This window comes from Sceloporus occidentalis, unplaced genomic scaffold (genome assembly GCF_023333645.1).
Source record: "Sceloporus occidentalis isolate IW3139 unplaced genomic scaffold, rSceOcc1.0.p SCAF_54, whole genome shotgun sequence".
In the NCBI taxonomy this organism is placed as follows: domain Eukaryota; kingdom Metazoa; phylum Chordata; class Lepidosauria; order Squamata; family Phrynosomatidae; genus Sceloporus; species Sceloporus occidentalis.
The window spans coordinates 77961-150049 of NW_028317034.1; the positions used below are offsets into that span (position 1 = coordinate 77961).

The window sequence follows — 72089 nt, forward strand, 5'->3', positions numbered from 1 at the left end:
CAGTATGCCCAATAAAGCCATATATTTTTGAAAACTAGACACCCCAGGGTATTTCAAATGCTAGTATTTTAACTCTTTCCATGCACCATATCTACCACCAGTCTTTGTCAAACTTTGTGGTAGTCATTTTTTTGCATTTGTTTTGTCACACACATTTTACTTCAGGTATGAATTAAAAGGTTCTCGTATATGTCACTATCACAAAACACCCCAATATGTGTTCGGCAACATCTCCTGAGTACAGCGATACCTCACATGAATGATTTTGCCTTGCTGTTTGGGGGCAAAAGGGCCACATTTGGGACATGCGCATTTTTCAATGTTGAACTTTGGCATATGGGGATCCACTGCCCATGCCCTATTTGGTACACCTTTGAGCCGGGCCATTTCAGTGTGCCCAACAAAACCATATATTTTTGAAAACTAGACACCCCAGGGTATTTTAAATGCTGGTATTTTAACTCTTTGCATGCACACATTTTACCACCAGAATTTTTTCAAAGTTTGCAGTAGTATTCTTTTGTGTGTATTTTTCCCCCACACACCTATGTAATGTATGAATTTACAGCTCCTGGTATATGCCACTGTCACACGACACCCCAATATGTGTTCAGCAACATCTCCTGAGTACAGTGATACCCCACATGCATGGGTTTGTCATTTTTTGGGGGAACTAAAAGGCCACACTTGGTATGTGTGCATTTTTCTAATTGGAAATTAGATGTGTGGCCATCCTTCCCCCTGTGTTAATTGGGACATTAAAAGTAGACACCCCATGGGCATTTAATATTTTAACTCTTTCCATGCGAGAATTGTTTTCAGCTAATGTGCTAATTTTAGGACTTGCTCACAAAAATATATTTTTTATATATATATTTCATTTTTTTGCCTTTTTTTAAAAAATTTTTTTTTTAAATGTTCAACTTGAAGGTTCCCCTGATAGTGACATCAGTGGGAAATAATTTTTACATTTTACTGGTTTTTTTACTATTTTTTTCTAATTATTATTAATTTTATTTTTACTAATCACACTGTGATTAGAAAGCTGGGCTCCATTGACTTGCATGGTTGAATGCAGTACCTGTATTCAACCTGCAAGTGGAGCCAGAGTTCTCTAGAGGGTCTGGAGACCGTCTAGCGAACTCTTTTATCTTTATTTATTTTTTTTCGGGCCGCCGCCATCTTGCTGATGGCGAAGATCACCGGCAGCTGCGGCTGTGACCGCTCTCCAGAGCGGTCACAGCCCATCCAGAGGTAAGTGTTTGGTGTCGCTGGATGCCTCCTGATCGAGGCATTCCAGCGACACCATTTAAGTTTAGTTTAAACGCTTTTAAAACGGGCGTCCGCCGCCATACAATGTATGGCGGTTGTTGACGCCCCGGGGAGGGGCCAGAGATGGCCCCTGGTGCCGATCGTGGCGTTGCTGAATGCCTCGAGGTCGAGGCATTACAGCAACGCCGTTTGGGTGCAGAAAGCGAACGTCATTTGTCGTAAACGACTTGTTTTTCCGTGTCGTGCCAGAACCGGCAATTGTCATTAAGGGGTTAAGGCAGTCCTCAATGCACACCAATGGTCCATGTGTTTTAAAACTCCCTATTAGAATAGAATGTTGTAATTATTAAATCCTCCCCATCAGTGTGCCTTGGGGACTGGGTTGGGAACCATTGGCTTCCCAATGGTGTAGCTGATTACAGAATATATAAAATAATATGTAGGACTTTTTATTCCAAGGTATTCTAAACAATCCCCCACCCCGCATATTCTATATTTATGGTTTGAAAAAAAACAAATTTAAGAATACATGTTTTATTTATAATAATACAAATTCTTGTTCTTCTATTATTTGCTGAATCTTTTTTAAATTGCCGGTCAGTGTAAAGGACTAGAATCTCAGTTCTTTCTCCTTATACCAGTTTGGCAGTTTAATTTTTTTTAAGTCATATTTTATTCCAAGAGCCCCAGAGGGATTTTTCCTTCATATGAATGGCTTTTTAAGATTGTTTCCAAAAAAACAATATGTGATTCAATATCTTGGAATTTGTTAATTTCAATAGGTTATATTCGTCATGTTCTTTGGATATTGGTAATTGAAGTATGTCCATGAAATATAAAACTTGCTTTTTAGTATCTATTCAGATCAGGAAGCCCAATTCCTCCCCTACACAAATAGATTTATTTATAAAATCCAGATATGCCTTATTCCTCTCTATATGCCCCCCCTAGACTCGTGCTCCAGAGTCCTTGATGTCAAGTAGGGGCAGCCAGGGGACATCTGCGCGATGCGCACAGACAGCCTCCGCTGCTACCCGGGACTTATTCATACGGCCCATCCATGAAACAAATTGTTTTTTAAATTCCTGCATAAGATTGTTATTATGTCCTGATGTGTAAAGCCATAGAATTTAAAGAGGGTGTAATTTCTTTTTCACATAACTGTGTGTATGTATAGATATACCGTATTTGCTCCATTATAAGACAAAGCAAATGCTCTGAAAAATACCCCTCTTCTTATATGCGAGGTCGTCTTATAATCAGACCTCAGATAGAGGTCTGTCTATAAGACTAAAATCTAGATCCCCCGCAGCGCTGCAGGAGACCTGGATCCTCCTCTCTGGATGCGCACAGCCTCCACTGTTACCTCCATGACCTTCCGGTGCTCACTCATAGAAGCCCCGGCGGAAGTCCCGGGTAGCAGCGGAGGCTGTCTGTGCGCATCGCGCAGATGTCCCCTGGCTGCCCCTACTTGACATCAAGGACTCTGGAGCACGAGTCTAGGTGCGGCATATAGAGAGGAATAAGGCATATCTGGGGCAGAGTGGTAAATAGGGGGCAAAGTGGCATATCAGGAAAGCAGAGTGGCATATAGGGGGGGTATAAGGCATATCTGGGGGACAGAGTAGCATTTAGGGGGTATAAGGAATATCGGGGGCAGAGAGGCATATCAAGGAGTCAGAGTGGCATATAGGGGGTATAAGGCATATCTGGGGCAGAGTAGTATGCCCTGGGGAAGATGTGCATAACTGGGGGGCAGGTTGGCAAATAAAAAGAAATAAAAATAGAAAATGCATTTTTCGCTAATAGTTTTTATTAAATATAAAAAAAATAGTTTACATGTGATTTAATATTTACTAATAAAACTTTTTCCCTCTAAGGTAGTCTTATATTCAGGCTTTTTCTTTTTTTTTAAATTAATATAAAAAATTTAGGGGGTCGTCTTATAATCAGGGTCCTCTTATAATTGCAATAATTGCAATCAGCACTTATTAATACAAGATAATTCCCAGGTGCTGTTCAGCCAATATACAAAAGTTTAAGAAATGAAATGCACTTACGGGACTTATAGTAGACTTATACAAATGGACCAAGGACAAATCAGACAAATTATTTGTTTCGTTTTTGGTCCATTTTTCTGAGAATGAATTTCATTTCCAGCCCTCCTGGTTGGGACAAAATTCATAAACAAAATTTGTTGTCATATACTCTTAGTCTTTGTCTGCCTACTTTCTACGCCGATCGCTTCCATGCCCCTGTCTCCTTTTCTCCAGCTCCGCTTCTTCTCTTGCCTCTTGTTCTTTTGTCTGCTTTATTTTTACCAATTCTCTCCAATATCAACTCCTTTAACCAGGATTTAAGGCGCCCTTTCACAAAAGGAGCCTCTGTGGACACCCCTTCCCCCAGATTGGAAGAATGGGAGAGAATACTGTCCCTGTGGTGTGCACCACTCTTTTGCGTAAGTACTCTAAGAGGCCAGAATAATGCAGATGAATCCACAGAGAAAGAGAAGCATTTCCGCATCTCTCTTTTTTTATTCTGGCCTCTCTGGGTACTTCTGCAAAAAAGGTGAAGCCACTGGGACAGCAGGTAAGAGAGGTAAGGGGGTGCAGGCATTTTGTATGTATAAGTGTATGTGAGCATGGATGTCTTATGTATAAGTGTAGGTGAGCAAGGATGTCTATGTATTCGTGGAACATGGAAGAGCTTGGCGAATAAAGGGAGACATTGAGAGAGTGAAAGGGAGCATGGGAGAACATAAGAAAATCTGAGAGAGTGCGTAAAAAAGCAGCAACAAATGCAAACGTTTTTGGACATTTGTACAAATTAATGAAATTTGATGATTCAAATTTGCAATTTTTACAAATCCAAATGCACAATTTAAATATATTATATATATATATATATATATAAGGCTACATACACACGCATTGTTCAGTAAAAACACCTGAAATATTCATGCAGCAATATTCTGTCAAGGTTCATTTGTGCTGTAGACTGTCGTTGTTAGACTGTCATTGTTAATGCTTCATTGATGTGGCATATTCTTGAGCACAAAGAACCAACTAAATCTAAGAAGTTCGGTATGCTGTATTTTAACAATGAGTGGCAGTGACTTTTTTTAAAGAATCCTTTTGGGCTACAGAAACTTTATGGATAGGTTATCATTACGTGAATGTCTCTTTGCATTCCACTGAGATTATTTGTATTAAATTACATTGGTTATAGGATGATAAAATGGGATAATGCTAAACTAATATGGAGAAAAGCTTGTATAGGTATACACCGATCAGCAATAACATTAAAATCACTGACAGGTGAAATGAATAACACTGATAATCTTGTTATCGTGGCACCTGTCAGTGGGTGGGATATATTAGGCAGCAAGTGATCATTTTGTCCTCAAACTTGATGTGTTAGAAGCAGGAAAAATGGGACAATGCAAGGATCTGGGGGACTTTGACAAAAGCCAAATCATCTCCAAAACTGCAGCTCTTATGGGGTGTAACCGGTCTGCAGTAGTCAGCACCTATAAAAAGTAGTCCAAGGAAGAAAAAGCAAGGCTTATTGATGCACGTGGGTGGAAAAGGCTCGCCCGTGTGGTCAAATCCAACAGATGAGCTACTTTAGCTAAAATTGCTGAAAAGGTTGCTGGTTCCGATAGGTGTCAGAAAACACAGTGCGTCCCTGTTTGTTGCGAATGCAGACAAGTCAGGGTGCCCATGTTGACAACTGTCCACTTCTGAAAGCACCTACAAGGGCCATTTGACCATGAGAACTGGACAACAGACCAATGGACGAAGGTAGCCTGGTCTGATGAATCACGTTTTCTCTTACATCATGTGGATGTCCGGATACTTGTGCATCGCTTACCTGGAGAACACAATGCTCCACGATGCATCCATGGCGGCCACATCTCACAAATTACGGGACTTAAAGGATCTACTGCTATCGTCTTGGTGTCAGATACCACAGCATACCTTCAGAGGTCTTGTGGAGTCCATGCCTGGATGGATCAGAGCTGTGTTCATAATGTTATAGCCGATCTGTGAATGAAAAACAAACCAAAACATTTTAATAGAAAATCAACAAAGTGAGAATATAAAATAACACAGGGATATTTAACAATAATATATATAAGCGTATGCACCTTCGTAAAAGGCAGAAAAACATGATATTCATATAATATTTCTTGTAATCAGTTTTGCTTTTAGTATAACTAAATGCTGCATTTTAGACACAATCCTTGGCACTGTTTAGTGCCCAAACTCTTCCCACATATCATTCTTCTATAATGTCCGATTTTATCTCATTATTTTTTTACGGCAATTCTTTGGTTGTTGCAAAGAAACTTTGACAGTTTCCTTAAAAGCATCTGCGTTTTTTTATGTCACTAAAACAATGAAAGAACCGATACGCTTTATTTGTTACACATACTAGAGCATTCAATTACTCTTTTGTATAAATGGGAGAGCACCTTTACAAAAATGGTGAGAAACAATGTTGAATGTTCTTGTAAATTTAGAAGCCTATTTACATGTCACACAGTACAGATCTTGTCACTCAATTTTCTGTATTCATGCCAATTTACAACCCAGACTGTTTCCATGGTTACCAAGAATTAGGTATGGTTAACATGTTTTTAAACAGGTTTTATGCCATCAAGAAGCCAGTCACCCTTAAGGATTTGGGGGAGGGGAGCAATTGAGGGTGTAGCACACTGCAAATCAAAGTGCTTCTTCTTCCAAAGGCAAGACTTCAGCCTGCTCTTAGCATGAACTGAGAATAGGAAAAGCATCCAGGCAAATATTTCATTGAGAGGTTGTAGTGCCACACAGTGTTACTTCCAGCTGCATCCATCAGGTAAAACAGTACTTCCTTTATATATATATATATATATATATATATATATATATATATATATAGGTAGATGGATGGATACATACATATGGATATATATATATATACATATACCGGGGAGAGGCTCTTTTGCGGAGGTACCCTAAGAAGCCCGAATATTGAAGACAAATTTGCAGAGAAAGACAGGTGTAGAAACGTGGGTGTGTCCGGAAGGGCACAGGGAGTCGTGATTGGACACACGTGACATGGGCATGGCCGATCATCAATCACCCAATAAAGACAAGGAGACTGGCTGGATTTTAAAACGGTCACAGATTTTATTAAAACACCTGCGAGATTCATAAACATAAACTTCAGACATGTAAACATATTAATATCCCGCAGTTAGCCCCAGTTAATAACATCATAATAAAGTGCAAAAACCAATGAACGTCCTAGCTTACTAGGGAATGCTGGCGCAGGCGTAAATTATGTTAAGAGCACTTACCGACATCCTCCCTGCAGGTTAGCGAAACCGATATGAACTCCCCAGGGCCATCCCTTGGGGAGTCGTGGATGTAGCCGTCCGGCTAATGCCACCCAAGTTGCCATACCTCAGACGGCCAACTCCCGCACTGATGCCATACCCAGAACACAATGAAACATAGGAGGGTGGGCGGTAACTTCACTCTGTATGACTTTTTCTAAAACTTAAGGGAAATCCCTCCTGTGAAGAAATAAATACCCCTTGGGAGGGGTAACAGATAACATTAACATAATCCCCTAACAGGGGGTCCCTATTGGGCTACCACCTAAAAAGATAAATTGGGAAATTTACGGCCAGCCCAGTCATGCTGGCTCTGCGTGTATGTCCCCTTCAGGCCAATACTGGAGAAGCAGAAGAGTGTGAGAGTGTGAGAGTGTGAGAGAGCATGAATGAGAAAATACTGTTTTAGCTTTCTAGTAATGTTTTTTTTTTATTACATTTTCTTTAAATTAACATCCAACTTTAGGGGTGGGGCCTATAATCAGACACACACACACTATATATATATATACAGTTCTGTGAAATATTTTTTGGAAGGTGTGAAATAATGCTGTTAGTGAGTTTGGCGGTTCATCACCAGTTTTATTCCTCCTACGCAGCTGTTTCTGCTTCAGTTAATGCTTGTGTTTCAAACTACATATTAAATTGATGATAGTACTAGTTTAGTATAATTGTTTAATTATACACTTATCTACATGCCTACAAAATCCCTAACTTTGTGCAAGTGTACCTAGAAGAACTGCGGGCCCCCAGCCCCCTATAAAAAAAACATAAGTGCATGTACACTGCCCTTACACATGCCTGCCTATAGACACACATATACACACATTTACACATACACTGCCTTTACACACACACATATACACATACACTGCAGAATACCAGAGTATTGCAGTATGCAATGATACCTTTTATTGGACAAAATACAAGCATTCAAAAGTTTTCCTCAGGTATTGCTCCAGGTCGTTTTCAGACCTGGTCTGCCTCAGTCTGTTTTAGTGCACCCTAATCACTTTGCGCCAACTATTGATGCAGAGCGCCGGGATAAGACGTCATATCCCGGCACATAGTGATTAGGGAGCACAAAAGCCGAGGTCTGAAGCGACAGACCTTGCGCTCCCTAATGTTTGGGCCTGTTAGAGGGAGATTAAGACCTCCCCAACCCGCCTTGCTCATCGGACCCCTAATACCCAGACCAGCACTCATGGTGCCTGGGTGAGCACTGCCTATGTTGCTCCGATGAGCAGGGCTGGTTGGGGAGATCACAATAGTGCACCTACCTCAGCTCTGCCCAGGGGAGGCGGCCTCACCGTTCACCATCTCTCCCTATAGATACACTACTGTTTTAGGGGCTCCTGGGAAGTTTCCCAGTGTGCCTGTGACAGGACCCCCTGTACCCCGACTGGGTACACCCACCAAACGTTTCTTCATTCTGCACATAGCCACCAGGAATATAGACCTTAAATCAGGTGGAAATAGCGGCGTCAATCCAGGGTCCGAGGATGTTATGTTCCAAAAAGTGACTTGATCTCAGAACCCTGAGGGGCAGCGTCGGAAACATCCCTGGGAATACTCCGCGCGGTAGCTGGGTCAGAGTTCCATAGCCGCGGCTGGGTAATTTAACCAGGGTTGCCAAATGTGCTCCCTCTCAGTAACCACCACCAATAGTTGCCTAGTTGCATAGTGTAACCATCAAAGGAGCGCGCATCTCTGCGATTCCTACCCACGGCACAGTTCCATGGATTTGTGGCTAGGTCCTGGTAAGGCATATGGAGCATTTCTGGCCATGTAGAGCCCCCATAGCCAGCTAGTTCATAGGAGTCTGGTTAGGGCAGGGTTTTCCAGCCACCCTGTTTCCTCAGTGAGCACAGTGTGACTTAGACATAAGAGGGGACTGGGCAGGCAGGCAAGAAGTCTCCCCCAGAAATGTATCAGTGCCCCCTCCCAAACTCAAATCTACCCTCATGTATCCTCAGCTTCAGGGGCATGGGCGTAGGAACCGGGGGGACAGATCCCCCCCAGTAACTCATGCGGGGGGGACTGATAATTAAGAAATCCCCCCCAGGGCCGTAGGAACCCCCCCAATAGAAACGCCGCAAATGCGGCCCGCGAGACCTCGAGGTGCGGCCCGTGTAAGATCGGCAGCCAGGGCAACCCATCTTACGCGGTCCGCACCTCGAGCCCTGCTACTTACCTGTGGGAGGGTCTTCTGTACTGCACAGAGGAACCGGAACCCAGCAGAGTTCACGTGACATTACATCACATCCTGCTTCCTCTGTGCAGTACCAGAGAACGCAGAGGGAGGCCGCGCCCTCTGCTGAAGCCTGTGAGCGGCATCAAGGAGCTGCAGTGCAGGTAAGGGGGTGGGGAGGATGTTTGAATGAGTATGCGTGATTGAGGGAATGAATCTGTGAATGAATGAGTATATGAATAAATGAGTGTGTGTGTGATAGCATGGATGTGTAAGTGCTGGAACCTAGGCATGATGGGACTGTGATTGATGTTAGCAATCACACTCCTATCATGCCAAGTCAGCCAGTACATGCTGAAACCTAGCTATCTGCCCCCCTTGTGTATTGATGCTGCCAGCAGTATGGGGTTCTGCACATCACTTACAGCCACCCTGTACCAGCATGTACTGGCTGACTTGGCATGATAGGAGTGTGATTGCTAACAGCAATCACAGCAAGCACAGTCCCATCATGCCAAGGTACCAGCATTTACTGGTTGCCTGGGTATGAAAGGGGTGTGATTGCTGTGTGGGCAGTGTGGATGCCAGGGCTGGCTTTGAGGTGTGCAACCTGTGATCTATGCCTGTAATTTAGGGGGTTTTAAATATACCTTTTAATGATGTGTTTTTATGTGAATTCCAATTGATCTATACCTGCAAAGCTGGGTTTTTGCGTTATTCTGTAGATCCATATCTATATATTTCCATACATTATTTATGTATACCTGCAAATACAGTGTTTGTATGTCTTATTCAGTTGATTAATACCTGCAATGCTGTTTCCATGTATTTATTTGATCTATACCTGCAATGCTACGTTTCATATACTATTGTATACCTGCAAATATAGGATTTGTATGTCTGATTCTGTTTATTTGATATATACCTTCAGTGATGAGATCACAAGTGAATTTCAGTTGATCTATACATGCAAAGCTTGGTTTGTGTGTTAATGTGTTGATCTATACCTGCTATCGGCAATTAATATTAATATATATGGGCAGCAGGGGCATCAATACACAAGGGGCAAAAACACTAAGGGGGGTATAAACAACAATGCAGTGTGAAAAATCCTTCCTGATGTAGACGTCTGTGACATAGATTGTGTCCTGCTGTTTGTGTGTTTTTGGTTATCAGTGTAGCAGAGCCTGTCCTCGGGTGTGTGTATAGGTGTTGGTGTGGCAGAGCCTGTTCTGGTGTGTATTTGGGTGTTGGTGTGGCAGAGCCTGTCCTGGTGTGTGTGTTCAGTTTTCAGTGTGGCAGAGCCTGTCCTAGGGTGTGTGTTTGGGTGTCAGTGTGTCAGAGCCTGTCCTGGTGTGTGTGTGTTTGGATGTGGGTGTGGCAGAGCCTGTCCTGATGTTTGTGGGTGTCTGTGTGGCAGAGCCTGTCCTGGTGTGTGTGTGTGTTTGGTTGTCGGTGTGGCAGAGCCTGTCCTGGTGTGTGTGTCCGGGTGTCGGTGTGGCAGAGCCTGTGTTGGTGTGTGTGTTTGGTCATCTGTTTCCTGGCACTTAACTTACAGTAGGAATTATTTAATTTATATTTATCCAGAGATAAAATGCCCTCCTGAAGTTGTAGTGACTTCAGGGGACAAAACATTCAAGGCCCTGAAATAATTTAGTGGAAAAGTTATTTGTCGTGTTATAATATTTATTTCAAGGATTAGTCGCACTCGATTGTGGCTTCAGGCTTCCCATGTTGAATGATCAAGTATTATTTTAGCCCAATAACAAAAGTATAATTCCATAGCACATTACTTTTGGAAATTATTAATGCCCCCCAGTTTGACTGTGGTATCTTGTGTGCCCCCCCTGTATATTGTTTCTAGAGTCGCCACTGCATGCATATGTGTATGAGCATGCGTGTGTACTTGTGTCTGAGCACGCATGTGTACTTGTGTGTGTGTGTCAGCATGCATGTGTACTTGTGTGTGAGCCTGCATATGTACTTGTGTGTGTGTGAGCATGCATGTGTACTTCTGTGTGTGTGAGAGAGCATGTGTGTGCGTGAAGCAGCATGTGTGTGTGTGTGAGATTATGCGTGGAAGTGAGCATGCATGTGTACTTATGTGTGTGTATGTGAGCATGCATATGTACTTGTGTGTGTATGTGGGAGAGCATACATGTGTACTTGTTTGTGTGAGAGAACATGCATACATTTGTGTGTGTCAGCATGCATGTGTACTTGTGTGTGTCAGCATGCATGTGTACTTGTGTGTATGTGTGAGCATGCATGTGTACTTGGGTGTGTGTGTGTGTGTGTGTGTGAGCATGCATGTGTACTTGTGTATGTGTGAGAGCATGCATGTAGGCTGCAACTAACGATTATTTTCATAATTGATTAGTTGGTCGATTATCCTCCGGCTTCCAGAGAGAAGGATCCAAGTCTCCTCCAGCGCTGACCTCCATTTGAGGTCGGATTATACCACGAGGGGTAGGAAAAAACCCTCATCTTATATTCGATAAAATCGATTCAACTATGAATTAGTTGTTGCAGCCCTACATGCATGTGTGTGTGTGAGTATGCATATGTACTTGTGTACACCATGTATAGCGTGGGTGTGTAATTGGGGTGAGATGGGGTGTGTGTTAGAGAGTATGAGTAAGTGTGTGTAATTTGTTTAAGTGTGTTTAAATATGTTGTATGTGGGAAGGAGGGTCAAAGAACGCACAAACCAGTTAGTTGGGAGCAATGATGGCACAGACTAACTGTTGAAGTTGGGGGGCCCTTGAGAATTTTTCGCACCAGGACCCGGTGGTCTCTAGTTACGCTCCTGCATGGGTTATTTAGATAAATATGGTTTCAAAAAACAATTTATAATTTGTTGGAACACTAATTTAGAAAGAAGGAAAGAATAGTTGAAGAAGGATGAATAAATCAACTGTTATTAGTGTAACAGGTTCACCAAGAGAGCTGTAGTAACTCCCACAGATCACCCACATGTATCCTCCTGTTGTCCCCGGAATCACTTCCAGCACCAGCCAGCATGCGCACCTTGGAACCCTGCTATGTGTACCCAATAAATTGACACACAACTACCTTGAACTGAGTACAGCAGGAATGAACAGTTTATTGTTGTAAAACATAGACTGATATAGCCACAGAACTTCATTAACATAAATCAACATTGATAAACAGGTACATGTAGACAACCCAACCTTTAATCCCCTTTAGCTACTGAATATCCCCCTGGTAGCTATCCTGTTAATGGGATTAGTTTAAAAATGGAGTTCCTGCCTGTTTGGCAGCCAGACTGGAGCCATCTCTGAGTACCTTGGGTTGCTGTATGACAGGTCATTCTGTCACATATCTCCCCTTTTAAAAAGAAGACTGAACTGGGGCCAGACCCCAACCGGGTCTGCATCCAGTTCAGTCGGGGAGCACAGCTCTGTCGCTCCTAGAGTTGTGGATGCAGGGGGCTGGCAAAGGGTACCTTTCCCACTAACCAGTCCTGGGGTGCACTAAGAGACTGGGGAGTTCGGGTCTCAGTCCCACTCGCCAGAGCAGGGAGACAGGGTCCATAATCTGTGGGTAGCAGACTTGTTTTCAGTCCTCTCCAGGGCCCCCAGTGATGGACAGTTCCGTCACACACTCCATCACAATTAGTATTGTTGCTTCATTCCACCATATACGAAATATTTGTTCTTTAGAGACGCTATTATTATTCATGGTGGGTGCAGTAAGAGTATATGGCCACCAGGTGACAGCAAAGACTTAAGAAACACCAGTAGGCTAATTCCCTAAACCTGGGCAGTTTAGAAGCCGCAGCCATGCACTTTTTTTTTTCAGGGATCCATGAAGCATGCAATGCTTGCACCACCTTTCCCTTTTCCTTCATGTCTACCTGTAATTTATTAACAAATATAATTGTCTATCATTAAATGTGTTAATTAGCATATTTTGCATACACCCAAAGTGGTGGGTGTAGAGTACATATGTATAAGGATATACAGTATCGTCTAATGTAAAAACAAAGGCTTTGTATTTTTACTTTAAATGGAAGGTGGTTGCAAGAAGGTTTATGGAGAAAACTCGGTGAGTGCTTATGAAGAGGTTTCAATTCACGTACCTCCTATTTAGGGATCCAAGTGGCACTAGAAACTCATAATGTTTAGGTCTTGGTATGAGTGTATCTCAATATACCGTATTTGCTCGATTATAAGACGACCCTGATTATAAGACGACCCCCCAAATCTGAATATTAATTTAGGAAAAAAAGAAAAAGCCTGAATATAAGACGACCCTATAGGAAAAACGTTTTACCAGTAAATGTTAATTCATGTAAACTATTTTTTTAATAAAAGCTATGATTGAAAAAAATATTTTGGTTTTAATTCCTTCTATTTTCCAACCTGCCCCCCCCCCCGTTATGCACATCTGCCCCAGAAATGCCTTATACCCCCTATATGCCACTGTGCCCCATGATATGCCTTTTAACCCTCTAAATGCCACTGTGCCCCATGATATGCCTTTTAACCCTCTAAATGCCAATGTGCCCCATGATATGCCTTTTAACCCTATATGCAACTGTGCCCCATGATATGCCTTTTGACCCCCTATGTGCCTCTCTGCCTCCAGAAAGGCCTTATACCCCTATATGCCACTCTGGCATTAAGGGGGTTAAAAGGCATATTATGGGGCAGAGTGGCATATAGGGAGGTTTAAGGCATTTCAGGAAGCAGAGTGGCATTAAAGGGGTTAAAAGGCATTTCACAGAGCACTCTGCCTCCAGAAATGCCTTACACCCCCCATTTAACACTCCCCCTCCCTCCTCCAAACTTACCGGTGCTTCTGAGTTGGGGGGCGCATAACACAGGAGGATCCAGGTCCCCTGCATCCTCCTGTGTTATGCCCCCCCCCTCCAATTTACCGGTGCTTCTGAGTCCCCAGTGCTTAGTCCGAGCAGCGTGTAGAGCTCTACGCGATTGTATCGTGTAGAGCTCTACGCGATTATATCGCGTAGAGCTCTACACGCAGCCCGGACTAAGCACCGGGGACTCAGAAGCACCGGTAAGTTGGGGGGGGCATAACACAGGAGGATCCAGGTCCCCTGCATCTGGGTCCCCAGTGCTTAGTCCGGGAAGCGTGTAGAGCTCTACGCGATTGAATCGCGTAGAGCTCTACACGCAGCCCGGACTAAGCACCGGGGACTCAGAACCACCGGTAAGTTGGGGGGGGGGGGGTTAACACAGGAGGATCCAGGTCCCCTGCATCGCTGCGGGGGATCTGGATCTTAGTCTCATAATCAGACCTATTTGAGGTCTGAGTATAAGACGACCTTGATTATAAGACGAGGGGTATTTTTCAGAGCATTTGCTCTGGAAAAAACCTCGCCTTATAATCGAGCAAATACAGTATCTGTATCTTCCCTGTATCTACAGCGCTGTATCTTCCCAAAAATCCTGACATGGAAGAATTTAAGAATTTAAATAAAAGCATTTCAAATACCCAAGGGGTGTCTAATTTAAAAAAGTAATGGTTTGATGGGGTAAATTGGAGTGGCTGGGCTCAAAGATAGGGCATAGGCACAGACTGACCGAAATGGGGGGAAAAAAAGCGCACTTCCAAAATGTGGCATTTTAACCCCAAACACCAGACAAACCCATACATGTGGGGTATGACTGCACTCGGGAGATGTTCCTGAACACATATTAGGGTGTTGTTTGATAGTGACGTATACCTGGAACTATAAATTTATACCTAAAGTACAATTTGTGTGAAAAAAATACCAAAAAAAATACTACCACAAAGTGTGGCAAAGGCTGGTGGTAGAATCTGATGCATGGAAAGGGTTGAATACTACCATTTTAAGTGCCTTGGGGTGTCTAGTTTTCAAAAATATATGGCTTGATGGGGTAAATTGTAGTGGCCGGGCTCAAAGATAGGGCATAGCCACAGACTGACCAAAATAGGGGGGAAAAAGCGCACTTCCCAAATGTGGCCTTTTAACCCCAAACAGCAGTCAAACCCATGCATTGGTGGTATCACTGTACTCTAGAGATGTTGTTGAGCACATATTAGGGTGTTGTTTGATAGTGACGTATACCTGGAGCTATAAATTTATACCCAAAGTACAACTTGTGTAAAAAAAAATACCAAAAAAATACTACCCCAAAGTGTGGCAAAGGCTGGTGGTAGAATTTCATGCATGGAAAGGGTTAAAATACTAGCATTTGAAATACCTTGGGGTGTCTAGTTTTCAAAAATATATGGTATGATGGGGTAAATTGAATTAGCCGGCTTCAAAGATGGTCCTATTAGGACATGGGGGCAGAATGACCACATGTAAAAGTTCCAAGATAAAAAATGTGCACTTCCTAAATGTGGCGTTTTACCTCCCAAACAACCCGACAAACCCATGCATGCGGGATATGACTGTACTGGGGAGATGTTGCTGAACACATATTGGGGTGTTGTTTGAAAGTGTTGTATACCAGGAGCTGTAAATCCACACCTGAACAGCAATTTTAGCGATAAAAAACACAAAATAAATCACTACCACAAAGTTTATCAAAGACTGGTGGTAGAATTAGTGCATGGAAAGAGTTAAAATTCTAGCATTTGAAATACCTTGGGGTGTCTAGTTTTCAAAAATATATGATTTGATGGGGTAAATTGCGTTGGCCGGCTTCAACAATACCCGAAATGGCACATGGGGGGAAGAATTACCAGATTTGGAAAAAATGGTTTTGAAATAGCAAAACGCTACTTGTACTTAATGCTCCATAACGTGCAGAAAAAAGCAAAAAAACATAAAAACATTGGGTATTTCTAAACTCAGGACAAATAGTAGAATATATTTAGTTACGTTTTTTCATTAGCTTTTTTGGATGAGTAAAAGATTTTTGGGGTAAAAGTCAGAAAATGTGGGGTTTTTTAAAATTTTTCATCATATTTTATTATTTTTTATGGGAAATTAGATAATATGATCAAAACAATGGTATCCGAAGAAAGTCCTTCTTGTCCTGAAAAAAACAACATATAATTTGTGTGGGTTCACTAGATGAGTGAGGAGAAAATTACATCTAAACACGAACACCGCAAAAGTGTTGAAACAGCCTCGCTCCCAATGGTACAAAAGGTAAAACACAGCCTGGTCCTTAAGGGGTTTAATGCTTTCATCGGTTACTTAAAAATCCTTTCTCTATCTTTTGCCTAAGATTAAATGAGCACCTGTCAGAGAAGGAAAGGTTGGTCCTCTGGCCTTAAGGCCTAGTCGGTTCTGAAGCCCGACGTATTTACATAGACCCCTTGTTTGGTCCGCCAGGGCGCTAAGCGTGTTAATGTACTGCGTGAGGGCGTTTTTCTTCACTACACATGCTTGGCCAGTAAAAGCATGAAGATACACTTTGTACTCCCAGTGGGTTTTCTCTTAGGCGTGAAGATCTGCCCATCCCTTGGATAAAATAAATAATGGAAACATACAGTCGTGTGAAAAAAGGTATGCCCTCTTTGAATGCTATGGTTTTACTTCAGGGTATTATAACAATCATCTGTTCCTTAGCAGATCTAATAATGGCATGACACTGTGTCATGATTTGTTTAACAAAAATGTGTCAAAAACTACTTCCATGCGAATTAAAATTCCTGCTCATCAAATGCCCTTGATTAATTGAGCACCAGCACATGTCACCACCTATAAAAAAGCCAAAGTTTTATCAGTTTGCTGGTCTTGAGTATTCAGGTGTGTGTTTAAGACATCAGCAGGACCTAAAATTCCATTTTTAATTGTTACTGTTTTTGTGACATATTCATAATAAATGATTGATAATACATGAAAATTAGTTTAAAGGGAAAGCCCTAGCTGTGCTTAGAAGCCAATATATAATGTGTGTGGGTACACTAAACATGGAAAATGGGAATCATCATTGGGGTATACCGCCATAGTGGGATATCCACAATAGACAAGTAGTAGAAGTATTATTAAACACTCATCTACAGACACCAGACAAGCCAGAAGGCTTGCTTTTCCCTCAGAAATCTCTTGGTGCTTTCACAACCACAAGGGATTCTGGGTAGGCACATGCAAATAAGGTTAACAATTATGAGTGGTGATCTGGCTATTGTACCTCTTCCTGAGTTTTGTCTAAAGGCTGTCTTGTACAGCGGGCAATTACTTTCAAGGAATCCATGTATAAAGTGGATATAGAGGCAAAGGTGATAATTGTTAACCTTATTTGCCTTCTGGCTTGTCTGGTGTCTGTAGATGAGTGTTTAATAATACTTCTACTACCCCTTAAATTTTAGTGGAAGGGTTTCCATCACCTTTTACCCACCATAACTTATGTAATGATATTTCTTAGCTACCCCAAGCCTCAACTTTTAAGCCAGTATCACAACCTCATGCTGACGAGTCCCATGTAGGACAAAACAGCTGTCCATGAGTGGTGATCTGGCTATTGTACCTCTTCCTGAGTTTTGTCTAAAGGCTGTCTTGTACAGCGGGCAATTACTTTCAAGGAATCCATGTATAAAGTGGATATAGAGGCAAAGGTGATAATTGTTAACCTTATTTGCATGTGCCTACCCAGAATCCCTTGTGGTTGTGAAAGCACCATGAGATTTCTGAGGGAAAAGCAAGCCTTCTGGCTTGTCTGGTATCTGTAGATGAGTGTTTAATAATACTTCTACTACCCCTTAAATTTTAGTGGAAGGGTTTCCATCACCATAACTTATGCCACAATAGACAAAAAATCTTGATTGCAGGCTAATGATTCATATAAAAACTTAATAGCCTTAATACATACTTCTGTAATGAACATGTCGGAACATAAACACAACAATTAATGTATACATTTTGTGTAAATCATTTTAATTTTTACATTTTTTAAATTTTAATAACATACCTAAAACTTGAAATGTCAGGTTTTAAACAAAAGGCAGTTCTGGTAAATTTAAACAGTCCTGGAATATTAGCATTTAAACAATATTACAAGTTTGTTTTTTGTTTTTTAATCAAATACACAAAATAACCTTAGGATGAATAAAAAAAACTTAAAAAAAAAACCCCACAAACATTCTCAAACATACTTATAGAATAAAAAAAAACAGAAATTGCAGTCAACCAATTCTGCGTAAAAATAACATGGTATGACCTTTTTCGGGATGTATGTTATTTTAAGCTACGCAGGCAAGTTTTGTTGTACTCACATTTCAAATTGGTTACCCCAACCCCTTCTGATAGGGGTTAGGTGAGCAACCGTTGCAATTTCACCGCAACAGAATATATTTCCACTCCAAAAAGTATAATTTGATCTTTGATGTTTTATCCAAATGTATTATTGATGTATGCAAGATGACAGATAATCAGCTTTGAATCATATGTCAAATTAAAACTCTTCCATCATCTACAGGGCGCTACGAGTGTTTTAAAACTGTCACAAATATCCATGAAAGAGTCCTAGCCTATGCGATCAACAAAGATGCCTGTGTAGGTTGGGCCAAATAGACCTTAGGCATTACCTACAACATTTCTATTGCAATTATGTCCTAAACCTCCCAATACAGTTTGCAATGCTGGTTTACATTCATACATTTCTTTATATTTAGAAGCGCAGACCATAGCTCAAACATTGAGTTTTCTTTAATTACTAGTCATCACTGCAATAGAACTGATTAATAAAATAAACATCTGTATTCAAATATGTTTGTAAACTGTAAAAATAGAAGATATATATATAATTCCCCTTGAATGCATGCTCTGCTCAGCTAGACAGCTTTCGCCTCCTTTAAATATGGATTATGGTCGTGAAACTGGTATCGTTCCAGCTAACATTGTCCTACCATATTTGTTTCCCTAAAAGTCTCTGTTTGTGTATATTGTGTATACGCACTGTGCTAGAGCCAAGAACACATTTTTAAATGATAACTGCAGTAGTCCTGCCACTGACGTGACCTATAGTACATTAGCCTCTTTTTAGGTCTCAAAGCATTTACATGTCAGGACAGGTTTTTTGATCTTCCAATCTATCTACTTATCAACAACTCTGCTTTCAAAACTTTCAAGATTGTCTTGAATATTGCCATAGGGCTCCCTGAGATCCTTTCTTTAGTAGCCTGGATTTATCTTTTCAGAAATGTCAAACAGAATATGTTCAATGCCTTGGCCGAATTGGTCCTCATACTCAAACTTTCAGTCTTTAAACAAAAGAAACGTGTGTATATATATATATATATATATATATATATATATATATATATATATATATATATACATATATAACTGTATGATCATGTCATGTTTTGTGTATGGAATACATTTTGTGTTTGCTTAGGCTGCTTAAGGTTTATCGGAAGCCTAAGGAAATCGGGTAAATATGAAAATACATTATGCACTTTAGAGGTCATGCTTATAGGTTCTCTACAGTTGACATTTATGGTACATGATGGTCTATTGTGTTTGTATGGCGTGTAGAGCTGTAACTTGCTGTGTGATGAACCCTTGCAACTTCAAAGAATAAGTTATCAAACTACAACAATTCTAGATATGTATTATCAATAATACATACACTGGAATCTTTAACTAGCTTAATCATCATTACACATATTGCAGAATATTGTAAATGTCTGGCATGTCAAATTAGGAAGAAACACAATTGGCACATTTACCTTACTGCTAAGATAAATCAATGGAAATGTGTTTAAACTTGTACAAGTGCCAGGATACAATGTCATATTCCAGTACTCTGCCTCTTAAGGAAGCACGGTGCTAGGTAGAGTGATATGGAGGTTGTGTTGGTTCAGCAGTCTGCCATAGTGTAAATGGGTTGGTAGGGGAGATCAGATATCTCACTTGCAGCCAGCCTACTGAGCTCTGGTAGCCCCCTGGACCTAGACCCTAGGCCAGAATACAGTTAACCTGGAACTCACCATGACCACTCCTGCCCTCACAGCTCACTGTGCCAACTGCTTTAAGGCCAAGGTCAACAGGTTCAAGTTATTTCCTTATAGTCAAAAAAACCATCATAGATTATGTAAAGAATAACCTAACAACATGCTTGGATTCAGCACTATACCATGAATATTTTACGGCATAAACCATAATAAAACCATAGAGGATAGTTCCCCTTTTATGTTCTCAAAGCAATAGGACAGACAAGACAAGCAACCTTTTCACTACAGTACTGACCAATAACCTTAGTTGGTCTGCTGACATTTCGACTCTCATGTGAGATTGAGTGGAAGACAGTGGGAAAAGAGAGGTATTTAAGGTAGAGGTGAACAGACCTCATAGTGAGTTAAAGGCAAAACAGCTTTTCATTCCTTTAAGAGATTACATTTTCTTATACCTTTTAGTGCAATATATGGCTTACAAATCAGACTTAAATTATAGATGATCATATAATATATCTGTTTACTTCACTCGCGTTTTTACTGTTCAGTTCTAAAGGCAAACACCTGGAGCCAAGGTAAAAGATATATATATATATATAGACACACACACACGCATACATATATATATACATACACACAAAACAACTATTTCAGACATAGTGTCTAACTTTTTGCTAGTCCTGTACATTCAACCTATAGGTAAGATCTCTATTGTAACTCTTGGTATGAGTTTTTCCCCATACAACAATTTAAGCAGATAAAAGAAATGTCAGAACAAATACAACTGAAATGTTTCATTATCAAACATGATGATAATCATTTGGAAAGCTTGAGTACACAAGTACATAGAAACTGAAATATACATCCTAAAATTACATTTAAATAAAAATGATCCTTTGGTAAATAGCCTGACAAAGTAGGTGAAAATAAATTACTTATTTTGTGCAGTTTTACAGAGCTGATACACAAAATGTGTGTAACATTTACATGCACATAATATCTAAACAGATTAGAACTGGTGTAACAAGTAAAAAACAAAAAGGTATGTGCATAGAAAACAACCATTTTTCTTGGTGCAATATCAGTGATCTGCATCTTCCTTTACCAGCTCCTTGAGCGGCCATGTCGAGGAAGCAGGAGGTACCGTGTGCATCTGTGTGGAATTCACATAATACTGCTACTGAAGGAACCAAGGCACAGAGAGGTAACAGTCTATAGAAGAAAAACGTCAACGAGTCAAGAGTTTTAGCTTTGTAAACCAGCTGACCAGCAGTGATTGCTCTGTTGTGGTGTTCTTTGAAGAGGAATGGGTAGTGTGTTTTTTGGCACCTTCTTCCTGGTATGGCATGGTGGCGCTGTTGTGAAGGTCCATGTTTATAAGACCACGGCTACCTCTTATATAGTCTGCACCTCTCACCAGCTGTCTGTCAGTTGTTGATCTGGTAAAATAATTTCGGGAAGATACACTCTCTTCAATAATTGGTGCTATTCGTTCATTACTGAAATATCTGGACAAAGCCTCATCACCTTTAAAAAAAACAGGAAAGAAAGAATATATAGTAAGTACTCTTTATTTGTGCACTCATTTTTCTCCCACAACCAAAAATGTAATACATGTACATTATATGTTGTATAATATGCACACTAGACTTGTTCACATGGATCAAAACGTTTCAAATTAATTTTTCATTTCTGGTTCATTTGACAACCAAGTTTTTGTTTTTTTTGGAAATAAGATTTGTTGTCACTCACTCTCTATAACCCTGTCAATGTTTCCCCACCTTCTCAGTGTCTCCACAGCCCCGCTTCTTGCTCCCAACATCTTAATTCTTTGTTTCGTTCATCTTTCACAGCAGATCCATCTGCATTATTTTGGCCTCCTGGAGCACTTCCGCATCAGGGCGTTGCCTCAGCGCACACCATGGAGACGACCTCCGATCAGGAGAGGTCCTGAAGTGGAAGTGCTCCAGGAGCTCAGGTTAATGCAGAGGACCACTGAAGAAGAATGAAGATGCTGGGAACGTGAAGGGGTTGTGGAAAAAAGAGACAGAAAAGGTAGGGAGACATAAGAGAGCGTAACTAAGGGTGACAGAGAGCGAGTGTGGAAAAACTAAATTTAAAAACTTTTCATTCGTTTCGGTGAGGCCTTTCTTCGTTTTCGGCATTCATAAAATACTTTAAAGTGGCATGTATTTCTTCCCGTACCTTTCTTTCCTGTAACTCTGTGCCTGGAATAGCTTTCGGCAGTCACCATCCAGCTTGCTTCTGCAGGCATTGATAAGGGTCGTGGCTTGCCTGTAGGTACCAATAATTTAAAAAGTGTTAGAGACAAAATTTTACACATCTGGTCTCATCAAAAATCTGCAAGTAGCATGAGTAAGTGTGGATTAAACGTAATACTCCATTAACCTCCCCTAAAGTAACCATCTGCGTTATGTACATTAGAAATTATTTAAGGAAATACAGAAACTGTGCTGTTAGCTAAAAAACAAACCAGAGGTTCAGATGTAATATATTGTGAGTTACAACCTAAACAGTGGTCTGCAGTTGCCACAGAGTAACAATAATATTTCTGTTCTCTAAGGAACATACAAACGCAAACTCACCATACATAGGAGTTTTATCTCTAAGTTTTGCAGGCTGCACATTTACTTCTAACGGATATGCAGGTAATTGATCAGAGTCGGCGATGGTAAAACGTCGTCTGCGGCTCTCATGGTCAAGGAAAGAGTTAGGAGACTCTGAACCCTTTGGTCCAGGAAATTGACGTATATCTGTGTAAGCGCCACTGTATCCAAAAGTCCCCTTCTCATTTCTAGGAGAAAACAAATTACGACGACGGTTAAGGAAATCAGCAGAGGATAAACATTAATGGCAGTATGTAAAAAAAAATAAAAATAGTCGAAATGTACTGCGGTGAATAAGGATATTTCTTATGAGATTATAGATTTGACGGTATTTCAAATATCTAGTCTAGCATGACTCAATGAATTTTACACCATATGGCACTAAGTTACACAAAATGCCCTCTTTCAAGGTCTCTTTACTTACCGTGGTGAGTAAGGGACATTAGGTGGTGGTGGGATATAAAGGTCCAGGATTGCAGGTTTCTCTTTTTTCAGTGAGGTGTCTAATGTACTTTCAGGTGACTGAGTTGTGGTTGGTGGAGGACTTGTCTAAAATCAAAAGAAGATCATTTGTTGGGGTGTATAAAATATATTGTTCTCAATTCCTAATAGTCATTCCTAAAGTTTGCTGAGCCTGAGACAGACACCAAACTCTGCTCATCGACCCGAGCCCACCATTTAAAGACAAAAAAATAAAGGGAGAGATGCTTTTAACTCGGAATATGGGTTGCACTTCAAGACAGGTATTGGGTTAATATTACAGCATAGATTAGCACACTTTTAAACAATTTTCAGCATAACACATACTGCTCATGTAATACTATTACATTTTACTGTATTTGAGAAATCATAAAACCCCAGATCATGTAACTTGAGAACTGAATTTTATACCCTTCTGATATTTTCAACCATAAACAATGACCCAGGTATACTAAGAAGTCAAACATGGCACACAAACCATCTGTTCAGCTTTAATCTAGCATGTGATTTACCCTAGAAAGTGGGGTAGAAGTCCACCTCATAAACATTTATTTATAGGGGCAGGAAGATATGAACTATATAGTTCAGATACTTATGCTATACAAAGTATAGTATGGATATAGCTTTCCTTAAAGACTGTACCATAATATATCTATCTGAGTATGAAACTCGATGATTACATTTTTGTACTACTATAGTAATAAGAAAATATCAAATCAATGGAATTGATACATTTTCTGTTAAAAAAACATGTATATATTTTCTTGAGAAAAAAACCCAAAAACAAATACTGCACCTGTACAAGTGGAGGTCTCCATCTCAGGTTCTTCAAAGGTGCTGGCGTAAAATTAAAAGTACCCGTTGGTCTCTTTTTCAGAACTAATTTCACTTCACAAGAATTCTCTCTCAGCCTTGCTACAAGGTTCCTTAATTGCCACCCAACCTGTAAATATCACATACAAATTAACTTTCTTTGGCATGTGAACCTTGGTCACCAAGAAATAATGTTCATAAGTCTGTAGGTTACGTCAAGTGAGTTTTCTTATTCGATACTGGTCCTGTTTTTAAAGGGTTAATGTTTGTATCTCTGATCTGATCTGGAGAAGGTCTGTTGTCCATTTGTTTTAACTTACATGCTTCTTACTTACACAGGTTTAAACTCATAAGCTTTAGCTTGTATGTAACAATGATTAGGAGTAACAGTCCTTTTAAACGAATAATCTTACCACTGTCTGATTATTAACTTGTATGACTTCATCGCCTGCATGAATCTTCCGGGACGAATCCGCTGGAGACTACGGAAAATGATAACAGGGAATAAACAAAACAACAGAGTTGCCCAGACCTGCCTTAGGTTGTTTGTGAAGATACATTGTCATTCAAATTGAGATAAACCATTCTGTCTGTAGGGAGTTACCACAATGTCAATGCCCTTAAATATCCATATATAATATACAGTAAAGAGTACAAACCTGAAAACCATTGCCAACAAATAGCGCATGTACGTATGTGTTTATATGCATGTCTATATATTAATATATAAAATTATATTGTTATATATAATAAAAATATATCTTAATATTAATAATATATTAATATCTTAATAAGGGAACTATACGAGACAAAATGTTAATATATGTGAACATACAATGGTGAACGCAAATGCAATTTTTATATTATGTATACATACATACACTATATGCTACCAACTGTGTTCAGGTTTGAGCTCTAATGTATACTTGGATATTAAAAGGTGTTGAGACTGCGGTGATTGTCTCAGATTTTTCCTTAGTAAATTTGGTGCTTTAAAACGTTATTCATTTCTATTTAATATTAATCAATATCACTGTTTTTAAAACATGTATATTCTGAGTTAAATATGTCAATACCATGTTAATTGGACAATAAAAAAGCAGTTTTTTATTCACCAGTATAATGTTTAATGAATCGGAGATGGGAATATTTGATTCGACTAGTCATGGCTCACGCGGTATTCACTGCCTGGTACAATTAGCAGTGGGGGAAAAAAACACCCTCCGTGCTGCTATAACAACGAACCCTTTAGCTGAGGCCTAACAACAAGTGCAGAGCGGAAAGGGCATTTCTTTACATACAATCTGGTAATCAGATCAAAATGCATGTGCTCTACTGGCTGGGAATGAATTTTCCTTTTTGTCCACAGGCCTCATTAATGAGGGGTTTTGCTTAAAAACCTTTAGTGAGCTTTGTTCCAACAAACCAACAAATCTTTTATTTATTTATTTTTACACACTGCACTTTCCGTTGCCTGCTTGTCTGGTTTGTAAGCTCCTGACTCAATGGCAATGACGACGGGAAAACATGTTGGTGACGAGGAAGCAGAGAATCACATGACCGATAAACACAGAACTATTAAGTAGGAGACTGTCATCCGTTTCACCATACTAGGTTATGTGCTCTTGGTGCTTATTGAAAGTCTCTATATATAGCACTCACTTGTAAATATACGTTTATAATGCGTACATGTTTAAAAATGCGTGCTAATGCTACGCACTAGGGTTACAAATGTAGCAACAGTTGACACATTATATTTGTGAACGTTTCTATAGCATAAATATTTATGCAGTAAAAATGCAGTAAGATATATAATGATTGTATGAGTTACTTTATTTAAAGTGAGGTGTTCACTCACAATCAAACATACAGGTTTATGGTCATCACATCCATACATCCATAACTGGGATCTCCCCAGTGTAGGCTACCAAGAGCTCTTCCTCCCCTCTTTGGAGCAGCTTTGTGGGGGCACAAGGACTGTGCATGGAGGTTGGGGTTATTCCAGAAAGCCTTTGATGGGCTTGGAGTAGAAGGTGAAGTTGGGCATGTCCAAACACCGCCATGACCCAGAGATCCTGGGGAAGCAGCACTTCACCCAGAGACTCCAGGTCAAACCCAGAGTGTTCCCGGGTATGTATACGTATATGTACTGTAGTTGGCACGTAACTATGTATAGAGTGCAAATGCATGCCATATATGTGAATTCTGATTATATACCAATTTATTTAAGGTCCTTTTTTATCACTCATCACGATCAAACAGTTGAACTCCACACCCAGTTCTCAAAGACAATCCTGCATTTGCCATTGATTGGCATTTATTATTCTTCCAAAATTAATTTGTTGTGTGTGCATTTACTAGTTTATTGTTCTTCCAAAGTTAAATTACCATGCGTGCATTTACTGGAAAACAGTAATTTAGCCAGTACCCAATAAGGTAGTGCTATTGAGATTTCTTTGAAAAGCCATAGAGCTTAGTTGTGTGGCTTTACGGGGTGTGGTTACAACATGATCACAGTGTGTAAATATTCATACGGAGCCAGGGTATCATTAGACGCGGGTTTCCCTTGTCTGTGAGAAAAGTACATTCAGATAAAGTATCGATACCTGGAGGTACGACACCTTAAATAGCAAAGTACAGTTTCTTTCAAGTAGCACTGCTATGAAAGCAATACTGTTCTTTTGAAAGCAGGGTTTGGTGTCTGCCAAGAAGAGGTACACTACCTGAATAGTCTAAGCATTTCTATTACTACTGAATTTGGTGACTGCATACTGCGAGTCTAAAAGAGAAGGTATTTTATTCACACCATTATATATATATAAATATATTAACATTACATATAAGATTAATTATAGGTTGTAATTTTGTTTTGTAAACAATTGTATTGCACATCAAAAAGCCATACGACGCACTTTGGATTGCAAGGCACATTTACTTTCAGAATAACTTAAAGGCTTGTTCCGGCAACCAGCTTTATCCAAGGCAGTAGTTTCTGTGCAGTTGACATTTGCATGGTAAATAGTACTGTGGTTTAACGGCTAATCTAATAAACCTTTATCTAAATACAGCATACTTCAGAAAGCTGCGACAGGATCACAATCCAAAACGTCCCACTGCACCACTTTTCTAGGTTATTCCAACCCTAATTCTGAAACCTACATTCCAGTCAATGTCGGTAATATGTGAATTTGGTCATGTGAATCTTAAAAAGATATATGAGCAATTACGGAAATTCTGCATAAAATTTCCTGACCACGACATAGGTGGAAGCAGATGTCATGCGAGAGCAGAAAAACATACTGAATATCAGAATTACTTAAAAAGTATCATTAAATGAATAATGTTTTCAGTGCTGAAGTTAAGGTTTTATCTCAAATGACGGTGACACTGAACAGTTTTGTAGTACATCATAATTTGTTTGCATGTAATGTTAGTTTTTTAAATGTGAAATCATTACATTAAATTTAGAGACGCTGACTTGTTGGAGTAACAGATAAAAGGAATACTTACATTTTCTGTAGTTCCTGTAATAACATGTAGCCCATCATATGTGGATTTAATATACATTCCCTAAGAGAAGGAAAAATATATATAAATATTTTTTGAAGGCACCCAGTTTGAAATCTCATGGAATAGTAGCATTGAGGTAAATAATAATACTAATAAAATTGAAAATAAGATTAACACACATGGCGATATATTGGCACTTAGAACACACATCTAAGATTGGAAAGCCATGGAACATTGCACGTAAAAGTTGCTGTTGTGTCTCCATGGGCAGTGGTTCCTATTTTTTCCAAGTTACTTCATATTTTTAGTTTATATATACATTAGGCTCTTTAAAAATGTGATGTGAGTGCATACATCTAATGAGTAATGGAAAAATTTAGTAAAAAGTATATTGGGCATGTTTGGATTTAATGTATAGGTTAGATCGGCATCAAATACATTATTTGTAGCATTAAATACTGATGTAATCTGATTAACACTTATTATAACTTGTTTAATAGCAACAACATCTCAATTGACTATGTCCTTTTGTCCTCTACTTACCAGCCCTTCTCCTGGTTTTATATTGGTTAACTGAACCTCTTCCAGGCAGGCACACTGACTTGTGAGAGGGTCTGTGGTAAATTTGATTGTCTTGTCACATATCCCATTTAGCACTTTAGACTAGAACAAAAAACAAACAAAAAAAACCAAAACATTATTTTACGGTGTTGCTTAATTAACATGGTTATTTCTTCTTGTTAAAGGTGGTGTGGTACAGACATCCAACTTACAACTAGACCATGTGAATATACACTATATGGACAAAAGTATTGGGGCACCTGAGCATTACACCAACAGGGACTTTTATGACATTGCCTTCCAATTACATAGACGGTAATATGGAAGTTAGCCCCCCTTTGCAGTTATAACAGCTTCCACTCTTCTGGAAAGACGAATTTTCACAAGATTTTGCAGTGTTTTTGTGGGAATTTTTGCCCATTCACCCAGTAGAGAATTTGTGAGGTCAGACACTGATGTTGGACAAGAAGGCCTGGTTCGCAAACCTCCATTCCAGTTCATCCCAAAGGTGTTCGATAGGTTGAGGTCAAGGTTCTGTGTAGGCCAGTCAAGTTCTTCCACATCAAACTCATAGTAATGTCTATGTATTTACAATGCAAGTCCCTGTTGGTGTAATAGTAAGGTGTCCCAATTCTTTTGTCCATATAGTGTATATGTACATATACACACACAACAGTACATTTTACTTTACCTTCTGCATGCATCTGCTTAAGAACTATAAGACACTATTGGTAAAGTCATTGGGAAATCCCTTTTGTTTGGCAACACTGCTGTAATTTCCGGCCGAGAAAATTATTTAATCAGGCTATTGGGCTAAACTCCACGTCCTCTTAAGGGAAGGCTTCTACGTAAGCATGGCGCTGCTCAAGTGAAAAGCAGGTAGTCGCGATTAAGTGCTGACAGTCGATTTGAAGATCACCTTGTCATGGTTCAAAAGTCAAAAGTGAAATAAAGCTTATGCCTACAAAACGGTGCACTATAAATAGGACCATCACATAGGAACTCCTGAAATGCTGCGAAAAATTTAGCAGGGGAAATATATCCGGTTTTATGTCAATGTTTAATGAGGCAGATCTGATCTGAGACTGCTTAGAAATTAATTATGTAAACAATGGTTAGTTTCACAGACAGACTGTCAAATGTGAAGGAATACATTTCTAAATTGAATAAATATTACCAAAATAGTTTTGGAATTTCTCAAAAGTAAAATATCCGGCCCTCCTGGAAAAGATACACTTATTTGAATCACCTGCATTTAAGCAGGGATTTCAACTCTAACACACCTTTAAATGATAACAACGGTATATATTAGGAAGGAGTCGTTTCCAGACTCTGTGCCCCTTAATCCTGAAATTGGAGTCAAACCCCAGGTATGGTTATAGGGCAGGAGTCAGCCTTCTAAATACAGCTGACTTGGGAGACATTGGCACCAGTAGCTAAATGCAGGAATCACTAAGGATCCCTTGGAGTGGCAAACAGCATGTCCACTGTGCAGCGGATGTGATGCCAGTGGCTTCATCTATGTCATTACTCTTAGGGACCCCACCTAGTCACCAAGTCTCAGATAACAGGTTTCGTAGGTTGCTTTACATATTTTATTATTTTAGATCAACCTTAATTAAATGTCACATACGTCAATGAACACTGTGGTCTTTTATCCCTATTCATCTGTGTTATTATTCTAATAATGTAATGATCATATTGACATTGCACAGATTAAGGATTATTCTCATTAGTTTTAGTCAGTGCCAGGGAAGAACACATGTTGAGTCCTCCTAATGCTTTCGCGTCTATGGGTGGGAGAATCATTTTTTGTTCACGTTGCTTGAAACTACATGTTTTGGTCTTTAATTTTGACAGAGTGTCTATTAAGTGACCATTATACAAATAGATGCTATTTATTATACCCTAGAAATACCTGGATGTGTATTGCTACGACAAATACTTCCGCTACTTCCAAAAAGATGCACAGAATACAAAAACTTAGTAGGAGCATTAACGGATTGTGACAGAAGAAACAAAAAATACTTACAACATTTAAGACAGAATCTTCCATTTCAGCCACAGAGGATTCCTGTAAAACAGAAGCGGGAAGATCTAAAACATTTGCATCTTTGATATTGTGGACATACAGTGAGGTTAATAAAACCATGTAACAGTCTTTCTTCTGCATGATATTCCTTTCCATCGTAATGTCTCTGAACTATTGTTAAGCTGCAGATTGTTGTTTGGTTTAGGTCGTTTTCTTATGGTGCATGAGAAGAAAGGAAAGAACTTCAGGAAAGGAAATGCATTAGATGCTGGTACCAGGATTGCCTCTAATCACACTCCTAACCTACCTTGGTGTCCTGTTTTGTGCACCTAAAATGTTTGGAGCTGCAGGTTTAAACAATTCAACATACTTTAACTATGAAGTATGCAGAGCCAAACCAACCACTTTTTGAAAGTAGGAACTTGCCTTGGCTAGGTCATCATAATATATCGTGAAGTCGATGAATTGATGTGGCATCTAAATTTACAGATTAACAGAACACAAGTAGGGCTCTACAGCCTCAGCTGTACATGCTGGTTTTAAGAGCATGTGAAACTTCTACGTCATGATACTGCAGGGTTTTCTACGTTATAATTATCACTTAATCTCATAATGGATTCACGGTTTAAACTACTTTAAATACAAGCCTTGAATAATTGTGCATTGTAAGTATTTAATAGACTGAATGTGATATCTAAAAAAGTAGTATTTTTAAGGTGAATTGATTCACTATTGAAAACGTGTGTAAAATAAGACAGAGGGCTATGCTGCAGTTAAAAATCCAAAACAAGTAAGCAATAATAAAATTTATGTTCTGAATATTCCAGTGTGAAATAGCCTGCAATATTTGTACACCAGTAGAAAAGACCTTGAATGCTGAAACTGACCTACTTAGCAAATTACAGAACAGAACCATTGTTCTTATCGCATACAAAGTGAAGGCAACCAAAGGAATGCTGGTGTATATATCAATAGGTGCTGGACAACAAAATGATTAATTATTTGAGGTCTGGGTAGTATTTCAATACCATGGTTATGAAACATCTAACGATAAACAGCATTGAAACCGCAGAAGCAAATCAAACCCAAAACAAACACAAAAAGGCAGTTTATTAAAATTATTCAAGCAAATAACACTGTTCTTGAACTGATTCTCAAACATGTTATGCCTGTCCCCCACTTTCTCTCATTTCTCTAATAATAGAAGGGTTGAAAATAAAATGTAATACATATAAACTACAACTGAACACTTTGCAGAAATAGAAAGCAACATTACCGTGTGCTAGATCTAGAATAAGAATCCCATCCACTTAAAGGAGAAATGCTATTATAATAGAAATAAAAAGTATTTAACAGTTTTAAACTAACTGATATATATATATATATATATATATATGTATACACACACATATATATATATATATATACACACACACATATATATATATATATATATATATATATATATACATATATATTAGACTTGGGCGCCAGCCAACTCTTCGTGTTCATCTTCGTGGGGGGAAAAATGATCGTATTCCACAAATATTCACCCATTCCTGTGTTCGGTTCAGGCAAATTGTTGTGTACATTCTTTGTGTTTGTTTTTTTTCCTTTGTTTTTTTTTTTGCAAGGGGTTAATTCAGGGTTAACGCGGTACAGCAGGAGTTAAAGGTCCATACGAGCGACTCTATTGGTTGCCGGCAGGGAGTTCCTCTCGAAGAGTTGCTCATACAGACCTTTAACTCCTGACAGTGAAACTCCGCCTGGGGAGACCATTGGTCTCCCTGCTCATTGGTTGATGACAGAGGAGGCCCCTGACGGCGACCAATAGAGTCGCTCGCACGACGGACCTTTAACTCCTTGCACGAACCTATGGATTTCCGCTCACGTTAACCCCTGCAATGCTGCATAGATAAGGTAGGCTAGAGCTGGAAAGGACCAGGAGGATTAGTAGATTAACGGAGACGAACGCAAAGTATGTAGTTGCCATACTTAATTAATGCAACAAACCAACAGTTATAGAAACTAACTAAAAGGGGTTTTAACTTTTTATCAGTAATACTTTGCCTTTAAATTCCTTAGCTTAGTCCTTTTTTTATATTTCATGAGTCAGAAACTTCAGAACACAATTATTTACAGTCGAAGTGGGCATTAGCAGATAGGGAAAAGAAAGTACTATAAAACATTATTTTAATGCAGTTGTTGGTAGATAGGTAATGAAAGGGAACTATGACAGGCATGTCATTTATAATGAGGACCACCATGCAAAACATAGCCAAAGAAAAAACAAAATTTGTTAGTGGAAAGGGGGTCTGTTGATATAACAAATACATAAAATATGGACTAGTTAACATTAACATAGTTGTGCAAGTGCTCTGTTCCAGTTTCTGGAAACTCCCAGACGCCTGAAACTTGGCTGGCCTGTGTGTATGCTTGACACTGTATATACAAAGACATTTTTATTTGCAAATATTTATCACAAAGGTGTAGGGAGAGTAACTAACTGTGGTAAGAATACTGAATCATTGTGAAAAAAAAAAAAAAAGATATATGAGGTTATTTCCCCACAAGTGCAGAGTTTTACTTATTGCCTCCATACCAAGGGATTGCTGGTAATATGGAAGGTTATTCCACCCAAGTGGCTTAGTAATATAGCAACTCTCAAAACAGTTGGGAGGCAATACATTGAACCACTCAGTCCAAAAATTTGGAAAAAAGGAGCAATGAAAAGATTTAGTCAGTGACTAAATGCTGCTAAAGTCAACATTACTCCACACAGTAGCTATGTGTTAAGCAGCAAGTAAATCTCACAAAAAGGCTTCTGGTAGTGACCATATCTAGAGAAGTCCAAGGGGACATTCCTAACAAATTCAAAACTCATTTTCTCTCTAGCCCTTTCACTATAACAATCAATGGCATCAGCTTACATTGAACCAATAGGACTGCCTACAAAGACAAATCTTAACCTTATTTTAGAGTAACAGTAACAAAAGAACTTCAAATAGCCTACTTGGCATCTTTAATAAGTTCTTCTTTTACACAAAGTTAAATTCTTAGCCCTTTCTTTTAATATATCATGCTAATTATGATACAGTATATATGTATATATATATACATACATATATAAAAAAAAAGTGGTTCCATCTCCCAATATTCTGCTTTTAGTGACATTTCGTTGTGGGGCAAAGATCAAAGGAGATCACTTCTCCTAGTAGTAAGATAAAGTGTTACTTAAAGGATGTAAGCAGATGCGATGTACCGTATTTAACCAATGTATATTGTAGTATAATTGTAAACTTGCTTGTGGAAAATCTATTTTTCAAGCAAAACATGTGTTTTTTAGAATATGCGTATAGCAGGATTGAACAGTTCTGTCTTTTGTCTGCAATTGCTTCATGGCCCAGAAAAGATTACAGCTTTTGGCAAGTTGCAGATACTTAGCAATCTCAGCAAGAAGCCATATTTTATTGCAGGCATTTGGAAGGACCTATTTGAACTTGATTTTCTTAGTAACACTGTGCCTGCCACAGGTTTTACTTCGTTCTTTGTCCACATATAAATATGGACCAAAAATGTACTATGAGTAAATGTGTAAATTTTTCCAGTGTCAGTGTTTGCCTGTATATGTGGCAAACCTTGTGTTTACACGGCTAGGCTAAGTACCAAAAGATGTAGGAGTAGTGGAGAGCAGGGCCGCCATCAGGTGGGTATGCCCTGAGGCAAGATTGTTCTAGGAACATTGTTTCTAATGCTGCATTTAACCATAAGACATGCTAAAATCAGCAAAGTAGGTGGAACAGCACCTTTAAGAGCAAGATATAGTGTCAATCTGGGAAAATATAACTATTTTAATCCAAAGAAGTGCATATTTATATCAGCTGACAAAATAACGTATTGGATTCGTTTCAAGGAAATACTTTCTTTACATATGGTTTCTTGTTTAAATTTACACACTTTTTACTGTTCAGTTCCCTATAAAAATAAGATTGTGTTTAATTTTTATACAATTCTTCATGACTTGCAAAATCAAAAAATGAATTTAAAGCATAAAAAAAAGGTCCACTGACCTGCTGAACCGTGGTGGTCAGATCCAAGCACAGCTGAATGATCTTGTTCTTTGTTGCAGAGAAGTCGGTAATGCCTGCAAATGGTGTCCTGTAACCAAACAGAATTCAGTTTGAACAAAGGCAGCTTCCAACCCTTTGAAAAGTGAATGCTGGCAGGCAAAGCAGATAGATTTTGTACATAGGTCGTAAGGCCATGGAACATCTTTGCCTGTTATACAAGAGCTTCCTGTCTCTCACAGTTTCAGGAGCTAAATCTAAGCTGGAAAAATGAATGTGTATACAAGTCAAAACTTCTTAACTGCACAGAGGTCTGTATTTGATCAAAAAGTCCAAAAAATGTATAAATTGAATTTTGGGGCAATGACAGGAGAAAGGAGCGTGCCAGGGAATTTCCATAATGTTTTTCAGTGTGACAAAGCATGGGAAATGCGGCTATTTATACAGATAGAGAAGTAGAGAATTTTCATGCAAGCAACACACATACCTCATCGGATTTCTTTTTTTGCTTACTTAAAGAGACACTCCAGCTATCTCTTAAAGAGATATGTTTATCCGAATTGAGTAGCTACCTTTCCTAACTACAATTATATCAGATCTAAAGACAAACACTATTTTGAAAACCTTATAAAGGTTTTCATTATCATTTTCTTAAGGTTTACTGGCTCCTTAGTGTATTGACCATGGCAAAAAAAAAATTGCTTCCCAAAGCCATAAAAAATTGAAAATTACATCTTGAGATTTTACAGACAACAAACCTTCTTCTGTCTTTGTTTTTATGTAAACTATTTTTCCATTCTTATACTACCGGTGATGGGAAACATAGTTGGATTACAGATTTCTCAAAAACAAAACCCCAAAGGGCTAAACAATTTCTCTTACCTATCCAACCATGCTAACAAAGCTTTGGCTGAACCAATAAGATCTACGACAGAGGTAAGAAATTCATTGGGAGGCTTGCTGGCAGTATTTCCATCATAAGAGGCACTTCTCCTTCTATTTCCAACGTAATTTTGAAGGTTATTAGAAGCTGATCGCAGTTTTAACACCAGGTTCTTCATGTTGTCCGTTTCGAGACCATAATTCTGCCAAGAAATAACAGGACAAAAAAATGTAATTCTGTAACCAAATTGTTTATAAAATTATATAGGGCAGATAATTATCAAATATTATGTATACCTTTCATCAATACTGGCAATTATTTTTTCAGAATTTTGAAAGGACGAAACAGCTGTCCATGAGTGGTGATCTGGCTATTGTACCTCTTCCTGAGTTTTGTCTAAAGGCTGTCTTGTACAGCGGGCAATTACTTTCAAGGAATCCATGTATAAAGTGGATATAGAGGCTAAGGTGATAATTGTTAACCTTGTTTGCATGTGCCTACCCAGAATCCCTTGTGGTTGTGAAAGCACCATGAGATATCTGAGGGAAAAGCAAGCCTTCTGGCTTGTCTGGTGTGTGTAGATGAGTGTTTAACAATACTTCTACTGCCCCTTAAATTTAAGTGGAAGGGTTTCTGTTACCTTTTACCCACCACAACTTATGTAATGAAAAAAAACTTTAGAAATATGGCTTTTGAAAACAGACTGGGGTAACAAAAATGCTTTGTGCGCCAGACCCATCCTATGCATTTACAAAAGAAATAAATAAAAAAAATTCTAAACACATCACTTTACTAAAAAGTTATGTTTTTGTCGGCAGGCATGGTTGTTGTTTTAGACAAAAGCGTAACTTAACTTTATTTAGCCAGAGTATCAGATTTCCAGGCATAATAACAATCAAAATGCATATACATTTACCAGTGTTCTACTTAAAGCAAAGACATTAAAAAACATATCTAACACACTGTTACATGGTATATTTTTCTGTACATCATTGTTGATCTAGCATATTGGATTAGACTACTGAAAACTTTTTTTTTTATTATTAAAAAAATATTTACACAAAAAGGAAACTACACATGCTCAACTAGATAACAAATCTGTAATTAATACACGTCCTCCACCTATTTATAAGGATATGTACGTATAGTGACATTGTAGTTGTTCTTGAAAATGAGTAAGTAAACTTGTGCAGTAGAATGCAGATACAAAAAGTCAATACACTGTCCAAATTAGATAACGTGCGAGTTTTAAATATTTACACACCAGTTTCATATGGATTTGGTGGCCAATAATAGCAAATTGACCTATCCAGTTCATCAATTCAGCCCCATATGCAAGTAATATTTCTCACTGACTCTGATACACTAAAGTTTAATTTATTTAAGATGCCCAAATATTATTATTTTTTTTACAAAACCACAGGAATTCCGAGAAAGCCGCTTACATAACTGCGAGCTGCATTCTTTGGGGCAGCTTGTAGTTAGCGTTCCTGCCATGGAAGCAGTGAGTGGCTTAGCTTTGACCTATAGCCGAAGAGGGATCTTAACTAGACCCCCTCTACTAATTACTGTAGCTGCAAAAATATCATGAATCAGATTTCCTTTCCACTTGATTCTGTAAATGCCTTAGCCAGTGGTTTAAAAACTTTAATGTTTCTTGAAAAACTTGTTTTCTCTTGAAAAATATACTTGCTTGGAATTTTGCTGCATGAGCAACCCCTGATCTTCTAGAGCTGTCTAAGCAGCCACTGACCAGCTGTAGGCAGGGCCGACCCAAGGCAAAATGCCGCCTGGGGCGAATTTTAAAATGCCGCCCCCCCCCTTATCTATCCTTCCTCTCCCTCCGTCCCTGCCGCCCCCCCCATTATCTACCCTTCCTCTCCCTCCATTCCCCCCCCCCTGTACTTACCTTTCAGCAGTGCTGCGGCGAGTCTCCCTGTCCGGTCTCGGTGCCGGCTTTTAATGCTGAGCGCCGGAAATCTTCCGGCACTCAGCATTACAAGCCGGCACCGAGACCGAACAGGGAGACTCGCCGCAGAGGAGAGAGAGAGAGGGGCGCCGAGCGGGTACTGACAGCTTGGTAAGCGAAAACCACTCGGCGCCCCTTCTCTCTTTCACTTTAAAAAAAAAAAAAAATAAATAAAGTGCCGCTTGGAGCACTTGGCTCCATTGTCGGGCCGGCCCTGGCTGTAGGCTTGCAAGTCATCAGCCAAGTGACAAATTGTCTATCGGTAGAAAGAGTAGACACTGTGAAAATCACATTGATCTCTATTGGAGCAGCGAATAAAACATGCACCTATGTCACTGTCAGAAAGCAATTAGTGCTGTGTGCCCTGAGAAAGCAGTAATGCAATTTCTAAGATATATGTTGCCTTCTTGAACTTCTCGAGGCACGTGCTACTAAACAATAACTCTGGCATGTGCTAAAGATGCAAAAAAAAAAATCTATTTGGCTTGCAGAAGATCGGTTGAACATATCTCCTGCTTACCAGTGTGCATGGACACTATACTCAATTCCAGCCAGCACTACCACTGGCTTTTATGATAATTCCAGAGTCCTAACAAGGCCCTATCCATAGCCTATATGCATATCTCTATCAATTACCCCTTCTAATAGGTTTCTCCTTCTATTTAGCATAGTTTTCAAAATGGTTTTATTACGTCTACAAGAACAAGCAAATAAGGTCAAGAAGCGCTATTTTCCCCCAGCAAGCAACACATGAATGACCTAAATTTATACTTGCCCTGTTTTAGTTTATCTTGAGATTCTTTAGCAATGTAAGGGATATGGAAACGTCTCCAAACCACACAACACAACACAATGAGGAGTTCAAATACCTTCCACATTTAGAATTGCACCATGCCTGGCCAATTCTGTTCATTTTTTGGTAAACATTGCTTTGTTTAGATTACTTTCTGCTCCGTGCACTGCGTCACGTCACCATAGACACTGAGGCTGTAAATCTGTAAATACTTCAAAACAGAGGATATCCCGAGAACTGGAAAATATCTCAAGTTTGTTGTTTATTTGAGAAAATAATTGTATCAAGTACTGAGAAAATGCTCTGTATCTGTGAGGCAAATAGCAGGCTTCCTGGATGCATCTATGATTAAAAAAAAAAAGTGTTTGAAAAGGCAGCTTTAATGCAGAGCCAATATTTATATACGCGTCAGCTAAAACCTACATTCCATTCCAGAAATAAACATGGCCTTTTTGACACAGAAACCCTAGATTCCCAACAATTAATTATCTTTATACTGGACTTTGTACCGCATTTGGGAAAATAAATAGTGATAAAAGGCCTGTTCTTTGTGCCATGAAAGGGCCCTGTGCTAGTAGGTTAAAGACCATTGCATGCAACATAACTCTCAACTGTCCCGTTTTTTCGTGGTACAGTACCAACTTTGTTGCAGATGGGATCATAGGTCAATCGGGGAGATCCTCTAATCTCCCCTCATGACCTGTCAGGAAACGTAGGAGCAGACCTTGCCCCCAGCCCTTCTCCAACAAGCCTTAAACCACTATCCTACCCCCAACAAAGGTGTCCAATACTTGGATACCTGAAATGTTGAGGGGTGTGTTGCAATGATTCAATGGTGTTGAAAAGAAATTAGTTTTGGCTTAAATCTATCACTTTCACACACTATATTTTTGTAAATTATCCTGAAAGTTGTCAAAGCGAATGTCCCTTCAAATGCTTATTTTAATTTAAAATTAGAAACACAGGCAACCATGTCAATCAAGGATGTTGCAGGATGTCAATAGGTGTGCTCTGTACATCGGAAGGCGTTTGTCACTTTTGTTGACCCAAATATTTGTATATTTTTTTTATAGGTTACAAAGTTCTTTCATATGCACTCATTGCCCAGGGGGCTCAATGGGACACCGGCGTGGCCCTGTAATAGTGTTTCATTTACTTTCACAGTTTTATTCAGGTGTAAGAATAGGTTTATATTTAAAACAGATTTGTATTTAATAGAAAACTCAGTGTTTCCCATCTTTTATTATTTAATATTAATTATTTTGTATTTTTTTTCCCAGTATTCCTGACTACAAATATCTTCGGTCAGTCTCTTTCTGTAATTTTTCTATAAAATTACAAATGTACTGTGACCAAAACCTTCTTGTCTTTCCATTGTACGGCACTAGCAATTAAGGTTAAACATTCCACTTGAGTTAATCATTACATTTTTGTGACCGCATGGCAGGCATCCTCAGAACAAACAGAGGTTTATGAATTTTCCCAGACTTAAAAGTATTTTTACATCTGTTTGGGTATTCTTATTTTTAGCTTCAAATCCTTTGTTACCTCCATGCGAAAGATTGACGTACTTTTCCTTTCATGGAAAAGCCTAGGATCATTTAAAAGAACTATTTTTCCTGAGCTGGTAAACTGTATTCTATAACGAGAACGCAGATGGCAAGATATAGTACCAGTAAGGGAATAACTACAGGTAAAAAAAAATAATAATAAATTTGACCAGTCAGTCTTAGTGGAAAAGCAAAGAAAGTATTTGTTAAAGGGCCGGTAATGCACCAAATCTATTTAGGGATCACTAAAGTAAACTATGTCTGCTTCACTGATTTCTCTGTTACTGTAAAACGAGCAGTTTCACTTAGAAATACGACTCGTTTACTTCCTTGGTATCTGCTTTCCCAAATCAGAAGTTTGGCCTTCTGCGTTTGAGTGCTGCAAATTCATTCTTTTCTAGTTGCAACATTAAGGAATAACCCAACTGTGCTCGGTTATTGATATACGGTACATCTGAAAATCTTGTTGATAATCTATTCCTATGCACTCGTCAGCAGACCGACTCCACTTAAACAGCTTAAGTTAACATTTGTCGTTTTAAGCAAGTAGTTAATTACATCAATTACTAAACATGCCTGCCTCATGGTACAGGTGATTATATATCTTTACCTTTCGCTCTCGGATACAATATTTGTTATAGGCATCTGTTTTTCCTCTATTACTATTGCTAAAACATCACTCAACAAACAAGAGGCTTCCATGCACGTACATTAAATACACACATACACCCATCAGCGTATACATCAACAATAAACTAAGATACTAATAAAAGGGAAGTACGTTTAATTACGTTAAAAAGGGTTTTAGCAGTTCTGATAATTATAGTGTGCAGTTCCTTAAGAATGCTCATCCTCCACCCATCTATCCACCCACCCTATAAACGGCTATTTAGACACAAACTATTCTGACTGCTTCAGGATATGAAACAACAGGCTGCAGAAATGTTGTGAAGTAAAAACAGCGGACTAAGCGGTGAAGTGACCTTTAATCTTCATGGAATGTTACCTCTCACTATTGTGTATCGTGGGATCCCAATATAATTATTTGTTGGGAAGGAGCTACGAGAAGCTGTGTCCCCCCCGGTGAATAAAAATAGGGAGAACGCATGGGAGATAAAAGAGCTGGAAATTCTGATTATGCTGCGAAGTAGTTGCTTCCAAAAATATTTTATTTTCCTCTGATTCCCACAAAGGTAAAGGGGTTTCTAAACAGAACAATACAAATAAAGTAACAGTAAAAGTGGGCTGAGCGCTGGGCAACGTGTTTTAATTTCACCGCTTTGTTACCAATAAGGTTACACGACATGCAGAAAAGACAATGTTGGCCTATAGCGTGGACCTTATATATGGCGTGGCCCAGGTAAGGGCACATACTGGCATCAAGTCTGGCAAAAAAAGTATTACATAGTAAGAAGAGGAATACGTCTTTGACAGAGATAAAGAGACGAGGAATGGAAAAGGGATCAGGACATGGATAACTCTCTGATCACCAATGGTCATATATAATAAGCTTTGTTCTGGATGTTTAACTCCTTAATGACAAATCAAAATGCATTGTTTTCAATGGGTTTAGGGACTGCCCATTGTCCTTAGGGGGTTAATAATGTCTCTAGGCAAACCTTGTCGCAGACAGACACTCACGCATGGACACTTTCTCTTACTGATTACAAAAAGGCTAGCTATCCTTTAAGAGACGTCTACTTCTGATTGTTTCGGGGATCGGCATCTACTCAATTTCTACTGAAGTACCAACGTTTGTGTAACGTATTCTTGATTTCAAGCCCTAACAAGACGTAAATGGTCATGAACTATGTGGTATAGAAGCATCAGAGATGTTGTTTTATTGAACAGCTTTTAAGCTATTTTGGTTGAGCAAATCTTTATTCCAGCAGTTGTTTTAAGTAAAATAATCTTAATTAAATTATATTCTATATGAAATAACTATATATTTGTATGAAGTGATTTATGAGGTACAGATGTTAAAGGTCGTCTGAAAGTGACAATTAATGGACTGTGTAATTTATAACCATAAACACCATCATTTGACAAGTAGAAATGATGGACAGGTAAACCTTGCTGGGTTTTTTGGTTCATACAGTGTCAGTGTCGAGCTTCTTTACACTTGTCCAAATATATACAGTTAGTGTTAGTTAATGAATGAATTTCTCTGTTTACTGTTTTAAAAGAATATAGACATAACGTCAAAAAGACCTACATTTTTAGGACAATTTGGAAACATTTGTTCCATCTCATGCAATTACCCCAAATTATTATTATTTTTATTATCTTTTATTTATATAGTGCCAACAGTTTACGCAGCGCTTAATACAATACAAGGATATGACAAGACGAGAGCTGACAGACTAAGACAAACCGATACATTAGGTGGAGAATGCCCCTCAGATGAAAGGATGGGTGGTTTAACCACATCATACAAACAATACAAGTGTTTTGTAGCAAACATGCCATTGTTCGTTGGGTTTTGGATGTCATAAGTGAAAGTCTTATACCTGTGGTAAACCGAATCCACAAAGATAATTGGGCACTGTCCCACTGCAAGATCAGAATACTAATAATTGTCATCCGCCTAATATATTCAATATTCAAATATTCAATCAACAGCTGAAAAATATTTACATACACACACACACACACACTGTTCAGTTTCTTAGGTGTAAGATGCACAGTACTTGCATCAAAACCGATAAGGGCAACCACCTTATTAGTCAATTCTAAAAAATAAAAAAATACACAGATGAGTACAATTAAAATTAACGTTTGAGTGGAAATTAGAAACACAGAATTTGACGATAGGTAAGAACCATTCGGCCCATCTAGTCTGCCCATTTTCCTGATGTAAAGACTCAGACCTTAATCAGCCCTTGTCCTAGATTCAAGATATCCCTATCCCATGCATGTTTAAATTCCCTCACGGTATTATCGGCTACAACCTCTGATGGGAAGCTGTCCCATTTATCTACCACCCTCTCTGTAAAGTAAAACTTCCTTACATTACATCTTAACCTCTGATCCTCTAATGTTAGATTATGAAAGAACCTCCCTTTACTTGTGGCCTACAGAACCCTTTTTCCTCATTACTTTTCATTTATCATCACATGTTTTCCAGATTGTTTTGTTTGGATGTTTAGAAATACTAAAGCACCCCGATATATCATAAAGAATTCTGTTTCCAGTATTTCCAAAACAGTTTTCTTTTGTTTCCATATACGTTGCAGATTTGAAGGCTCATACACACCAAAAGTTCCGAGCTCCTAGAAAAGAGGGACACAAGGCAAGGAAGAGAGACACTTGGGGGCTACAAAACATATGACACGATTCAATGAAAGGAAGATGGTTTCCTTCTATTAGGAGACTGTATTTATTAAAAATTAAAAAAAACACCCCATAGTAGAAGTTGCTGAATGACTAATAAAGAAATCATGCCGAACATTTTTTACTGGTGGTTGGTATTATTTATGTTATATGTAAGCACTTCCTTAGATAATAATTAGAAGCTTCAGGCTGATAAATGAACAACGGCAAAAATGTATACTATGAAATAGCTAACATTTTTCTCACGTTACATTATGGAATCTGGACCTTACTTAAAGAGCATAAGCCTACAAAGTATATAACACAGTTTGCAGGTCAGTGTCACGGGACAAATATTCTGAATAATACAGGCAGCTCAATGTAGCCTCTGGATAGGGTCACATTATAATCACTATTTAGCAATGGCAGTAAGTATGCATCACATTTCAAATCATCATACTTTAGTGGGATAGGTTATATAGGGAGTCGAGTAACAACTAATTAGCACTAATCGGCGGCATATCTATAATCAGCTGCCCCTTTGCTCTGTCTTCCTTACAGCTGAGCACCGGGATGTTATGTCATAGCCTAGAGCTCCCCCTTGGATCCAGAATGTCCCCCTAGGGACATTCTGGATCCAGGCACCCCAAGCCTCCCTTGCAGCATGCAAGTAGAAGGTCCCGATGACATCAGTGGGATACACAGTATTTTAGATGGAGAATTGGGTGGGGAGAAAGGTGTGCAGAAACGTTGCTCCTGCAACCCAGAGTTTCCCTGTAGTGACCTGGAGAAGCTGCGCTTGACCCGGAGTTTCCAGGTGAAACCGGGAGAGTTCCCAGGTATGACTATAACACTTTAATGTTAGCAGGTCAGCTGAAGAGATCAGTGATCTCTCTTTCAACCGGTCTGCTTAACAGTGGTACTACAGGAAGCCTAATCATCCAAGAGAGCGACACGCACCCTCGACCTGTTGGCCTAGTCAACAATACACTAGTCACCAAATCTACTACATAGTAATGGCTTTAATATACCACATCAACCAAGCTGCCTTAAAGAAATATCAGGGCAAATAAAATGTTAGTCTTAAAGGAATATTCAGTTCCTCAGGTACAGGTTTAAAATTAGATTTTCTATAGAAAACAACATCCAAGGAATGGACAAGTTTCATTGCCTAAGGGGCTGACCACACCTTAGTTAAGATATTTAATGAATGCTTAGCATAGGTCTGACCCTTTTCAAGCACTTTGTTTTACAATTAAGTAAGCATAAATACATATTAAATAAATAATAAAATATAGCGATATCGACTTAAAAATGCAATGTATATATTATAAACCCACCGTACATGTACACAATTGGAAACCTGACCATTGTTGAGTTTACTATTTGTCTACTTTAACGTCACCTTTTTTCTCAAGATACGGCTCCCCTTTGGTTCTGCCAGGCTTTGCAGGGGCAGTGGGAGAAGACAGTAGATTAACTATAGTAATATACTTGCTATAGATCTCAGAGATATAAACAAAGTGTTGCTTTTAAAATAAATATCGACAATTACACTAACTGATAAACAAATACTAGTTATGGGAGAATCTATGACAAGTCCCCTCCTGCTGATCTTGCATGGTGACTGCTTAATTAATGCTGATCCTTCTGCACCCCTTGACGCAACCAGCCCCTGAACAAGATGGAGAAGGATGAAAGTACCTGTTTTTTAACACCGTAAAAGAATGATTGCGCAACCTTACTTTAGTTTTACAACAAAAAGTCTGCTGCTTTAATGACTTAAAATGTTTGGCATGTAAAGCTATACATATGAAAGCTTTGCTGTCATTAAACACTTCTAATGTAAATCCGTGTAGGAGGGCATACATACACAGAATATTAGTAAAAGGATCCAAGGTCAGAAGCTTTGCTTTTCAAAGGAAATGAGTAGGAAATTGTAGGAGACATAATATAGCCTTAGGAGCTGGCATTTAACCAGTTTTGTTTCATTTACTGGTAATACTTGTAGGACAATGGGGGAAAGAAAGCTTAAAGGATTCCTCTCAAAAGATGTTAGTCTTCGTCTTTTTTTTATGCAGGGATTCATTAAAAGATCTGAGGCTCTCCTCCTATTTTTGCTTCCAAAATAATTCTGAAGACGAAAGCAGTAATGATAGGTGTCATTTACTACATACAAGGAAAGTCAAACACAGAGAAACATATTAAACCTCTTGACTCCAAAGACTATGTTTTTTTCCGCTCTTCATAGTCAAGAAAATTATGTTTAGAATATTGGTCGAAACGTTTCCTTAAGATTTTTCCGATATAATAATATAGTGGTTTTAAAAGTACTTTGACTGTAAGCTCCACTGTTCAGGACCCAGCTGTATGTTTTTTTACGTATTTGACTCTTGGGATTTAAACACAGCTCACACCAGAAAAGTGCCTTGCACACAAATGTGTTATTTACACTTAAGTGTCATTGGGATCTAATCAACAATAACAAAAACAGCCCTTAGCAATTATTACCTTTCACCTCTTACAAGAACAGCACACGTCAATTAGAGTTGGCTATCAATTACCAATGAAGCAATAATTATACATTTTACTTAAAAGCGTTATATGTGGATCCACACATTTCTAAAATACGTATAATAAATACGCAAACTATATATATATATGAACCAATATAATTTTCAAGGAACGAACGATATGGGTCCCTGATCTCTTCGATACAATGCCATTCTGGAAATACATATTAAATTTAGTCCTCGATGGCCATAATCTTGCACTGGTATGCCCTTTTGATTACACTGGGAGCAGTTCTTCCTATAGGAGGCCCTTGAAGTGCATTGCATACCAATGCCAATAATAACTTTAACCCTAAACTAGAAATTCTTTTATATTATAAATAGAAAAGTTGCTTCCTAGTCTAACGACGGCAAAAACTTTCCATTTTAAGAAAAAGACACTGAAGAATGTAAAAAAAAAAAAAAAAAGCTGTTACAAGATAATCAAAATACAGTCTACTTATGAGAGCAGAATTACAAGGCATTCTTTCCAGTCATCCTCACTGATGTAATTGTATATATATATCTCTGGCACGGCTCCCCTGGTTTCTATCATGTACACAATTCAGATTCTCATAACAATATTCTTTGAATACTGGAAGTCACAGGTTTTTGTCAATAACGGGGCTAGCTGTACATAAATAAAAACATTAAATGGTATAAACTCTACGTAACATGTGAATTTATATACGCATACATGCATGAACAGACTGACAGTGAAAATTGGCCCTGGCACCTTAAGGCCATCTTCTGAACAATCACACGAATGTGGCTGCTTGCAGGATACACATGGACACACACTATGCTCTTATGTCAGCCGCACACATTGTTACAGTGTAGTGTAGCCACTTGTTTCCAGTGACTAGATCGACTGGACAATTGGTAAAAAAAATATGAGAGTGACAGGTGCGAGACAGCTTGTAAACGATACACCTAACCTGCTTGAACATTTTATGTAAAAGACATTTTCTTCCAACCCAATAGTGGTGACAGCCCCTTGCTTCACAGTGAACCAAACAGTGGAGAACATCTTTCTTCATAATGATGGTTTTGACTACTAGAAAAAGACCGTAATTGAGGTAGCCAACTGCTTACCAAGGCACAGAGAAGATCAACAGCCTCAAGAACAAGTTCCTGATGTCCAATCCGAGTGACTCCAAGTTCTTCCAGATCCTGGTGAGATATCTGCAGTAGCTGTTCCCCATTTATCTTTTCTCTCTCCACATTGTGAATATACGGCTGCAGAGCATCATCAAGGCCTAAAAGTAGAAGTTAAAGAACATTAGAGAAATAGTTCATGTTTAGTACATTGCGTTCTTATAGAAAGCTGATGATTAAGAACGATATATCTCCCAAAATTTGAAATTACCCACATTTTGGTGTTTGGTTGTGTGGCTATGGAACAGGCCTTTACCAAGGCTTTTGATGAGCTGTTTTTGTAATCAAACAAGGTATCAAAAGTAATAAAGTATCTCCAAACTTAATTTATTAACTCATTTTTCTGCTATTTCTATTCACATTATTGTGGGTGGCAATAAAAGGTTAAGGCAGTAGGACATTCACTCACACCTGCATTCTAAGATCCTAAAAAAGAGAGACATCCGTGGAGAACAGATGAGTGGGGATCCTGGAAAAGAGGGACTGTCCCTCCAACATTTTGGAGCTAAGCGACGTCAACACATGTCATATTTTATATGCCTCAAAATTACAGGTGCCCAAATCAGGACACCTATGTTGGGGGATATGGCTTTAAATATTAAAGGCAATGTATTGTGTAGCCTATCACATATCTTTTGTTACTGTCGAGGTTAAGGTGGCTTATATTACGTGATATATTTTGCTTGGCTAGAAAAGCATTTTCTTATTTCCCTAAATGTATTGACTATCATGTGTTTCATGGATGCCTTTGCATATTGTCATCTGATTCATAATCCCCTGTGGTTATACACAATCCTAATCCTGCCAACTATGGAGCAGAATTTAACTATTAACTAAGGTAGTGATGAGAATATATACTATATGAGGCTTTTCACCGTTGCAAAGGCTTAAATGGACATCTGCATTCTGAGTTAGCAAAGTTTTACTGCGATCATATCACCATAGAGGGAATGTCTCTGTAGATTCGACCATTCCATTCGTTGCTAGGGGGATCCGATCCCTTTTCAAAGTTTGGACCAAAAGCCCTTTTTAAATGTATGAACTCCGTTTGATTGGTCTGACTTTAAGGTTTTTAAGTTTAGAGGAGGATAAAACTTTTTCACATTAGCTATTACAATACGACACAGCCTTGAATTGCAGCCAAACCTCTGAAGCTGCGACACGATATCTCAAGTCAAATGTTTCGTCTTCACATAATACATGGATCAATCAGTATCACGGTCTTCTTAAACAAGCAAATCTGCTAATGAAGGAACCACCTGTTAAGGCCCATCACAGCTGCAGCTAATGAGCTCACTTGACGAACCCACAATTGTAATCAAAGCTGTCCAAATAATGGCCCGTGCCTCTTTAACCCCTTGATGACAATTGCCGGTCCGGGCACGTCACCGAAAATCGTGACGATTATGACAATTGACGTGCCAGGACCGGCACGTCTTTAAACGGGTGAAAAAATCGATCCGTGATCGATTTTTTCACTCAAACGGTGTTGCTCTAATGCCTCGACATCGAGGCATTGAGCAACACCAAAAAAAACATTCCCGGCCCCCCCCGATCGCTCCTAGGAGCAAATAAAAAAACATGTTTGAAAGACTGCACGTCTTTCAAACATGGCGGCGCCCGCCGCCGAAAAACGGGTTTAGGAAGCGATCGCGAGTCGCTTCCTTTGCTTAGCTGGTGTTGCTAAGATGCCTCAGTATCGAGGCATCTTTGCAACACCTGTTTAGCAAAGGAAGCGACTCGCGATCGCTTCCTAAATGCTCAACTTACCTTCCCGGTGCCGGCGTCTTCGAAACACATGCGGTGTTTCAAGATGGCGGCGCCCATCAAGCCGGGGGCGGAGCCTGCTGTCATCATCGGGGGGGGGTGTTGCTGGATGTCATGGACATCCAGTGAATAACACCCCTAGTGGTCAGATCACTCATAAGAGTGATCATGATCTGATAAATCAAAGGCAATGTTTTCTAAACATTGCCTTTGATCAGTATTGGATCTGCCTCCCTCCTTCACTTGCTTCTAGTGAGGGAGAGAGACAGATCAGTGTGTTTTTAGGTATTCTCAATAATATATATTATTATTGATCCAAAGGCTCTTATAAGAGCCACCCATTTAATATTAACCCCTTCATTGCCATTGATCACTGCATAAACAGTGATCTTGCATAGTGGCAATTGTTTTTGGGGTTCTTTTTTTTTTACATTTTTTTTTACTTTTTTTTGTACTTTTTTTTAGGGTTTTTTTAATTTTTTTTATTAGAGCCATTAACCCTTTCCTTCCCTACTATTTTTGCTGCAATTGTTGCCATGCAGCGGTATACGGCTGAGGAGGCATGTTCCAAATTTGGCCCTTTTGCCCCCAAACAATCTGACAAACCCATGCATGTGGGGTATCAATGTACTCAGGAGATGTTGCTGAACACATATCGTGTTGTGTGACAGTGACATATACCAGGAGCTGTAATTTTACACCTGAAGTACAAAGTATGTTTAAAAAACAGCAAAAACAATTACTATCACAAACTTTGACAAGGGTTGGTGGTAGGATTAGTGCATGGAAAGGGTTAAACTATCAGCATCTAAAATACCCTGGGGTGTCTAGTTTTCAAAAATATATGGTTTGGTGGGGTAAATTTAATTTGCTGGCTTCAAAGATGCCCCAAATACCACATGGAGACAGAATTACCAGATTCAGAGAAAAATGGTTTTGAAATAGCAAAACGCTACTTGTACTTATTGCCCCATAACGTGTAGAAGAAAGCAAAAAAACATAAAAACATTGGGTATTTCTAAACTCGGGACAAATAGTAGAATCTATTTAGCAGGTTTTTTCAGTAGTTTTTTATGATGAATAAAAGATTTTTCAAATAAAAGTGAGAAATTTTTTTTTTTTTTCAATTTTTCGTCATATTTTATTATTTTTATTATAGAAAATTACATCATATATAAAAAATTATGGTGTCTGAAGAAAGCCCTTCTTGTCCTGAAAAAAACTATATATAACTTGTGTGGGTTTAGTAAATGGGTTAAGAGAAAATTACAGCTAAACACAAACACCGCAGAAACGATAAAACAGCCATTGTCACGAAGGGTACAAAAAATAGAATCAGCCTTTGTCACGAAGGGGTTAAATAGGACATAATACGAATATACGACTCCTCTATGGAAAATTATCACAGCAGCCTAATTTAGCAATTTCTTCAAGAAACAGCAAAAGTCGCCACTGGTAACTCTAGATTAATTGTTAGGGATATTTCCCTTTAAGAACAATGAGATTTAATACAAAGACAGCATTCTTACATATAGAAACATTATAGATAAAGCAACCAAAGAGAAAACACAAAGCAGCCCCACACAAACAACAGGGACGGAATAAAAGCAGGATGAAAGGTGTTCATAAAAGGCAAGGCCGTATGGGGGTTCTTTGTATTCGGTGTCATGTTGTGTCTTTGGTAAAGAAAGCCTGACCAATACTTGGATGTAACTAACAATGCCACACATTTTTTCAGTCCAAACAGGTGCTAGCAAAAGTCCAAAGGGCAAGCTCTGTTTCCAAAAATGCTGGGGGGAAATGAGTTACTGTGGCGTTTATATAGCTACTGCAATGCCTAAAATCCCTCTTGCAGCATACCGATATGTAGAAATGGAATTATCTGCCTTTTCTTTTGTCATTATGATACTGCCTCTTCAGATATGAGTGCTAATTGGGGTTTTTTGGGCGCTAAAAACAAACATAACATCCTAAGCTCGTTTGAGCAGGGCCCTCCTCACCTGTTGTCTCTGTTAGTCAATTTGTTATGTTACATGTTACATGCTACTTGTTATGTCCTGTCCACCCATTGTACAGCGCTACGGAATTTGATGGTGCTATATAAAATAATAAATAATAATAATAATGTGCCCTTCTTACGCTGTCATTGTGTGCCTTTTTAGTCTCAAATCTACTTTTGGGCCCGTCTTGGGCTTGGGCTTCAGTTATGGACATACAGAATTCCTGTCCTGTTTGCAGCCCTCAGAGGATGGAGTTGTGCACCACGGATTTATATATTGTTTCAATCAACGTTTTACACACTTTTTACACACGTGAAACATTTATGATTTAATCACTATTTTTGTAGAGCGTTCAAACTAAGGTTGAGATGCTACGGCTTGACTTGACAATCATTAATGTATTTTATGGCATAACTGTTATATATGATACGTATCACTTGCTCATCTCTACAATACAAGGTTTATTGCGCTGGGCATAACTAATCTTTTGTTGTAGCTGTCCCAGGGAGTTGTCTTTAAGTATTCGCTTGAACAAAGATGGCAAAGTCAAACTGCTGCCACAAGATTGTATACGCTTAAACCTCGGTGAATACAGGGAGGCTTTGTACAGCTGTCTGTTACGTTTACTCTTCAAACTAGGGACGAACAGATGGCCCAGTCAACACATTTATATTCTCAGCTGGAGCTATAGAAGATAGATTATTTTTCTTAAAACGTTGGTCCAGGTTAAAATAAGACATTGCGGAAGTTAGTTATAAACGGAGATGTTGCATTTCTTCACAAATGAGTTTAAAAGAAAAAAAAAGTGGAACTTGGCTGTTAAATATGCTTAGGGAGTAAATAAAAAAAGAGTGCATGATGTCATACCCAAAACAGACGTCCAGTGGAAAAAAGTCCAAGCAAGGACAATAAAGGAAACCGCAAAAGAATTACCAAGTAAAAACAAAATGATTCAAAAAGGGCAAGATTGCTCTATTTGTTCTTTTTTCCGCAGTCACGGTGTATCTGTGATCCGTAACTTCCCGTTAGCTGCATGGTTAGATCCCATCAGTGAAGTATTTCTCACATGCTTGATTGTACAGGTGGGATGTCTATACAACAAAGTACAAGGGGTCCATTTGTTCCACTGAGTTGCCAATATCTCTCATAGTCACAAGATTAAAGTGCACACAATAAATACACAAAACAACAACCCATTAGTCTTTATATTGGTCTTCACAGGGTAGTTTGACAGGCATTAGGCTTTGCGGGCACAGGGAGCAACTTCAAAGGGAATGCAACTGTCTAATGAAACCCAGGGTCAAGTAAGACACTCATAATGTATGTGCAGTGAGGACAGACAGTCATCTGTTCCCTAAAGCATGGTCCTCTCTTCCACTTGTTCAGAGACGGGAAGTCTCAAGCTTCAAAACTCTGAAACAATAGGTTTCTACCACTGAAACCATGTCAAAGATAACTGGTTACCAGTGCTACCATTTTACTGTATGGTGAACATATTAAGCACCAAAACAAGGGTTGAAATTGCTTTGGTTTCAGGGAGAACGGCTCAATAAATTTTGTTATACCTTTTAGTCGAGCAACATTCTCGCCTTTTAATGCTAATCATTCAATAGTTATGACAACCTTCTTTAGACTATTGTGTTTATCTACAGTCTTGTAATAACATTTTATTGTAGCTACTGTTAACAAACTTTGTTTTTATACATATAAAAATGACAAAATTAAAGAGTCTAATTACCCTTCTACTAAAACATATAATATGTGTATTAAAACAAGAACTGGAAAAAATATCCATATACACTTTTTATTTTATTGGTGTAATAAACTCTGGTCCCTGTTACAAATACAGTTTACAAATCAATTATCGGTCAGCGTATTATTAAAACCTAACTTCAGATCTAGTAAACATCAATTGACTCCAGTTATTTGTCCACCTCGTCAAAGACAGGCAGACAAAAGCAAAACAAAACTGGAAAATAATGAATGCAGGGTGATTCAAGGTTATGTCTCCTTCTGAAAATAACAAGGCAAACAAAACAATACACCAAAAAACAAGTCACCCACAGCATGGAGGACATTATTTCCAAATGTTCATTATTTGCATTGTCTTTGAACTTAAAAAGAATATGGTTACCTGGAGATCTCTTGTCTAACTGCTCTGCCTGCATTAATACTAATTAAAGTAGAGAAAAATCACTGATGTCACAAAATGTAATAAAACTACTTTGATGTTGTGTACTATTTTCCCAGGCCTTTGTACAAGCAAATGCTAATATGTCTCAAACAGAAAGCTAATGCAGTAAAAATACTGAGATAACCATCTGCACTAAATAAAAAAAGGGCAACATAGCAAACCTCAAAAATTAACTAGAAAGTAAACCAAAATGAGATTTCACACAACCATGTAATATGGATATTTTTTTACAGTCAAGTTGGAGAAGAGCATCAAATTGTAACAATAACCATCAAAAGCTTTTATGGTTATTATTACAATTATCTTAAGCACTAACAGATGCTTGGTAGTTTTTTTCTGAGGTTAAACTTGAAAGAAGTACAATCCACTGCCTATCTATACTGTACTAGAAGAATGCATTCCTACTGTATCAATGTAAAGGTAAGAGCAGCAACATAACATCTCTTATCATCCATTATTTTCTTTTCAATTTAATATCCTAACATATTTAGGAATTATTTTGATTATAAGATGCTCATCAGTATTTATTCTACTTGTTCTACTAATCTTGGCCCTTATTTACTAGTCCACGCCTTTACTGGTCCATGAAATTGACTACTCGAATTTATATACCTATCTACCTATATATAGGTATACAGTGTAGTGCATATTTTATATGAAATAGTTTAGCTTATCATATATGGTGTATGGTGGATTTAAAGACGTTTGGTACCCATAGGATAAGGTAAACAGTTGGAAGTAAGAAATTAAACATGTGAAAAGCCGTATATATATATATATATATATATATATATATATATATATATATATATATATATATATTACGTAAATATATTTCCATGTCATCAGTCAGATGCAAATGTGTCCACATTAATCAAGTGACAGGTACAGTTCACAGGGTGATGAACTAGTGTCTAGGTTCCCACCATGTAGCTGGTCCTTCCCACAAGTATATTCCACACGCCCAGCTAACCTACACACAACTTGAAAAACAGATATATCAGTGACATGCCCTTTTCATAAAGTGTTAAGTAAGACCTGTAGAAACATGTCTCACAACCAAAAACAATTTTTTTCCCACGAGCAGTTTAAATGTAATGGCATTAATGCTTGCAGCCAGCTGATGTGAAGTACAGTCGGCAAAGTCGTTCCTTGGATGTATAAAGGGAAATAAATTAGACCTGTCTTGAAAAATGGCAAAACCCTAATGTCATTTGTGGAGGAAATTAGTGAAATATATCAATTTAAAATACAATTCTAGAACTGTGAACATCAACTCCATAAGGATGAAATAGGTGATAGTTTGTGAAGTGTGAACAATAGACAAAATAAGTATTCTTTGTGTATTAAATACTGTGTACTAAATTATATCCATAGCGGGAAGAATATTGAATCTCGGGGTAAGGTGTTTTTTTTTGTTTCTATTCATGTTCTGATCAATATCGTAGCTAAAAATAAAAGAGGGTAAAAAAGGAAATTTATCACAATTTTTGTGTGAACTGAAACCATACCAGTGAAGAAGCTGGTTCTAGCTGAAAGGCAATATGACATTACCAGTCACTTTTGGTCAGACAAGTAGGAAAGCTGGGGGGTTTTCCCCAGTGGCCAAACACAGTACTTGTTCCACCAGTTTCTACAAATGAATGTTAAAAATTCAGAAGTGCACTTCTTTGAAATATTGGATGTATGCATATTGCATAACTTTGTACCCATCAGCGTAATATCCATTAACATCTATTGGTAAACAACAGACACCTGGCTATTCTTGTTTCAACATAACCTTAGTAAAATTTTAGTTTTTGAAGTACCTGAGGTATAACTAGACGGAAAAAAAAAAAGAACACCTGCAGTGTCTGGGCAAGTCCAGACGGTTACATGCATATCCATACAAAATATTTGTCCTGCCAGTAAAGGCATAGTGTTTTTAATGCAATGTTTTTACACAATGTCTTGCTTGTTCATAAATGCTACTCATCACTTACTAAATTTATGTAACAAAACTAAAAAGGCATGAGTGAGCGTGGGTATTAGGGATAATTCCCAAAGTAATGTTCATCTCGCTCCATTGTTACAATTTCTACAAGTAGTGTAGAGTTGGTGGAACAGTAGCTTTAACACTACCACATATACAAATCAATTTTAGTATAACCAAATAAGAGGCTTAATCACAATACTGTGACATCCGTAGATCATTTTGAACATTAACACATATTTCCATTACTATTAAAACATATGCTAGAGTTTAGTGGTTAATCATGAAAATGAAGGCTGAGGCCTAGCTTAACACCGCAAAATAGATGCGATCACAGAAGCTGCAATTAACAGGTCCTCATATAGACACACACACACACATTATATATATATATATATATACACACATTCAGCCGCAACAGGACATTTGTTAACCAAAAAAGGTAACCAATGCACACAAAGCAGAGATGTCTTTTTTCAGCATACAGCTTTTGATGAAAATGGGTGTGTGCGTATGAATGAATGTATGTATGTATGTATACATAATTACCATTATCTATAATACATAACAGTAAAGGATTTGGTTATAAAAACAGTTTAAATGGAATGTATATATATACGCACACACATATTCTAATATGTAAATATACTAAACACAAATGTTAGACCAGCTACCCTGACCATAAGGTCACAGGGCAGGTAAAAAACCAGTATCATGGCACAGAGAACTTTATTTAAGGAATACAGCTGTGAAACACATGGGAATGTTTCCAAAATGTCAAAAATGTTAAGGCTAAATGAGAATTATATTACTTGTGGCTGTTCCCAGGATTACAGAACAGACATGTTACATAATTGCTTCAGTTTACCCAGTTAGCATAATACCCCTTCTTAAGCAAAATTACCCACTAATCAACAGTACAATCTTAAAAAAAAATAGCCATTACAAAGCAGGGATTTTTAGGTTTTTAACTTTCCCAAGATCGAGAACATTTTTTTTTTTATTTCTTGTCTATAGCAAACATAAGAATTGGCATAGGAACAAAACTAAGTTAACAAAATGCAACCATGTACAAAAATAGTAAACACACAAACATAAAACTAATACCACTACTGAATAATATTCCTTACAGATTGTAAGCGCGCAACAGCAGGGCCCTTATTCTCCTTCTGTATCAGTATATCTCGACATGTATTAAAGGGACTCTCCAGCCATCATATAAACGTTAATGCATGAATGAATCTGCAGAATTCATTTGCTCTCCCCCCAGCCATTTATCATCTACTGGTGCTCTAGAAATAAAAGTAATAACCAGCATGGTTTTAATGAGAGAAAAAAAATTTAAGATTATTAACAACTATAGTGACTATATTCCAACTAGAGAAACTCTGATTTCCTCAACTACCAGTTTAACAAATACATTGCATGATGTGCCTGAAGATTTTCTTCTAGTCATGGAATGACCACACATTATAAAAAAACAACCAAAAGCATGTATCTAAATCAGCTGTCACTAATTTGCCATCTGTTGCGAATAAGAAGCTGTAAACCTTTAACTGAATGAAAAGGATGTACATGTCGGACACTAAAACACATGGATCAATTGTGTCAAATGTGTTCATAGCACAGTAACCGCATTCTGCCTGATCTTTACAATGTCTTCAACGATCAAGCGATGTATCGCTGGACGGTGTGGCATTATGATTTTTTTTTCTTATTTGCTATGATAAACAGTAGTGTTAAAAATAAATCATTTTTACTTTCATTTACCTATATGTACATAAAGAATAAAAAGGTTTGATATCATTGTGGGGGAAAACCCCACTAATGTAAGAATTGCTGTCTTCTAAGGATGCTAAAATGTATTCAACACCAGAATGTATGCTGGATGTAGTTTTCATTAAAATAGAAATAAATATATATATAATAAAGTTGAGAACGTATGGCTTAATATTACTATAGGTAGGCTAGAACTGCATAATGTAGGGTTTGGGAGAAATAAAAAAAACTTTTTAAGAAAAGTTTTTAATTTACTTCTTACTTTGGTTTGGTATTTATGGGCAAATAATAGGGGGCTACCACTGTAAGTACTTTAGTATGCATTATTTGGCTGTTGACTCTCCATGGCGCAGTTTTTGTGCTATGCTATAGTTAATATCAGCCAATACTAGAGCTCGCCGATATTAAGTGTAGCACACATGGTCAGTGGCAAGCAGTACACATGTGCATATGTACACATCTCCTGCAAGCTAAGGAGCTGAGGCAGGGAATGGGGGGTGGATGCATGGGTAGGGAGTCTGTTGAATTTCTCTGTGTTTTTGCAGGGAGGAAAATATTAATTTTAATATTTTTTTTCCTTTCTGATTGGTCTAAAGAGCTTGATCAGTTTACCAATTTCTATATTTTACAAGCTTTTAAATGAATTCATTTTAAAGTCCAAGTAACCAACAAATGGTGCCAACAAATGGGCCAGACAGGTCAAAATTGACAAGTCATTAATATTTTCCCAATAACAACTGTATAACAAAAGCCTCTTTCATGTATCACTACTCTACAAGTTTTGACACATATGTGAAGATGATTCATCAGGCTTTATTAGGCGTGACATGGGCTGCAACGTCCATTATTCTTTTCAATAGAACTTTTGGCCAGAATGTTATGCCCTTAAAGATAACAAACTTTAATGAATCACCTGATAATTGCCGCCACCACACATGCCAAATCGTGCATTCTTTCCTTCTACGACATGAAACTACATATAATACATACAATTTTGGGTAACTGTAACGGATGTTGGCTTCACTGTCCCTGTCTCCCTGAAATCCTACTTATCTGGCATCTGCACTGGCTTAAATTAGAAATGTATTCTTGCTACAAGCAAGATATATATATATATATCTTTGGGATATATTTTACCAAAAAGAGTGGTCTTTCATAAGTTATGACTGATGATCTTACTCCTCAAGGACCAGTCCTAGTGCCATGTAAGTCAGGCAGCTACTTGGGGCACATGGTCCAAGGGGTCACCCCAGAAAAGGTCCCCTAATGTATATATCAAATAATATAACCAACTGTTGAGCCAAACCTTTAAAAAAAAAAACACAAGAAGTAATAGCACTATCTAAGTCCCAGTAAAAATTCATGTACAGCACTGAAGTCTGAAAGCAGCTCACAGTATGACCTTGGAACGTCAGTTTTGACAACTGTAAAAATAGGGAATTCCTAAAATGTGTGAGGCCTAGATCGCCCATAGTGGCACAAACCAACTTCGTTGTTGCAATAACCAACACTAGGCTTAGGGTGAAGCTAACAAATTTTCAATAAAAAGTACAAAATGTAAAACAAATCAGTGGATACATAAGATATGTTTCCATTTGGGGCACAAGCCTGTTTGTGGGAAACAATATGATGGAAACCATCCTGATCTGTGTGTAGAAAATGAGCCTTCTGGTGTGGGAAAGGATGAAAATAACATATGGTAATTTCTAGCAAAGTTGGTCTTCTCCAACTCGGAAACCCAGCATATGGTGCTATAGGGAAAACGTCTGCCTATAGTATGTTTACTTGACTTGTATCACTGATTGTAGTCATCTATTTTCCCTAGGTTCAGGCTAGCAAAAGTGTAGGTTGGGCCACCATCAGGAAAGATGCTACAAAACACTTTCTTTTTTAGATTGAGGTATCGTTCGACACCTTTTTGACCCCTGACAGATGCCAACAGTCTCAAATTTACCAGGACAGTCCCAACAGCCAGTGCTCATTTCCTGGGATTTGCAGGCAATTGATTAGCATTAAAAGGGGTTGATAAGGTATTCCCTGGGAGAAATGCCCTTAATGTTACATGACCACGCACATATTGCGGGCACATGATGTCACTTGCATGCGTCCCTGTCTCAGCAGCTGTAATGTTGGTAAGCATAAAACCCATGAACAATATGTGGCTAAGAGGAGATCTTTTCCTTATTAAGTTTCTGCCTATGCTCTCTACAGGGTTCATCACTAGAACTATTTATATATACACCCCAATGAATTGAAATTCTATGCCCCATCTAATAAAAAGTTGGGCACAGTTGGATTACGGAAAGCCCGAAGAATAACCAATTTTGGCTTCAAAAACATCAATTAAGTTGAGCAAAACAATAGACTTGCACCACCTCTTTAGTCTTAGCCTTTCCTGTCAAATCCTGTCATTTTAAATACTATAGCAGTAGTGTAAAAAGAAGATCTAGTACAAACTTCTAATATACGGGACAATCAGCAAGAACATTGTATTAACAACATTGTCAACTGTGACAAAATTTCTGTCCATCTACTACGACATCCCAAGTGCAGCCATAATGAAAAGAACATGCTACTGATGTCATGTAGTTCAGCTGGCATTTGACTGTATGTAATAGGAAAAGCATACATTTAAATAATGGCATTTGGATTTAGAGAAACTTTTGGGGATATGGATTGGTGATTCTCATCTTTTATGTTCAAAACAGAGGCACAGTAGACAGAAAACAGATCTTTGGGATACATCATATATTAAAATATTATTTATACTTTACATACAAACGTCACTATAATTTTCTATATACAAGAAAGAACATAAATCACTTAATCCAAACAGGACACAATGTGTTTGTGTAACCGAATGTCTTATTGTAAAGTTTTAACAGTTCACCAACACTAAAACTTTAGTTCATTTGATTCTAGTCACCGTACTGCATGCAGTTAAACTACGCTCACCTATAAAGTAAATCATTTTACTAAGTACTGAATGTCTGCTGTGCAGGTTATAAATATGAAGTCACAGGCCAACTATGGTGCATCATGATGTCATAAATCGCCACAGCCAAAGAGAAACTGGACCAATAGACTTAAAGTATAAATGTCACCTTTACGGCTTTTATAATAACTAAATATATTTAATAAAACTACGTATAGGTTTTGCGTTTTATATTCAGGCTTGGCGTTAAAATAAACTACAGCTATGATTTGGGGCAAAAGGTGGAAAAAAAATATTTATTCACCTCTTTTCCCTATTCCACCCTTCCACCGAAGGCGAGGAGTCATTTAAAAGGCGAGGTGTAAATTATAGGTAGGTAATTAGGAATAATCCTGCGAAATCCCAAGAACAGGAAGTGAAGTTGGCTACTCCCATGGTCTACAAACAAGGCGGGTTTATAACGCACATATTGCTTCTTTTGGTTTACGTAGAATTACTGAGCACAGATGTAGGACTTACAAAGTTACAGAACTACGGGAAAAGCACAGTGGGACTTGGAAATACTTGATCATTAACACAACCCAAAGGCAGGAGTTTTCAGCAGGGAATGTGAATCGTATACATTTAAACATTCATACCATTTTTAGGAGAAAAAAAATAGCTCTTGGAAAGATGCCGGTGAGGACACTGCTATTCCTTAGAAAAACATCACATCAATAATACTTAGCTGGCTGCCTAGAGAAAACCTTGCACTGTTAGAGGCCAGTGAAGCATTTTATAGGTTGGCAGCTTGCTCCAGGAATGTCAGCATTCACTGGCTTCACGGTAAATTTGTTCTTTCCTGTATATGCACGTTCAACATTTCAACCTAGTTTTCCCTAATCAGTTTTCCAAACGGAGATAGCACATTGACTACACAACCCGTGCGTGCGACACAAATTATTTATTCTTCGCATTCTTACTTTTCATTAGATGACATTTCGCAAGTTGGAAAATGCCTTTTTGACATTGCCTCACTCCACACAACAATATCTGCTCTGTTTCAAAACTTTTTTTTTTTCGGTACATAAAGTTCTTAAAATAGACAGAAAGTTGAGGCCAGGGGCTACATGAGGACAATGAACAGCACTAATGCAAAAGCAGCATCTATTTATATTAAAGGGTTTTTTTGTGGTCAGCAATTAAAATAGCACACCGTATAAACATCCACTATCACAATACGCAATATTTCCGGAATGAGTATGTACTATACATATCTTTGAACCATCCAACGCACAGCTCCAAGTTAAACACTCATCATACAGAAATGATAGATTCTTTATATAACCAGAAAAGGTTCAAAGAGTCATAAGTGGTAAATCATGCATGATCAAGTAAGGTGGCATATCATAATCAGTGCGGGTGAGGGCATCACAAATAAGACTATACACAACAATGGCGAAGACGCCAATGGTTCTGTATAAGGCTAGGTTTCCACTTTTTTTGCTAAAAACGCCCATAAAAACGCCAATTCAGCCACACGGCGTTTTTTAGTGAAAAAACGCTGCGGCCAGATGTTAGCTGTTCTTCAATAGGAAATCGCACAATGCCATATCCACTTGGCGTTTTTCTGTTCGGCGTTTTTTCAGTCCTCTTTGGCGTTTTTCTGCTTTTTTGGGCTCTGTGGCAGTTTTTCAAAATCGCAGCATGTCGACACTCTGGCGTTTTTTGCAAGGAAATCTTGGCGTTTTTCTCCAATAGAAGTCTATGGGAGAGAAAAAACGCCATGAAAAAGCCATGTGGGTTTTTTGTCTTGGCGTTTTTTATGGCGTTTTTTCCACAGTTACAATGCAGAGGATGGACCCAGTATCTGTGTGTCCTACGAGAAATAGGCTGGAAACAAACAGTTTCACACAAAACAAAGTTCATATTGAATTTCACACCATTTGGAACAAACATGCCATTACAAACAAACCAACTGGATCCTGCGTGCCAAAAGCAACAGCAAACAATTTGCACCATCATTGGGGGCCAATCTTCCTAGAGGAGCAGACATCCGGAATAAAGCATGCCTTACAAACCACAGAAAAGAGACAAAAGGGTCCGCCGGGGCGTTTAAGTAGAACTCTACCAAGGAAATGACATCAGGAGGGGGCAGATACTTGCCATTTATCCTAATCCCTTTTAGCTGGGTGAAAATTCTAAAGTGTAAAGGCTGGAAAAACTGCCTAAGGTCAAAAAAGCAATTTCCACAGAAAGGCTAAAACGCCAGAAAAAACTCCAGAAAAAAACGCCAAAACGCAGGTAAATGCAGTGGCAGTTTTCTTGGCGTTTTTCATCAAGAAAATAACGCAGGACAAAAACCCAAGTGGAAACCTAGCCTAAAGATGGTATTTTTGGAATGCTCAATGAAAACAACCTTAATTTAAGACTAAGGGGATAAACAAATAAACATTTACATTGCTGATTGTCCAAGTATAGGTGACTACACTGTCTAAAATGTAGAATGCTGGCCAATGAGTGAGGGGGGTCTCACGAGGTGAGAGGACAGATGATTATAGTCTTATCTGCTCATCACAGCATGGTCTGATGTTATGCCATTTTCCATTGACAAAACTTTCCAGTGTGGATTGGATTAGTTCTCCTTCCCAATTCCAACGAAGCCCAACTTGATTTAGAAAATTGGTTGACATAAGTCAAGTAATGGGAAACCACATAATTATGGCCTCTTTGCATGATTCACGCAGTAAAGTGTAATGTTTTCTGAAAGGATCAAATGTCTTTTCAAAAATAATCAACATAGTAAAGTATGAACATGGAAAATCCAGAAAAAAATAGATAGATAGACCTGTGCTTTGTCATCAGCTCCCCCTATATATTTAATAATAAATATTTATTTAAATTTAATATGTATTAAAAAATAAGTAAAACATCTATCAGTAATACAGGTAAAATGTACTGCAATAAAAAAAATGGAAAGCCATTTTATATGGCTCATGTTAATTAATTTAACATTCATGCCATGTAAGTCTAGTAAGTCATATTGTCAAATGCAAACAATTTACTATTTGGTTATTCATGGACTACAAAAAAAGAGAAAACTATTAGTTGAAAATGTATTACAAATCGCAAAACAAAATACGTATCATTAGTATATGTAAAAAAAAAACAGCTAAAAAATAAATTCACATACCTATCATTTTCTGTATTATGTATAAAAATAGATTATGTATATTGTTAGGATTTTTGTTTCCAATAGCAGTCATAAATATCTAGTCTGTTTTGGGGCAGAGACTGGAAAAATTTCATTCCGAAAGACTGAATTGATGCAGTTTCTCTGGGCTCTCGGTAATAAACATCAGGTGTGGATTTAACCCACAAGGTAACATTGGAACTGGCAGAGAAGAGCGGCAGAAATAAAAGATTGTTAGCTCGTTAGAGCAGGGCCCCGTCACCTGTTGTGTCATCTTGTTATGTTACATACTACTTGTTATGTCCCGTCTATCCATTGTACAGCGCTACAGAATATGATAGTGCTATATAAAACAATAAATAATAAAAAGTGTGGGGGGAAAATCTAGATGATACCAAGTCCCTCCAATTTACAGAACGGTTGGTTAATCAATAAATATTAAACTGCAAATGTCTGCCATATTTATAAAGGAATAAACAGGGTGGTGAGAGAGTCCTTAGCAGACAGGTTGGGACAGAAAGGCCTCCAAGCAGGTACATTTCCGGACCTAACCTCACCGAGGGTTTCAGCCTCACAGCAGGGGTGGTAAATAGTGTTAAAGAGGATAAAGCGTAACCATTAGTAGTGATTAAAATAACAACCGGTGATTTTCAGAACCAAGACTAAAATTCTTGGAAGAAGCTCCAAAATACTTCTTTATCTGGCTAGAGCCCCAAAGAGCTACCAACAAACACCCTTCACAAAAATGAGTTTTAGGATTGTCTGCTAAGCATTTGTTGTTAGACTCTTTTGTACTGCGCTGCTGAATCTGTTGGAGCTATATAAGAACTTTGACTTTCTCAGGGTGATCTGCCTCTCTCTTCCCACTACAACCAGCCAGGTCACAGACTCTAATGGGAGGCTTCTGCCCTCTTCTGCCACCCCCACTGTGCTCTACAAACACGCTCAGCTTATTCACCCAGGGCAAATAGGATTTAGGAGAGAGAGTGTGAGAAAGTTAGTGGATGGGGGGGAGTGATGGGTTGGAAAGGGTTCACTGGGACATGAACAAAAGGCAACCGATCATAGGAGACAGAGGAATGTATGCTGAGAGAGGGCAGACTTACCGGGATGGATCATAGTAGTAGAAAAAACAACAACAAACAATCAACAAGTATAGGCATTGGAAACAGTCGTGGCAGTTTATATAGTTGTGTAGGAGACACAGGGGTAGCAGTGGGATCAGATGCCCAGAGAAAGTTTAGTAAATACCCCGGGCCCAGCACGGATCCGGTTAGATGTGTTGCTATATTACATGAGAGATACGGGATACATTCTCGCCCGGAGGCGGCGGTGGCTACAATAAGCTCCTTTACTGGAGACGTTTGGGGACCCGGGACTTGCTAAATGGCTCGCACCCTTAACCCTTTCAGCACTCGTCCCATCTGACACTTCTGGGGTAAGAAACGCATCGAGATAGCAACCCCTTACCTTTCATCCACTCAACTACTTGAGTTGGTGTCCACTTTGTAACCGGCTCCATTGTGCAAAGCAAGCTTTTGTAATATCCTCTTCGCGATCGGTGATCTGTTTCGTGTGTCGATCTGCCGGGAATCCAGTGGCGGGGGGGGGGGGCACCCGATCCCCTGGCTATGAGGCACGTTCTCCGATACGCGTAGTTTATATTAGAATACCAAAATCCAGACTCAAGTACCCATCGCTTAGTGAATTCCCAGGGCCTCGGATTCCTGGCTGTAATCACACATGAATGCGAGCCGTAAAGGGAAAAAAACAAAGTCACCTGTCCCCGGATCTGCGAGTGCGTTACACGGAGGTGAAGCTGCTCTCCAAGGATCCCCCGTCTAACAGCTTATCCCCCACCTCCTGCTCTCAGCCAGCATCCTCCTCCTCCATCTACTCATCTCTCCTCCCTTTTCCTATTGAGTGCTCTCCCTCCCAGCCATACCCACACTCCAACCGTAGTCTTTGTCACATTTGTCCGTCCCTCCCTCCCTGGGCTCCAAGTGCCCTCCTCTGGCTTTTCAGTTCTTTATTATCACACGTTTCATCCCTCCCTTCTATGCAAACATTTCTTTACCCCAGTGCTCTCTCCATCCCTCCTTTTGTAATGTTGTGGAGTCTTATTTGTTACACAGCACTTTTTTTTGTTTAATTGCAACAGTTTAAATAAACCAAAGATGTATGGGGCGCAGGAACATATATAGGGAAAAAAATATAAAAACAACACAATATAGTGTAGATTGTACTTCCAGTGTTAGTAATGAAATGATATATTGCACTCACAAGTGAAAGAGGCAAATCCAACTCATCATGGACTGTAAAGAGGCTTTTAATATTCTTCAGTGAAAATCTAAAAAACAAGCTAAAAATGGTGCAGTATCTTAGGTAAAAAAGTATACCAAATAGAAATGCACTCACATATTTCTCATGCATAAAAATGCATATACAGGCATAGGTTGAAGTCCAATTGAATCTTTTTCTTCTACGCGTTTCGCCCTTAGGCTTCTTCAGGAAGTCAATTGGTGCAGGTCTCTGTCTATGTCAGCAAAATCAGCAATCCGTAAGTATTTCTGTTCGTTCTATCTGTTCTTTTATAATAATTTGTATGTGTGTTTCCGGGTATGTCATCGCGTACTTGACCTTTGTTCTCTGTTGTCATTACGTTTTTCTCTGTTGTTCAGGTTGATTGTTCTCTCGTTAGTTGATAAAGTTTGTCGACGAGATCATTGGGAGGAGCAGGGACCGCGTCATCACCTACGTGTGGATGTTCCCGTATGTCACTCAAGAGACAAAAATAAGATGTTAATTTGTTCGGGTAATCTATATCGGATGATCGTGGCTTATTTAAAATTATATGAAGTGTATATAAAAGACCCGAAGGGTTCTACATAACTCCCAAGGTTCGTAAAGTGTACATGCTTATTAAATACGTATGTGACTCGATGTCTTCAGGATGAATTCTAATTCAAATCTATCGCAAAAATGAAAGTAATTTCCACAACCAGCCCATTTACATTATAGAGGCCGTGCCGACGCATTTAAGGCACAGCCCACGTTTAATGCAGGGAAGACGCCAACCGCGGAGGAGCTGCTGGGCGCTCTGTCCTACGTCGGGCATAAGGCAGCATGGAAGGTAAATACATCTCTGCATGTCCTTGGATTTTAAGGACCAGTTATAAAACTTGTTGGGCTGTATTTTATTTGTTTATTCTTTTTCATTTTATTTTTTACTTTTTATAGATCCCCAGACACCAAGGATTCTTCTTACAACAAAGAGGAACTCCTGATTATATCATGGTGATGTCACTAGTTGTTGCATTTAAGTGTTTATTTTTATATTTAACTTTTTAAAAATTATTATTATTGGTCTTGGTGGTTTTGAATTACAAAGAGGTGAACATTTAAAGAATGAGAGCTCATTTTCAATGTGATGAATAGCATCAACAGTTTGTAAAGAAAATGCAAAAGAGGCACAGTCTCCACAACAAGCAATTGAATGTTCCTGCTAATTGCTCTGCTTTTAGCTCCAAACACCCCCCTCCAGTTTTCATATTGTGAATATTATTAAGTAGTTCATCTGACCACCTTTATAAACAAGGTATGTGTTTCACGATTTACATTATTAAACAGTAAAAGTGGTAAATTCAAAACTTTGTGGACACCATTCAACAGACGTACGCTCAATGAGCAATTCAGTGCTAACCTTTTATACAGTATATAGTCAAATTGCCATAAGTTGGACAAGACATTGGCTCATTGAGCCACCTGTCTAGACTTGCCCCTGTGCTAAATTTTGCTAGCCATCCTCTAGAAATATTGGGTCAACTATAGATATGTAAAAAAGTGTTTGTTTAGGGAACGTGAAATATGAGTATGTGGTATGTATAGGGGGGATTTCTGATGAATACCTCCGTGCATTTGCAAGGGAAAGCTAACATATGCATTACAGTGCCTATGATGGCTAGAACCTAAGCTTGGAGCTAGGTAAGCCCCCGATATGTACTAAAAAGACATTTGATTTAATCAGAGAATATTTTTTGGTTGGCGTTATGACCCTTTGCCCAAGGCACACTAAAACTGAAAAGAAGGTTGGCACAATGACACCAGCAGGAGAGCAACGTTCAAATTAAAATGTACAGTATGTATAAAATAAAGCAATGTATTAAATTGCAGATAAAAGCTATAACACATAAGAAGTCAAGCTATCTAATTGTTGCAATAACAAATAAATGTCATTTAAACCATTACACAGTGCTATCCCATCACAAGTAGCACTAAAAGAATAGTTATTTGAATCTACTTTTCGCCTATTTGGGTTACAAGGACAAATAATACAGATTAAAGTGCTTAATATGCATCCAGTAAAGCTGTGAAAAATTAAAAATGTCCTATCTTGAGGAGAAGCTGCAGCTCTAGAGCTGCAGATGAACACCTCTTCATGGTGTGAAGTTGGCACAGAAAAAATCCATTAAAGCAACAACTCAAGATCAGGAAACCAAAAATATATTTTTTCTTGGCTTAGATTTAAAATCAAACTAAAAGCTCCAGTTTTTAATACGTAGTTTCAATTAAAATAAATTGGCAGTCAAGATTTGTATGAAACTGATAGCATAAATCTTCTAGATTGTGAGTTTGACAGCAGGATCCTGTTTACCTAATGTATCAGTATGGCTTAGTCTGTCAGTTCTAGTTTTGTCATAACATTTGAATGTATGTATTGTAAGAAGCACTGTATACTTGTTGGTGCTATATAAATAAAAGATACTAATATTAATAATAAATAAAATTTATGAAAAAAGAGGAAGTAACTTATCACTTTGTTATGTTTTACTATGAAAATCACGATCATTTAATACCTAGGGTTGCCAGCCGGCCAATATTTGGCCGGCCCAGTCGGCAATCAACGCTTTGAAGTCGGTGCCGGTGTAAGTAAAAAACGGCAATGCAAAAGCAGGTATTTTTTGGCAATAAAAAAACACGCAGCTGGGTGTACCAAGATGGCAATTTCAAGCTCAATGGGACATATGAGAGCGTTTCCCTGACTCTTAACGTCAGCAGCTTAGTTCCAGAAAAGTCATAGGGCTTAATGAATATTAAGCGCTGGAGCCATGGTCGACACGGTAGAGGTCTGTAGACTGCACTTTTTTACAGCTCACTCACTTAAACTGAAGCCTCTCACTAAACCTTGCCAGCTGTGGGTGTAGCAATATGGCTGCCGCTACAGCCAAGTTTGGCTTGTGACCAAGGTAGGGCCTGTTACTGAGATTATTTCTCTCAGCTCTAGCTCCACCCTTTATGACCCCACCCTTTTGTAGCCCTGCCTACAGCAACCCACAACTATGGCCAGTATTTTTCTTTTGAGGAAAAGGCGGCAACCATATTTATGCCTTTACTATAATGAGAAAGAGAATGTAAAGCACTATGCATTTGATTGCACACATACTATTCTGTATTTAGGGTACCAAGGCTACTAATTAACTAAATAACTAATAATAATACTACTAAATATCATTACTTCCACTACAGTAGTGCCTCCAGCATCGGATACTATTTTTGAATCTTCTCAGATGATAAAAATACGAGGGAGCAAAAAATAAAAATATCACAGCACCATCAGGGATTGCAGAATCTTTAGGTTTTGTGACTCGGGATTAATCACCTATTTCTGAATTTAGGGCCAGTCTTAGTGCCAGGCACTGGCATAATTACAGGGGTCACAGCGGTCGCCGCTGCGATGGGGACCGTGCCTCTACGGCCTCTTTCTGTCTCCTTGTACCGGTTCAAAATTTTTTAGAAAGGGCCCTTCCCACCTGGACAGGAGACGTCACGTGACCCCACAGTGAAACCGAGGCTGCTCACACAGTGTGCGTGAGCAGCCATAGGGAGAGCTGCAGGAGCGGTGGAAGGTAGGATATATGTATATGTGTACTTGTGTGTGTGAGCATGGAATGTGTACTTTTATGTGTGTGAGCATGGATGTGTACTTGTCTTTATGTGTGAGCATGGATGTCTAATTGTGTGTATGAGCATGGAGGTGTAATTATATGTGTGTGAGCATGCATGTGTAAGTAGGGTGAGGTGGAGTGTGTGTCAGTAAGTATGAATAAGTGTGTGTAATTTGTGTGTTTACATATGTTTTATGTTTTTGTTGCAAGGGGCAAAGAAGGCACAGACTAGCTGTTGAACTCGGGGGGACCGGGGGGGGGAATTAAGGCCCAGTGGTTTCTATTTACGCCTCTGGTGCCAGGTGAGTCAGGGAGCTGTCATCCAAGAAATTGTCTCTATGTGAAGAAGTTGGTCTGGTGCCTGACAGGGGCACAAGGTAAGCCTTCACAATGCATGGGGGTCTATGCATATACTGGCATTCTATATGTATAAAAAAGACAGGCTTTGTGCATGTGTGTGGCAGCAAAAGGGGTTTCTTGCCTGGGGTGCTATTTGTTTGAGGATCAGCCTTTCCTGGTACTACATTGATTTAAACTCCTGTACATATTTCCTGCTTTTGTCTTTTGCCAGTGGACAATTCACTAGACATTTGCAACATTTCATCACACAACAAAAGAAAATTGCCTAGGTTAACTGGGAATTCATAAGTGCAAAAAATAATAAAGTTGTCATGGAGCTCACTGTTGCTCCTTGCATTGTTTGGAGGCCCACGCCTGCTTATGGTTCAGAAAGATGAAACAGATTAGGAACACTGATAATATAATAGTGCCTCTACATGACAGTTTATTATTACATTTTAAATGTTCGCATTTGTTTTAGTGTATGTGTGTTGCTAGAGACTGTTTAGAGTTAAAGGCCATTTCCCTCTCTATCTCCACTTTGTTTAAAAGTAACAAAATATCAAACACAATATACAGAACTTCAATATGTAATTGATAATTGGGATATTGTAAATAGTGTATGCATGTTAAATTATATTCATGCATTTATAAAATATTCTGTAAAGGATATTAAGGATTTTCCAGACTGGCAATTTTCTCTAACAACGGAGACCACAGCTAATAAAGTTACATCGCTGTATATATGTTATAACATAATGACATAAGCAGATCCTTTTAAACGTTATTCTTTTAAAGTAGTAACTGTTCATATTAATTTGCAGAATTCCAGGTCAACGAAAGACTGTTTAATAGTTCCAAATATTTTAAACAATATGTTCAACTAAGAGCTCAGCCAAAGAGATTATGTCACTAATGACCTTCCAAAGGAAAAAAATTTACATGTTCTGTTTTTTTTTTATTTCCTCATACTGCAAATCACTTAGTTCATTAATGTGATTCCAGCAAATATTTGAAGTACAGGTATTTTTTGGAGCCAGCACTATAAGAAGAGGTTTCATAGTTTTTACTATTTTTTTTGAAGGAGATACAGAAGAACAAGAGAGGAAAAAAGAATACAAGAATATAGTATATATATTGTATTCAGAAAGCAGTAAATATTAATATTATTAAAACATGTTCTCATCTTGAACTTTATTTAATTTGTTGACATAATTGAATATCTTCGTGATGTCTCGCCTCTTCCTTTGCTATTGTAGAGTGTACATAAATTGTACGACCAAAAGTATGTGGACACCTGACCATCACACCTATATGATCTTGTTGGACATCCTATTCCAAAACCACAGAGTTGGCCCTCCTTTTATGGCTATAACACCCCCCACTCTTCTAGAAAGGCCTTCCACAAGATTAAAGTGTGTCCCTGTGGGAATTTGAACAGTCACTGAGCTCTTCAGTAAGACCCATTCTACTGTCCATATTTGTCTAATGAGATTACTTGCATATGTGCTTCATTTTATACACCTGTTAGCAATGGAAGTGGCTGAAACACTTTAAACTCAATAATTAAGAGGGGTCCAGTTACTTTTGGTCATATAGTGTAGTTCTCCCTTGTGTGTTTTGTTAGTAAGACCATATACCATTTTAGTGGGCTTACTTAAAATTTTTTCTAAATTATATTTGCCTTTCTGAAGTCATAGTATGCCAAATAGGAGAGAGTATTCCAAATGAGGCTTCAACAGTGATCTATAAAGCAGAGATGGAAGTAGAATTCCACGACTCTTTAAATTGTGCTGGTTTCTATTTCATTAGATCCTCCCATGAGTGACTTACATCTGACTTATCTGCCTGTGCTGTGAAGCCATATGATCTTGTGCAATATATGTAGTGGAATTATATAATCCACTGTTTTCTTTTTTATCATCCCTTTTCCAGTAAACTGAAAAACATATGGATTGAATACACTAAATGAGCACCACTGATTAGTACTTTGCATCTTGCCCAGTCTATAAATACTTCAGTACTGAATTAATTTGAAAATCCAGGTGGTACTTCAGTTTGTTTCTTTAGTGTTACTGTTATTTCCAAACATGTACATAACATATTAAAATAAAACTAGAAACATATTTTAAAAATAATGTTAAACGGAAAGTTTATTCTACAGCTGGATAAACAATATTCTGCTTTATGTTATTCTGCATTAAACATCAGTCATCTCACTGGCTTATTTCATGTGCTGCTTCAGGTGTATTTCATTTACTGCTTTAGAAGTGACCTGGACCAAGGGATGCAAGGGAACATTTTAACATATGTCTCATGAATTACCCTCATGTTTACAAAACATGGTGACACCACAAGAAGCATTCTGTACTTGCATTTGAATAGTGTTTAAAATATACATTTAATGAGCTATGTTTACGTGTGTTCACTAAATATCGTATTCAGTGTGGCTGGTGCTACAACAACAAAGGGATAGTGTCAGGACTCGGGTGATCAGGTCGGGTAGGAGCCCATGCGCAGGGGATACTTGGGGTTCAGTATGTAACCCAGGGTGCATGATTATGCAAACAAAGACACTACCAACAGAAATCCAGGTAATGCAGTGTATTTTATGTATATAACAGAACCAGCAAATAAGGGTAATAGTCTAAGCAAGTAACCGGACGTATGGCAAAATAAAATACAGGTAATAAGTCTTTTGGCAGGGAGCCCACTTGGAAGGGCACGACAGACAGAGAGCCCGCTTGGAAGGGCACAAAAGGCACACAGCCCGCTTGGAAGGGTACAAAAGGCACACAGCCCGCTTGGAAGGGTACGAAAGGCACACAGCCCGCTTGGAAGGGTACGAAAGGCACACAGCCCGCTTGGAAGGGTACGAAAGGCACACAGCCCGCTTGGAAGGGTACGAAAGGCACACAGCCCGCTTGGAAGGGTACGAAAGGCACACAGCCCGCTTGGAAGGGTACGAAAGGCACACAGCCCGCTTGGAAGGACACAGTAGCAGGGAGTCCACTTGGAAGGACACAGTAGCAGGGAGTCCACTTGGAAGGACACAGTAGCAGGGAGTCCACTTGGAAGGACACAATAGCAGGGAGTCCACTTGGAAGGACACAATAGCAGGGAACCAGGAACAGCACAGGTGCAGAGCCACAGCAGGAAGGTCCATAGACTTCAATACAAAGGCCCTCACTGAAGGGCAGGGCAGGTTCATAAAGGCAGGGTAATCCAGGCAACAAGGCCCAGCTGGATGTATTGGCTAGGGCTCAACCCAGGTAACAAGGCACACCTGAGTTCTGAGTGCTCCAGAGGGCGGAGGGTGGCCACTAGTGGTAGCAGATGTAAATGGCACAGGTATGAAAAAGCCATGGTTCAGGCAGCAAAAAAGTGGTTCCTGACAGATAGGCAGACAATAGACATACATCTGAATGGCACAGGGGAGCCTTTACTGGTGACGTAATAAGGCAGGGATTTTACATTAACTTTCGCATTAATTACCACTTTTTATAGTCACAATTAGCAGATTATTATTATTAAAAGTGATTTAAAACTTGATGTATTGGTTTCCCATACAATTTAAAGCAGCCATCAGGATAATTATGGACTTTACTTCATTATTGAACAGGCCATAATAAATTGAAATTTAGTAGTCTATTGGTTAAGATGATCTGCTTTTTCTAAAAGCAAATGCTTAAATCATAATGCCAAGTTACTTTTGAAATCTAATTTACCTCTACACTAAAGAGGGAGATTATGCAATTATGATATTATCAGAGTCAAATAAGGGGCCTGAAAAGAATATATATTTATATATATATATATATATACGGTATATTTATATAAAGATAAAAAATCCCAGTGACCCATATAAAGATAATTGTGGAAAGTATAAGGTGAAAAAAAATATATGTATATATACTTCAATGATATATATACATATGTATTTTTATATATAATGGAACTG

At 38.5% G+C, this 72089-nt stretch overlaps 1 protein-coding gene across 1 annotated transcript; it reads right to left on the reverse strand.

The window, feature by feature from the left end:
* Positions 1–20946: 20946 nt before the first annotated feature.
* Positions 20947–46121, reverse strand: LOC149288004 (connector enhancer of kinase suppressor of ras 3-like). The gene is made up of 12 exons (XM_089492148.1): positions 45963–46121; positions 34691–34893; positions 33812–33899; positions 29742–29783; positions 27692–27811; positions 27149–27208; positions 24052–24120; positions 23622–23768; positions 22770–22894; positions 22325–22533; positions 21924–22013; positions 20947–21245 (listed from the first exon to the last, which is right to left on the reverse strand). Exons 2-12 carry the CDS (start codon positions 34867–34869, stop codon positions 20947–20949), a joined length of 1428 nt encoding a protein of 475 aa, XP_089348274.1. The 5' UTR covers positions 34870–34893; positions 45963–46121.
* Positions 46122–72089: the final 25968 nt, after the last annotated feature.

Bases quoted from the DNA above. Each gene is read 5' to 3' on its own strand.
- LOC149288004 (XM_089492148.1), bottom strand. From the start codon at position 34,869: ATGAAGAACCTGGTGTTAAAACTGCGATCAGCTTCTAATAACCTTCAA. The intron at 22,534-22,769 runs GTAAGTAAAGAG...GTTTTCTCCTAG, and splicing joins AATGTCCCTTACTCACCACG to AAATGAGAAGGGGACTTTTG. The intron at 22,014-22,324 runs GTGAGTTTGCGT...TGGTACCTACAG, and splicing joins AGATAAAACTCCTATGTATG to GCAAGCCACGACCCTTATCA.